Consider the following 72,089-nt stretch of genomic DNA (forward strand, 5'->3'; position numbering starts at 1 on the left):
GAGCCACACAGAGGAGTCGTCAGCACCATTCCCCCAGCTGCTGAGGGCCACAGCAGCTCTGAGGATGACTCCCTTGTGGAGGCGGGTGTCAGCAGCCACCAAACCCCAGCTAGTGAGGCTGTCCCCGCCACCACCACCACCACCACCACCACCACCACAACCACCACCATCCTCACATCGGCTCCCATCCCAGAGGTCCCTGTAGGCTTCTGTGTTCGTGAGCATGTATTCTTTGTGCCAGGCACTGCCCCCCTGCCCCTGTGTCCCCTGCTGCCCTGAGTGAGGAGTCTCTGGACTTACTTAGACAGATCCATGTAGGGCAGACGTCGATGCTGAAGGTCCTTCATGCACACACAAGTCTGTTGACCCAACTGGTGTCTTTCATGGAGGGCATTTCCTCAGGCATGTCAGCCCTACAGAGGACCAATCAGTCCGTGGCCTCCTCCCTCATGGCAGCAGTGTCCCTCCTCCAACAGTCCTGCACCTCTCCTACCCCTGCACCACCCACGATTCTTAGCAGCCTACCTCTCCCAAGCACACACACACCTGCACATTCTCACAAAGCCACAGACACGGGCAGCACACAAACACCCAAACCATGGTCTAGACGTGCACACAAGCAAGCGCAGGGGACTGATACCACACTCACAGGGGATGGTTTGCAGACACACACACAGTCATCCACAACCACTCCGCAGTCCTCCGAAACCTCTCCTTCCCAGCCCCCTTCCCTTGCCTCACCTGCAACCCCATCTCCACAGAAGCTCTTCCTCTGTGACCTTGGCCTCTTCCCCACTGACCCAGCAGATCCAGATTACAAGGGGAAGAAGAAGTCCTCACACACAGAGGGGAGTGCCCCTCACACCCGGACACCCTCCCCCAGGCGCAGTCAGACTGAGACTCCGACCCGCAAGTCCCCCCGGAGCCGTAAGAGCAAGACCCCATCGCCGCCACGCAGCTCCAAGGCGAAGTCTCCCTCCTCCATCCCTCAGGCCACCACTCCAGAGGTTCCCCTGCCACTCCATGCCCCGGGTTCCCCCACCCACAGATACACCATCCCCAAAATGCTGAGGCCCTACCCCCTACCACTTGCTCCTCCACATCTGGTCAGACAGTTAGTGCCACTGATGTTGGGACAGTGTCCTCCCCTCTGTCCTGCCGACCTCACCTGCACCCCATTCCGCTCACATGGATTTATATGGGACCCAATCCACTCCATCTGACCTGCCCACTGAAGTTGTGCCAGCACCCACCCCATCTGACTTGTGCCCCACAGTTGTGACTGCACCCACCACTTCAGTCAGCTTGACTGAAGTTGCAAGTGTCTCTCCTGCATCCACCACCTCTTCACTGCCTCCTGCTGCGCCCTGATCCTGTCCCTGCGGTGCCTGGCCTGCCCCCATGTATGCCCCTCCGAGGGGATGTCCCCTGTCCTTAGCAGTGCAGGCAAGCAACGTGTGACAGTTGTCACTCTAGTTCACTCCTTGGCATTTGATGATGGACTGGCCATTGGCCTTTTGTTTGAACAGGCGTTTAACTTTTAATATGCTTGTAATAATGAAAGATGTCTCGTAGACAGGTGGCTTAGAACAAGATGTAGGTTTATTTAATAAGTAATAAAGTCCATGTAAAGTTCATAAGTAAAGCCTCAGATCTCTTGTAGAGCCTCTGCTAAGTCCCTATAAGAGCCCCACCAGGAGCAGCCTCCCTGCTGCTCAGCCCATCTCTTCCAACTGCCAACTCCTCCAGTCCCACACACTCAACATTCTAAGTGACATCACTCATGGCTGAGCAGCAAGGGACAGAATAGTAATAAGGAAGATGCACACAACACAACAGGTTATAACACATCTTCCTTCCTTACGAAAACAAAGTATGAAGATACAAATGCACAAAATCAAAATATCACCAAAAATTCCATCGCTTATATAAACAGAAAATTCATTATGCAAGTAAATATACATCAAATCAGAAAATACCTGCAAGAAAAACACTAAAGCAAAAGAATAATGAACCCATCCCCCTCCCTAAGGAAACTAAATAGATGGGTACCAACATAAGGGAAAACACCTCCCTTAAAATCCAAAACAGCGTAATAGGGAAATCACTCCTCCCTATAGGGGAATACACCTCCCTTAGACACACAGAAATAAGGAAAATAAACCTCCTTATGATACTCTTTAATGCAAATCACAAAAATAGAAATAGAGGAACCACGTCACCCTATAGGGGAAAAACACCTCCCAAAAGACTCCGAAATAGGGAAAATAAACCTCCCTATGATACAAATCACAGAAATAGGGGAACAACGTCACCCTATAGGGGAAAAACACCTCCCAAAGACTCTGAAATAGGGAAAATAAACCTCCCTATGATACTCCAAAACGCAAATCACAGAAATAGGGGAACAACGTCAACCTATAGGGGAAAAACACCTCCCAAAAGACTCTGAAATAGGGAAAATAAACCTCCCTATGATACAAATCACAGAAATAGGGGAACAACGTCACCCTATAGGGGAAAAACACCTCCCAAAGACTCTGAAATAGGGAAAATAAACCTCCCTATGATACTCCAAAACGCAAATCACAGAAATAGGGGGAAATAGGGAAAATAAACCTCCCTATGATACTCCAAAACGCAAATCACAGAAATAGGGGAACAACATCACCCTATAGGGGAAAAACACCTCCCTTGGACACAGCAATAGGGAAAATAAACCTCCCCATGACACTCCAAAACTTTAATAACTCTAATCACAGTAATAAGGGAACAACCCCCTATGATCCAGAACTGGGCATTTAGCTCCCGAAACGTCTCAAAATTGAACACATCGCTCCACACAGCTCCACAACCCTACCAAAGTAATGGGTACTCACCACCCAGAATTGAAACACAAACCCGCCAACAACCTCACCATAAAATTGTACACAAGACCCTTGAACCAGGATAACAACCTTGAACTAGGACTGAGACACACACACACACCACAGCCTCAACATAAATTTGCACTCACCACCCATTGACAACAGAACTAGATCACTCATTAAGCCACTATAATTCACTATTCCTAAAACGAGTTACCATCCCACAATGTAGTAACTACCCCAAACACTCAAACCATTTTTAGAAGAAATTAACAAGTATTAAAAAAAATGAAGTGAAAGTCTCATACTCCGGTGAGCGGTCTCTCACCCGAAATTTCCACTCAAAAGTTCAGTGTTTTCAATGCGTTTCAGAGCAGGAAATTGTCCACCTTGAGAAGATGAATGAACTACATGCTCGGTAAATTTAGACGCACCACTCTGAGCCTAAGCAATTCCAGTCCTCATAGCATCCCTGTGGTCAAACCATGCCTCCCTCAACCGCCAGCCGCTCATGCACACAGTGTGAGTCATACTTCACGAAAACTCCAACACCACTCCAGAATCGAGTTTCAAGTCGTGGTTGGCAGTATACCGTTTCCAGCTTCATAAAGCTTGTAGAGCGTAATTCCCACACGCAAAGAAGAACCAACTACGTAATGTAGGTAAACCAAAGATGGCGGCACGTTAATGACGCTGGGCTGGATGGCTCACAGCGCGCCCGCGCCTGTGCATGCACGCGTCCAGAAGCAGGCGCACACCGCGAGCAGCCTGGAGAGTCGGAGAGGATCGCAAGACAATCAAAATCAGGTAAGGCTGCGCGCGCTGTTTGTAACACGCGCCTCAGATTTTTTTTAAACCGCAAATCGTCAGTTGTCCAACGCACAAAGTCCTAAAGTTCAATCTCTTCTTTTTCCACTACTGCAAATCCCCAGCACACGGCGCGGCTGCAATTCCTTTTAAACATCAGTCATAACAAACACCAGTGTGATGCTGACTCCCTCTGGAACACATCGCTCCCTTTCCATTGCGCCGAAGTTCACATTGCCTCTTTCTTCAAGCATATGTTCCTCAAGGTCGAAACAAATAACTAGGGGTGTCTGTCACGGGTAAACACAACCATCCTTCCCATGTAGGTTCACTTTAACGCCATGTAGGTTCACTTTAACACGGAAGAATCACAGAACAGAAGAAAGAAACGGACACATACATATTAGGGCGTCCGATGGATAGGTCACTGGTGGGGCTCTTGAATGTCAGCTTCCAAAAGTTCACTTGTAATCTCTCTTAAATTCCTTTTTCAGTTCCAGTTTAAAGCACTTTAGCAAGAGTACAGTTTCCTTCAGCAAATACGCAGCTTGTAATCCACTTTACTCACAGTACAGTATCTATCAGCAACCAGCTTGAAAGCTCTCTAGAAGTTCCTTTTCACTCGTAAATCCATTAAGTTCAAAGTCCATAATCCATAGAAGAAGCACACATGTAGATTCTTTTCCAATCGTCGCCAGTGTAATAATGAAAGATGTCTCGTAGACAGGTGGCTTAGAACAAGATGTAGGTTTATTTAATAAGTAATAAAGTCCATGTAAAGTTCATAAGTAAAGCCTCAGATCTCTTGTAGAGCCTCTGCTAAGTCCCTATAAGAGCCCCACCAGGAGCAGCCTCCCTGCTGCTCAGCCCATCTCTTCCAACTGCCAACTCCTCCAGTCCCACACACTCAACATTCTAAGTGACATCACTCATGGCTGAGCAGCAAGGGACAGAATAGTAATAAGGAAGATGCACACAACACAACAGGTTATAACAATGCTGAATAAAGCTTTTTTCTTTATCCCTGTGAACTTGATTTAGCTATACATTAGGATGATGATGTTTAACATGCCCTTGCACCTTTAATGCTTGGATTCCAATGTTGAATACTGAGGTGTTGATGTGAGGTACTCCATGTGGTCCATGAGATATGTATCCTATTCTGGTCGGTATCCATGTCATCCTTTGCAGCTACCTGGCTGTGTCATGATCAACTATTTGTGAACATCTCTGTGAACATTTAATTTGCATGGTCACATCTCTGGCTTGCACCCATGCACATATGATGTGCTCCCCATTGTCCAATTTGTCTATTTCTCAGACTTTGTGTGCATCACCACTGGACCTACAGGCGTGGGCATCATTGTTATAGGAGCAACTGGGTCCTCTGTGCAACTTGTTGTACATATGTTTTGAGTATGTGCAGATGACTTAGGGGAGACTCCCTTACCCAGGCTGTTGTGACCAGAGCCTTCATTGTGTGGTAACTGATGGCTGACTGACCAAGTGTTCTGCTGACATGACTGAGACGTGCTGTGACTATGTTTGGCACAGCTGGGCTTCCACAGGTGTTGGGTCCCCTTAAGTAAGTGTGTTGTTCTGTGACATAGCCTGGGCCCATGGTATGTGTTGTATGAGCATGTGTCTGTGTGTCCACATCCCTTTTCATACACAGGCAGTGTTCCCTTGATATGTTCCTGTTGTTGATGCTTGCTGCGTGGTACTGTGTTCATCCCACAACTTTGCCATGGGCTACCAGATGTGTGGGTGCATGACAAACTACTGTTAATTGGTGTTTCATCATTGGGATTTGTCAGTTCTGAGTGGAGTGGTGATGATGTTGTCAGACGCAGATGGGACACAGTCAGGGGTCCCCAAGGCACTTGTTTGTTTGCAATATCATGTAGTTGTCCCTAGGTGGTACCTTTCAGTGATTGAGACATGTGTAGGTGTGTGTGACTGCTCCCACGTGTCGGGTTCAAGGCTGCAATGTTTGCAGGTGTCAGCATGTGTGCCTTGTGGTTCCCCTTGGCTTCTGCATTGCCCTGGGACTGTGGCAGGTATTTGGAGGGTTACGTGAGCTTTGAAGTAATGGCCATGTACCGCATACTGTGCAGTATGTCTGTCATTCACCAGGGTTGTAAACTGTCCTTGTGTGATGAGTCTGTGCACCTTAGTTCCTCCCAACATTCCTGTGTTTGTCATGGGTGCATGTGCAATGTCACCTGTCCATGTGTGCTTCACAGATGCATATTGTTGTAGTTCCGGGTGTGTGGTGTTGAGTTTGGACTGATGTAAATGTTTGCATGGATGGGCCCCTAGCTCCCGTTTGTCCATGGATGACGGGCAATGCTGAGTTATTGGTGTTTGTGTATGTGTGATGTACGTTTGTGGAACAGGACACATGTCTGGGTTTCCCAGTTTTTATGACATCTACCTTTGTCATCACAGTGGACGTGCCGTGCATGCTTGTGTCACCCCAATGTCTGGTCCCTGGGGGTGGTGCTGTTGTGTGTCAGTCTCTTGCTGTGTTAGTTTGTGTTCATTCCAGCTTGTGTCACATGTGTCTGTTGTGCTCCCTCTCATCTCACAATGCCTGATTGCCCACTAAGGGCACTAAGGGTGTCCAAATGATGGTTTACTTTTGTATGGCACTGTGTCCACATCTGTGTCACTGTGGTTCAGTCCCCCTCATGTGTTGTGTAGTTGCCTGGGGATACTGAGACACACACATGTTGTGTCAAATGTGCAGTGTGAGGTTGCCTGTTTGTGTTTGTGCATCTGCATCAGTGCATTGATATTGCTGTTGTGGGCCATTGTTTGGATGCTGTTTCTGTGATTTGCCCTGTTGTCCCTGTGAGTCATTTCACATCATTGTGCACATTCATCCTGGTTGTTAGGTGTCATTGCTGGAATGGAATGTGAGGTTGTGACCTGACACCTACAGTCTACACAGGTTGTTTGGATTAGTGTGTCTATTTTCGAGATGCGTGTATGCTTTGTGATGGTCACTTCTGCTCTTGTGTCATTGTACACTGTATGCATTGTCAGCCCCAATGGGTGGTGCTTGTCTGCACATGGCCGAGAGTATGTTATGTTTTCACAGCACTGTTAGCCTCACCACATCTCTGTGGGTATGGGACACAACCACTACTTTGCCCTAGGAGTGTTTGATGTGTTGGGACCGGGAATCATACATGCTGTTTGGCATTTGCAGCTTTGACCATGATGACACTTACCTTTTGGTCACTGTGATGAGAGGGTATTTAGACCTCATCACCACAATGCTCGACATTTGCTGCAGTTTGGAAGCCCACACTTAACTTTTGTTCTACACAGTGAGGGGTGTTAGTTTTACATTGACACAGTGCTATAGTAATGCTTGCCATGTGTAGGGCACACTCATTTGTTGGTCACACATGTGCTGTTAGTTACATTGTATGTTTGAAGTCATAATCACTGTTGTGGGCATTTGTCACAGACTACACACTGTTGTCATGATGTTAGGGGGATGTATTTTAATGACATACCTAATGTTGGAGTATGATGGATGTGTGGCGCATCACCCATCCTAGGAGTGGGGGTGGCAGGGGTGATGGGCAACATATGCCCTATGAGGGGGGTGGCAGAGGTGATGGGCAACATAAGCCCTATGAGTAGGGGTGGCAGGGCTGATGGGCAACATAAGCCCTATGAGTGGGGTGGCAGGGGTGCTGGGCAACAGGTCCCCTATGGATGGGGGTGGTAGTAGTGCTGGGCACATATTCCCTATGGGTGCGGGTGGCAGTAGTGCTGGGCAACAGGTCCCCTATGGGTGGGGGTGGCAGGGGTGATGGGCAACAGGTCCCCTATGGGTGGGGTGGCAGGGGTGATGGGCAACATAAGCCCTATGAGTGGGGAAGGTAGTGGTGCTGGCCATGCAACCCCTATGGTGGCCTGTTGTTAGTGGCAAGGATGTGGATCCCCTGTGTGTGTGTACCATTTTGCGGGTACGTGTAGTTTTTATGTGTGGTAGGTGTCTGACTTACCGTCTGCGCCATCGGCGTCGGTTCCTGATCCGGTCATAGATGTAGAGTACTGGTATGACCTGCGCGATGGGATTCATGATGTGTTCGTCTCGTACACGCTGCTTGTTTCTCTGTCTTTTACCCGCTGCAAGCTGGTCCGTCTCGTAGCTGTGGATTGAGTTGTGGGTTGAATCGTAGCTGATATGCTTGTTTTCCGGATGCTGTGATGTGCCGTACGTGGTGACCCGTCCGGCGCGTAGGAAGTACGCATCGTACTTGTCAGGGCGGAAACTGCTGTGGATACTGCTTCCAGGCGACACGGTTCGGAGTTCGGGGTTACGGCTCGGACGGAGAATGGAGCTTGCATCACAGCCTACGTGTTGGTAGTGTTTTTGGCAGTTCTGCGCATCGTACTTCATCTACAGGACGGACCGGCTACGGGTAGGTGTCGGTCTCACGGTAAGGGTACGAACAGCTCTCGAAGAGCTGTCCGACCCGGATCCAAATCGACCCCTAAAGGGTCAATTAGGATGGCGGTCGGAAAATCACTCCGACCGCCATGGTAGCGGGAAAACACCACCCGCTAGGACCGCGGCATAACGGCCGGTCCAATTAGTATGCTCCGCAGTCGAATTCTGACCGCGGCGGTACGATTGCGGCGTTTAACATTGCGGCGGTTGCTGCTGCCACCAGTACCGCCGCGGTGTCCAAAAAAGCATGTTCAATTAATTCACCACTAATACTTTATGGGTTTCTGGAGTAGCGTGCTACTCGCCCCCCAAAAAAAGTGCTGCAACACCCCATCAGGGGTAACAAGTGCTATATAAATACAAACCTTTTTTCCTCCTCTAACCTTCTGCTATCTTTCCGAATCCAAATAACTGACTAACCAATCCACCACTTAAAATTACTTTCATATTTCACTATACTAATTCAACACTAATCCTCTATGGGTCCTGGAGTAGCTTGCTACTCACCGAAAAAACGCTTTGACGCCTCGTCAGGGGTAGAATATATTAAATAGTAGTAAGTAGCTATATAAATGCAATTACAATACAATACAATGTATACTTTGTTTTAATCAACCAATAACTCCCATTGAATGGGTGAATTGGGAGACATCCATTACAAGGCAGGCATTACAACACAATGCCTTTACAACGCAACTATTACAACGCAGGCACCATTACATCACATGCCTTTACATCGCATGCCATTACAACACATACACCATTACAACGCATGCTATTACAACGCATTGGTAAGTATTGGATGGTAAGTGTTTGCTTGGTTTTTTAAAAGGTTGATTTAATGTAATACTCATGTATTATTATTGATACTAAAATTATTAATGATAATGGAAAAAATAAAAATTAATAATTAATAATCACATGTAATATTTAATATGCAATGGACGAAGTGTGTTTGTGTTAAATTTAATACATAGGTATTCATTTTAATACTTAGGTAATACAATGTAATAATTAATAAAAAAATATTAAATATGGAATAAAAAAAGGGCAATAGCCTAAAATGTCATACTTAGGTATTAATTTTAATACTTACGTATTAATTTAAATACTTAGATGTTAATTTTAAATTTAGAAAATTCATTACATTATTAAAAATGATAATCAATAGAAATAAAAATTACTTTTAAAATAAGAGAAAAATATGTAATTGTTTGGTTTAATACTCAGGCATTAATATTATTACTAAAATATTACAAAGAGTAAAAATATTAATAATTACAACATATTTACACAATATGATATTAAATGTATATGTGCATAAAAGATTTAAGGTGTAAATATGTATAATTAACTACTCAGGTATTAATTATTTCACATCTGTTAAAAATAGGGTTTAAAAAGTTGTAGCCAAACAAACACCAGGATTTCACAGTCAGCCATCTTGCCATTGAAGTCACACCCCCTCACAGTAAAGCAGAGTCAAGAGGGAGGAAGTATGGGCATGCTGGGAAGGGGGGTGTAGCCAAGAATATGATGGGAGTTGCAGTCACAGACAATCTACACCCACTCACATGGCCCAGCAAGCAGACACTGAACCATGCTCGCCTCACAGGGGGTGGGAAGGGACTGACAAGATGTCTGACACTGGGCTCTCTTGTGGGGAGCACAAGGCTCTGCTGGGAACTGGGCTACAACAAACACCAGGACTTCACAGTCAACCATCTTGCCATTGCTGTCACACCCCCTCACAGGGAAGCAGAGTCATGAGGGAGGAAGTATGGACATGCTGGGAAGGGGGTGTAGCCAAGAGTATGATGGGATTCGCAGTCACAGACAATCTACACCTACTCACGTGGCCCAGAAAGCATACACTGAACCATGCTCGCCTCACAGGGAGTGGAAGGGACTGACAAGATGTCTGACACTGGGCTCTCTTGTGGGGAGCACAAGGCCCTGCTGGGAACTGGGCTATAACAAACACCAGGACTTCACAGTCAGCCATCTTGCCATTGCTGTCACACCCCCTCAAAGGGAAGCAGAGTCAGGAGGGAGGAAGTATGGGCATGCTGGGAAGGGGGTGTAGCCAAGAGTATGATGGGAGTCGCAGTCACAGACAATCTACACCCACTCACATGGCCCAGATAGCATACACTGAACCATGGTCGCCTCACAGGGAGTGGGAAGGGACTGACAAGATGTCTGACACTGGACTCTTGTGGGGAGCACAAGGCCCTGCTGGGAACTGGGCTACAACAAACACCAGGACTTCACAGTCAGCCATCTTGCCATTGCTGTCACACCGCCTCACAGGGAAGCAGAGTCAAGAGGGAAGAAGTATGGGCATGCTGGGAAGGGGGTGTAGCCAAGAGTATGATGGGAGTTGCAGTCACAAACAATCTACACCCACTCACGTGGCCCAGCAAGCATACACTGAACCATGCTTGCCGAACAGGGAGTGGGAAGGGACTGACAAGATGTCTGACACTGGGCTCTGTTGTGGGAGCACAAGGCCCTGCTGGGAACTGGGCTACCACAAACACCAAGACTTCACAGTCAGCCATCTTTCCATTGCTGTCACACCCCCTCACAGGGAAGCAGATTCAAGAGGGAGGAAGTATGGGCATGCTGGGAAGGGGAGAGTAGCCAAGAGCATGATGGGAGTTGCAGTCACAGACAATCCTCACCCACCCACATGGCCCAGCAAGTTCCAACTAAATCATACTCGCCCCACAGGGAGTGGGAAGAGACTGACAGGATGTCTGACACTGGGCTCTGTTGTGGGGAGCACAAGGCCATGCTGGAACATGGGCAACAACAATATCAAACTCTGTCTGTGACAAGCTGGGAAAAAGCAGTGTACAGGCAGGCATCTGTTCATATAGTAGAAAATGTCATGTTTGTGAAACATCGATGCATGTAGAAACAGAACTCACATCGTGTGTCTCTTCCAAACACAGGTGGTGCTGGGGACCCAGCACCAAATGAAGAGGATTCTCAGGCCCAGACTCTGGTGGACACTGAGCTCTCTGGTTTGACTCTGTCTGTGCCCTCTTCGGATGACTTCGACCAACCTGGCCCCTCCGGTGTGAGTCATCATGCATCACCAGCAGCATCAACAACTGCACCCCCTGTACCCACGCCTCCAGCATCTGGAAACCGACAGGGCACCCCGCCAACACGGACAGACCAAGGCCACTGAACATCCACAGCACAGGGACACAGGACCCCCCGGAAGCTACAGCAAACACCACCAGCAACACCACCCAAGGGGTCCCAGTGTCACCTGTGCGTCCCACAGCTGATCCTGCCCATGTGGATAGGGGAGCAGGGAGGGGTGGGAGGCAGAGGGGGTGCCTTGCAGAGGGGTCTGGACTGCATGATGACCCCCAACTGGCACGCATCATAGATGCCTACCAGGATAGCACCGGAGGATTTGGCCAGGTAGTGGGGATCCCCAAGGACATGCAACAGGAGCAGGCTGCCCACCATGCCCGCATGGAGGCCAAGTGGGATGCCCTTACTGCGGTGCATCAGGACACACTCCAATGCCTCTGCCAGATCAACACAAACCTGTCCACACCCCCTGTGTGGCTATAACATCTGTTGCAACATCATCTGCCAGCACCACAGGGAGGGAGGAGGACTCTGGTGGAGACTCCCCTGCACCGCAGAGGCCTGCACCTGAGGATCCCCCCCCCAGGAAGAAGAGGGGTCGTCTGAAGAAGGACATGTGAGAGGCAGATGTCCCAGCACATCCCCCAGGGCCTCTAAACCTGTTCTGGACAATGTTCTTTGTGCGCAACCCGTTCACCTTGTTCAATCGCACACAACTTGCCCACATGACATGGAGGGTTCATTTTGGGCCAATGTAGCAGATGACTGTGGACTTTACTCTGGACATTTCATCTACCAACACTTCCAACTCTAATGTGAACTTTGGATTCCAAAACCAATGTACATCTCCCTCCATCCTGTGCACTTTCCTCACACATGTTCGAAAGTAAACTCACCAGTACACCATACTTGGCTCTGTTGTGATTCCAAATTGTCATGTGTCATGGAGATGTCGATCTGCTACACAACACAGTGCATACCAAATACTGCAACAATGTGACCAACGTTAGGTGAGTCATGGCGATGTGACACATGTGAGGGAGACACACCACTATAGCACCACAACACATACTCACCATGGCCATGTTATTCATCCCACACAATGATGTTGACTTGAAACACATAGGTATGCACAAACACAACACCTATCTAAAGTCAGTGGTAACAAGTCCACAGGTGAGGTAAGCAAATGTCAGTCAGATGTGGCAAGACAGACAACGCACCTAACAAAGCATAGCACAGGTTCATTACACATCAGCAACATGTTTATTCAAAAATAGTTGCAAGGCAATTGTACGTTACGGTGGACACACGGTCACAGAGTGTCTGAGAATTGTAGTCCAGGGGTGTGTGGCACATCACTTGATGTCAATTGACTACTCCCACACTGGTGTCGGATTCTGGGTGTTGGGGCTCAGTGTTGAACATACAACAGGATAATTACCCTGTGAAGGACAGACACAAGACACAGTCAAAAGCACTGCAGAACAGGAGAGAAATGCAATACACATGCACAAAACATGTCGCAAGAAACCTACACAAAACAAGTTAGCAGTACTACCCTATTCTGGAGTACACACCACCTGAATGGACACATCACTGCACACATCAAGTGGCACACAGACACACTCAGACAGCAACAGAGCAGCCACAACACATTCCAGACTAACTCCATACATTGACATAACAACCCTGAAAACTCACATTCAGGTGAAGAAGTTGTTGATGAGCTGTGAGCGGACGTCACCCTCATGCTCATCCTCATCATCACTGGTATCCTGGCCCAGGCCGGGATCCTCCACAGGTGCCGGAGGTTGGTCATTGTCATCCTGGTTGAGAGGCACCTTCTTCCGCACTGCCATGTTGTGTAGCATGCAGCATACAAGGATTATTTTGCACACCTTTGCAGGTTCATATGGGAGGGCCCCTCCGGTCTTGTCCAGGGTGCGAAAGCGGCTTTTCAGGAGCCCGAATGTCTGCTCAATCACCCTCCTGCTCCGACCATGTGCCTCATTGTAGCACATCTCGGCTGGTGTCAAAAGGTTCCTGAGGGGTGTCAGCAACCACAGCATGTTGGGGTATTCGGAGTGACCTACACACACAAAAATGAACAAGTAGCTGAGTTTTGTGGGAGTGCGGAATACTACATTGACAAACACACACAATGATAAACATTCAGTACACACCAACACGCCAGGCATGCTGAGCTGGCATTTGTGGCATCAGCGTTGCAATGCGACTACTCCTCATGATGTAGGCATTGTGCGCAGAACCAGGGAACCATGCACACACATGTGTGATAGACATGTCTGCAAGACATACCACCAGAGCATTGATCGAGTGGAAATATTTCCTGTTCTGGTATGCCTGCTCATGTGCCTGTGGTGGTATCAGGTCCACATGTGTCCCATCAATAGATCCTATGACGTTCAGCCTCCTCCCCAGTGTAAAAAAGGCATCCTTTATTTCAGGGAGTTCAGCTGGGCTCAAGAACTTGATGTACAGGTCTAGGAAATGCAACATCCCCTCCAAGACATTGCGTAGCACCCGACTAAACATAGTTTGCGACATACCACCAGCAGTAGCCACAGTGTACTGGAAGGTACCAGTAGCAAAGAAGTGCAGGGCTGCCATCACCTTCACCTCTGGGGTCAGTGCTGTAAGGGTATGTCCGGCCAGGTCGCAGATGTGGCGCCAACTGCCCCGGCCTTGTGAAGCGGTACCGTCGGATACAGTCGCGTTCCTGCATGGTTGCAAGGTCTGGGAACGGTCGATGGACAGCTGGTGCCCTGCATAACAGAGATGAACAAAGAAAGATTGTCGGTTCATCCACCTATGTGGCCATGACCAGGCTCAATATCACATGATAGATCATGACATTACACAATGTACTGAGGTGTGTGCTGTTGGGCATGGACACATATGTCACCTACATGACCATCACCTCACATCTCAATTCCACATTTCCACATGAGTCCCATGTAGTGCAATGGCCAATCATCTGGCTGTGTCACCCGACCTATGTACTGCTGTGACGTTCCAAACACACACCACAGTGACAAGTGAGGCCTGATGTCTCCCAGGCATCACAGATCTTTGCCATGCAGAAACCCAGGGTCCCTGTATTGCCACATCGACACTGGCATGGACATAGCGTATCACATACTCACCACAAGGCAAGCGTGAGTCCCACAGGTAGTGGCCACTGTTGTCCCTGCAGGACCTACATGTACGTCTCTTAGACACACACACACCATCAAGGTTGATGCAAATACCACATGGATGTGGAGACTGTCACCCATTGGGCACATTTGATCAGACACATCTGAGACACAACATGCACACAGACTGTGGGTGCACATCAGTATTGTGGCTACAGGTCTCACTGTGACGTACATGCCATCACCCCCAGGACTCAGGGTGTATGTGACATGGCCCAAACATATCCAACATGAAACTGTGTCTGTGACTCATACCAATTACTGTACATTTGCACATCACAGTGGTAATGTGTACGACACAAAAAGGACTCTGCCCCCATGTACACATGCACAGCCTGGGAGTGGCTGCACAAAAGTGCCACCCAACAAACCAAATGTGCCCCCCCCTAAACACCCAGGGAATGCAGCCTTACATGCCATGGGACACTGTGTGGCCAATGCTGTAGTGTGGTAGGTGTGCACAGGTGTCCTTGGCAAGTAATTGTGTGTTGAATCCGTCGAATAGTCACACCAATGAGGTCCGACGCAGGTGACAATGCGTATGCATTGCACGGTCCATGACTGAGCCATGCAAACGCTTTGCCATTGACTGCAATGATGTCCGACATGGGTGACAATGCGTACGCATTGCATGGTTCATGACCGAGCCGTGCGTACGCATTGCCATTGACTGCAATGAGGTCCGACGTGGGTGAATATCATGCATACGCGTCAGGCAGGCATGGTCCAAGACAGGCGTAGGCCTTCGCCATTGAATCGTATGGAGACGGGTGCATGTGTATTTTCAAAATACGCGTTGTACAGTCAGTTGACCGAGCCGGGAGCACCTATTGGCTCTGGACTGTCATGGAGATGGATGCGGATTCAAAACTTATACGAGTTGTGCGCTGGAAATTCAGTTGGATGCCTACAACAATGTTGAAATTACTAGTGTTTCATGAAGGTGAAGATTTGAACGATGCAGAAGGCGTGTACAAGTCGTACTTTTCCATTGATTGGCCAGATTCATAGAATGCAACCGTGTTGGACCTATCACTTGGGACACATGGCACAGATTCTGCCTCTGCAGCACAGATATAAGGGAGCTCACTGGCCTGCACTACATGATACTGGACCCCATCCCTGCTACCTCTGCTGCTGTCTCTGCATCCTCTGGCTCCTGCTATGGCACGTACTCTAGAGAGGGCCCCAGCCTTCACTGAGGAGGAGAACCAGGCCCTGCTGGACAGGCTCCTTCCACAGTACAGCAAGCTGTATGGGAAACCAAGGGAGCAGGTGAGTGTGCAGTCCACTGCCTTCCTAATTGTGCATGCTGTCTGACCAGCAGTCCTAGCAGTGTGTACACCAGTGGCAAGCATTCTCACTGACTACTTTCATCACCCAAAGTGTGTAGGTACATGTAATGAACAGGTGTCCTGCTGCTAAAGTGCATTAGTGCAAGCTTAAACTTCCCAGGCATTGTTAAATTGTCAGACATGCAGGTGATTTGTCCTTCCCCATGGTTGTACTACTTGTGTAACTCATTTCCCTTTGTGATGATGACATGTATCTCCTAATGTGTGCAGCACAAATATGGAGCATGTGTGACAATGTACTTTTAACTTTGTCATCCTCACAGGTTGATGCCCACCAGAAGCAGGAGATATGGCTGACCATCGCCTGGGCAGTTCGTTCGGTGGGGGTCTACAAGCGCCGGATCCGCAACTGCCAGAAGAGGTGGCAGGACCTTCGGGGCTGGACCCGGAGGATAGCTAGAGTCCAGCTGAAGCTGTTACCTCTACGCAGGAGGGGCGGACACCGGACCCTGACCCCCACATACTCCGGATCCTGGCGGTGGTCTTCCCAGACCTGGATAGGCAGCTGAAGGTCAGACAGCAGCAGGAAAGGGGTAAGTCCATGCCTAATCTGTGTACTATGTCTGACATGCTAATTGCAGTCTTTTGGCCTGGTCACACTTCCACATTACGTAGGTCTTGTAGTCCAATACTCAGGTACCTCAATTGTGTGAGGCACCCTACTCATCTGTTTCACAGGTGTGGCCCCTACAGTCTGTTGCTTGTGTCACTAGGGCACTGTATCCCTGAAGTCAGCTATGATTCAGCTACTGGACAGCATCAGTGCCCGTGACTCTGTTGTGTGTTTCATGGGTGGTTCAATTGTTTGCCCAAGGCCTGAGATCTGACATCTGATCTGTGTGTGCCCTTGAGATGTGTTCCAATTGATGGTCTGACTCGTCACATGTGGCTGGGGTATTCCAAACAAACCCATGCAGCAGGGGACTCTAATTTTGGGGCCTCGGGAGTATGTATATCAAGTATGTCACACTTGCTTAGCCACCTGACTACTGTCCAGGGCCAAACACTGTTTCACGTATACCTGACCAGTCATGCCTCCTCAAGGGCATTTAGAAACACTCTGTAATCCCACTCCTGTGTATCAAATTACAGGTTGTGCTTAGTGACATGTGCCTTCAGGTGTCTGCCTCTGTGTCATTATGGTGTGGCTTGTTCTTACGTACAACTGGGGTGTCCATGATTTAGAGGGTCAGCAGGACATCTGTGATGTGACTGTGAGAGACAAGACCTGTGTGACATGTAGGTGTGTGATCATCTGACAGCGCACAATGGTGTATGCAACTGTGTCCTTCAGGCAGTTGGGTTACATGCATGGCAGAATGTGATGTGTTAATGTATAGTGAGTTGTGTTTGCAGAGAATCATGTCTGATTTGCATGATGTGGGGTCTTCTGGGTCCTGGATATGGGCAAGTGCACCTGTCATGTGCAGAGTTAGCTTTACCCCTGAGCTACGATTTTGAGACAGTGCATACTGTTGTTGTCTGGATGCCCTGCCCCTGTGACAGGAGACAGTGTTGACTGACTTTCAGGGCATGCCAGTGCCATGGCATTTAACTTGCTATGATGCACCCCATTGTGGCATTGCCCATCAGGACATTAGAACATCATAGTGTGTGTTGCTGGCATGCATCACAAGCATGTGAAATGAGTCTCTGCCCATCCCTTCATCCGGACACCTGTACTGAGTCAGTAGCAAGAGATGTGCTGTGTGTATAGTGACATACTCCTACATGTTCACTTGCATGTCCAACTAATGTGTGGGTGGTGCATGGCGGGCCATTGGGGTATTAGCATCCAACATGCAACAGACATATGTGTGCAAGTCAAGGAGGGATATGTGTGCCATGGTTGATGTTGAGAATGACAATTGACTATTCTAAACAGTGTTGGCACTTTGAGCTGTGTTTAGCTGATGATGCCAGGGCTTGCCCTGTGATGTGATGTACTCACTGTGGTGTGAGCAGTCAGTGCAGGTAACTGATGCTGTTCTCTTACTTCCTATTCCTATCCAGATACATCCATGGCCACAGGAGGGGACAGCTCCACGGACCAGGAGGAGCCACAGAGCCTGACAGGGACAGAAGGAGAGGAGTCGGGGGGACCCAGTGGCATGGAGGGCGAGTGGAGCCACACAGAGGAGTCGTCAGCACCATCCCCCCAGCTGCTGAGGGTCACGGCAGCTCTGAGGATGACTCCCTTGTGGAGGCGGGTGTCAGCAGCCATCAAACCCCAGCTAGTGAGGCTGTCCCCGCCACCGCCACCACCACAACCACCACCAGCCTCACATCGGCTCCCATCCCAGAGGTCCCTGTAGGCTTCCGTGTTCGTGAGCATGTCTCCTTTGTGCCAGGCACTGCACCCCCTGTCCCTGTGTCCCCTGCTGCCCTGAGTGAGGAGTCTGTGGACTTACTTAGACAGATCCATGTAGGGCAGACGTCGATGCTGAAGGTCCTCCATGCACACACAAGTCTGTTGACCCAACTGGCGTCTTTCATGGAGGGCATTTCCTCGGGCATGTCTGCCCTACAGAGGACCAATCAGTCTGTGGCCTCCTCCCTCACGGCAGCAGTGTCCCTCCTCCAACAGTCCTGCACCCCTCCTACCCCTGCACCACTCACGATTCCTAGCAGCCTACCTCTCCCAAGCACACACACACCTGCACATTCTCACAAAGCTACAGACACGGGCAGCACACAAACACCCAAACTATGGTCAAGACGTGCACACAAGCAAGCACAGGGGACTGATACCACACTCACAGGGGATGGTTTGCAGACACACACACAGTCATCCACAACCACTCCGCAGTCCTCCGAAACCTCTCCTTCCCAGCCCCCTTCCCTTGCCTCACCTGCAATCCCATCTCCACAGAAGCTCTTCCTCTGTGACCTTGGCCTCTTCACCACTGACCCAGCAGATCCAGATTACAAGGGGAAGAGGAAGTCCCCACACACAGAGGGAAGTGCCCCTCACACCCAGACACCCTCCCCCAGGCGCAGTCAGACTGAGACCCCCACCCGCAAGTCCCCCCGGAGCCGTAAGAGCAAGACCCCACCGCCGCCACGCAGCTCCAAGGCGAAGTCTCCTTTCTCCATCCCCCAGGCCACCACTCCAGAGGTTCCCCTGCCACTCCCTGCCCTGGGTTCCCCCACTCACAATTACACCATCCCCAAAATACTGAGGCCCTCCCCCCTACCACTTGCTCCTCCACATCTGGTCAGACAGTTAGTGCCACTGATGTGGGGACCGTGTGCCCCCCTCTGTCCTGCCGACCTCACCTGCACCCCATTCCGCTCACATGGATTTATGCACTGCAGTAGAGTCCACGACCACCCCGTCTGACTTGGGCACTGCAGTGGGGACCCAATCCACTCCATCTGACCTGCCCACTGAAGTTGTGCCAGCACCCACCCCATCTGACTTGTGCCCCACAGTTGTGACTGCACCCTCCACTTCAGTCAGCTCCACTGCAGTTGCAAATGTCTCTCCTGCATCCACCACCTCTTCACTGCCTCCTTCTGCTGCGCCCTGATCCTGTCCCTGCGGTGCCTGTCCTGCCCCCATGTATGCCCCTCCGAGGGGATGTCCCCTGTCCTTAGAAGTGCAGGCAAGCAAAGTGTGACAGTTGTCACTCTAGTTCACTCCTTGGCATTTGATGATGGACTGGCCATTGGCCTTTTGTTTGAACGGACGTCTAACTTTTAATATGCTGAATAAAGCTGTTTTCTTTATCCCTGTGAACTTGATTTAGCTGTACATTAGGATGATGATGTTTAACATGGCCTTGTACCTGTAATGCTTGGTTTCCAATGTTGAATACTGAGGTGTTGATGTGAGGTACTCCATGTGGTCCATGAGATATGTATCCTATTCTGGTCGGTATCCATGTCATCCTTTGCAGCTACCTGCGTGTGTCATGATCAACTATTTGTGGACATCTCTGTAAAAATTTCATTTGCATGGTCACATCTCTGGCTTGCACCCATGCACATATGGTTTGCTTCCCATTGTCCAATTTGTCTATTTAACAGACTTTGTGTGCATCACCACTGGACCTACAGGTGTGGACATCATTGTTAGAGGAGCAACTGGGTCCTCTGTGCAACTTGCTGTACATATGTTTTGAGTATGTGCAGATGACTTAGGGGAGACTCCCGTACCCAGGCTGTTGTGACCAGAGCCTTCATTGTGTGGTAACTGATGGCTGACTGACCAAGTGTTCTGCTGACATGACTGAGACGTGCTGTGACTATGTTTGGCACAGCTGGGCTTTCACAGAAGTTGGGTCCACTCAAGTAGGTGTGTTGTCCCGTGACATAGCCTGGGCCCATGGTGTGTGTTGTATGAGCATATGTGTGTGTGTCCACATCCCTTTTCATACACAGGCAGTGTTTCCTTGATATGTTCCTGTTGTTGATGATTGCTGCGTGGTACTGTATTCATCCCACAACTTTCCCATGGGCTACCAGATGTGTGGGTGCATGACAGACTACTGTTAATTGGTGTTTCATCATTGGGATTTGTCAGTTCTGAGTGGTGATGATGTTGTCAGATGTAGATAGGACACAGTCAGGGGTCCCCAAGGCACTTGTTTGTTCGCAATTTCATGTAGCTGTCCCTAGGTGGTACCTTTCAGTGATTGAGACATGTGTAGGTGTGTGTGACTACTCACACTTGTCGGGTTCAGGGCTGCAATGTTTGCAGGTGTCAGCAAGTGTGCCTTGTGGTTCCCCTTGGCTTCTGCATTGCCCTGGGACTGTGGCAGGTATTCGGAGGGTTACGTGAGCTTTGACATAATGGCATGTACCGCATACTGTGCAGTATGTCTGTCATTCACCAGGGTTGTAAACTGTCCTTGTGTGATGAGTCTGTGCACCTTAGTTCCTCCCAACATTCCTGTGTTTGTCATGGGTGCATGTGCAATGTCACCTGTCCATGTGTGCTTCACAGATGCACATTGTTGTAGTTCCGGGTGTGTGGTGTTGAGTGTGGACTGATGTAAATGTTTGCATGGATGGGCCCCTAGCTCCCGTTTGTCCATGGATGACGGGCAATGCTGAGTTATTTGTGTTTGTGTATGTGTCATGTACGTTTGTGGAACAGGACACATGTCTGGGTTTCCCAGTTTGTACGACATCTACCTTTGTCATCACAGTGGATGTGTTGTGCATGCTTGTGTCACCCCAATGTCAGGTCCCTGGGGGTGGTGCTGTTGTGTGTCAGCCTCTTGCTGTGTTAGTTTGTGTTCATTCCAGATTGTGTCACATGTGCCTGTTGTGCTCTCTCTCATCTCACAATGCCTGATTGCCCACTAATGGTGTCTCAATTATGGTTTTCTTTTGTATGGCACTGTGTCCACATATGTGTCACTGTGGTTCAGCCCCCCTCATGTGTTGTGTAGTTGCCTGGGGATACTGAGACACACACATGTTGTGTCAGATGTGCAGTGTGAGGTTGCCTGTTTGTGTTTGTGCATCTGCATCAGTGCATTGGTATTGCTGTTGTGGGACATTGTCTGGATGCTGTTTCTGTGATTTGCCCTGTTGTCCCTGTGAGTCATATCACATCATTGTGCACAATCATCCTAGTTGTTAGGTGTCATTGCTGGCATGGAATGTGAGTTTGTGACCTGACACCTACAGTCTACACAGGTTGTTTTGATTAGTGTGTCTATTTTCGAGATGCATGTATGCTTTGTGATGGTCACTTCTGCTCTTGTGTCATTGTACACTGTATACATTATCAGCCCCCATGGGTGGTGCTTGTCTGCACATGGTCGAGAGTATGTTATGTTCTCACAGCACTGTTAGCCTCACCACGTCTCTGTGGGTATGGGACACAACCACTACTTTGCCCCAGGAGTGTTTGATGTGTTGGGACCGGGAATCATATATGCTGTTTGGCATTTGCAGCTTTGACCATGATGACACTTACCTTTTGGTCACTGTGATGAGGGGGGGGTTTAGACCCCATCACCACAATGCTCGACATTTACTGCAGTTTGGAAGCCCACACTTAACTTTTGTTCTACACAGTGAGGGGGTGTTAGTTTTACATTGACACAGTGCTATAGTAATGCTTGCCATGTGTAGGGCACACTCATTTGTTGGTCACACATGTGCTGTTAGTTACACTGTATGTTCGAAGTCATAATCACTGTTGTGGGCATTTGTTACAGACTACACACTGTTGTCATGATGTTAGAGGGGATGTATTTTTCTGACATACCTAATGTTGGGGTATGATGGATGTGTGGTGCATCACCCATCCTAGGAGTGGGGGTGGCAGGGGTGACGGGCAACATATGCCCTATGAGAGGGGGTGGCAGAGGTGATGGGCAACATAAGCCCTATGAGTGGGGGTGGCAGGGGTGATGGGCAACATAAGCCCTATGAGTGGGGGTGGCAGGAGTGCTGGACAACAGGTCCCCTATGGATGGGGGTGGTAGTAGTGCTGGGCAACATGTCCCCTATGGGGGAGGTGGCAGGGGTGATGGGCAACATATGCCCTATGAGTGGGGGTGGCAGGGGTGATGGGCAACAGGTCCCTTTAGGTGGGGTTGGCAGGAGTGCTGGGCAACAGGTCCCCTATGGGTGGGGGTGGCAGGGGTGATGGGCAACATAAGCCCTATGGGTGGGGGTGGCAGTAGTGCTGGGCAACAGATCCCCTATGGGTGGGGGTATCAGGGGTGATGGGCAACAGGTCCCCTATGGGTGGGGGTGGCAGGGGTGAGGGGCAACATAAGCCCTATGGGTGAGGGTGGTAGTGGTGCTGGCCATGCAACCCCTATGGTGGCCTGTTGTTAGTGGCCAGGATGTGGATCCCCTGTGTGTGTGTACCATTTTGCGGGTACGTGTCGTTTGTTTGTGTGGTAGGTGTCTGACTTACCGTCTGCGCCGTTGGCGTCGGTTCTTGATCCGGTCATAGATGTAGAGTACTGGGATGACCTGCGCGATGGGATTCATGATGTGTTCGTCTCGTACACACTGCTTGTTGCTCCGTCTTTTACCCGCTGCAAGCTGGTCCGTCTCGTAGCTGTGGATTGAGTTGTGGGTTGAATCGTAGCTGATATGCTTGTTTTCCGGATGCTGTGACGTGCCGTATGTGGCGATCCGTCCGGTGCTTATGAAGTACACTTCGTACTTGTCAGGGCGGAAACTGCTGTGGATACTGCTTCCGGGCGACTCGGTTCAGCGTTTGGGGTTACGGCTCGGATGGAGAATGGAGCTTGAATCACAGCCTACGTGTGGGTCGTGTTTTTGGCAGTTCTGCGCATCGTACTTCATCTACAGGACGGACCGGCTACGGGTACGTGTCGGTCGCACAGTAAGGCTACGAACAGCTCACGGAGAGCTGTCCGACCAAGATCCGAATCGACCCCTAAGGGGTCAATTAGGATGGCGGTCGGAAAATCACTCCGACCGCCACGGTAGCAGGAAAACACCACCTGTTAGGACCGTGGCATAACAGCCGGTCCAATTAGTATGCTCCGCAGTCGAAATCTGACCGCGGCGGTACAATCGCGGCGTTTAACATTGCAGTGGTTGCTGCTGCCAGCAGCACCGCCGCGATGTCCAAAAAGCATGTCCAACTAATTCACCACTAATACTTTATGGGTTTCTGGAGTAGCGTGCTACTGGCCCCCCCAAAAAAAGTGCTGCAACATCCCATCAGGGGTAACAAGTGCTATATAATGCAAATCTTTTTTCCTCCTCTAACCTTCTGCTATCTTTCCGAATCCAAATAACTGACTAACCTATCCACCACTTAAAATTACTTTCATATTTCACTATACTAATTCAACACTAATCTTCTATGGGTCCCGGAGTAGCGTGCTACTCACCGAAAAAACGCTTAGACGCCTCGTCAGGTGTAGAAAATAGTAAATAGTAGTAAGTAGCTATATAAATGCAATTACAATACAATACAATGTATACTTTAATTTAATCAACCAATAACTCCCATTGAATGGGTGAATCGGGAGACATCCATCACAACGTAGGTATTACAACACGCACCTTTACAACGCAACTATTACAACTCAGGCACCATTACATCACATGCCTTTACATCGCATGCCATTACAACACATACACCATTACAATGCATGCTATTACAACGCATTGGTAAGTATTGGATGGTAAGTGTTTGCTTGGTTTTTGAAAAGGTTGATTTAATTTAATACTCAGGTATTATTATTGATACTAAAATTATTAATGATAATGGAAAAAAATAAAATTAATAATTAATAATCACATGTAATATTTAATATGCAATTGACGTGTGTTTGTGTTAAATTTAATACATAGGTATTCATTTTAATACTTAGGTAATGCAATGTAATAATTAATAAAAACATATTTAATATGCAATGAAAAAAGGGCAATAGGCTAACATTTAATACTTAGGTGTTAATTTTAATACTCACGTATTAATTTAAATACTTAGATGTTAATTTTAAATTTAGAAAATGAATTAAATCATTAAAAATGATAATTAATCAATATAAATAAAAAATACTTTTAAAATAAGAGAAAAACATGTATTTGTTTGGTTTAATACTCAGGTATTAATAATATTATTAAAATATTACAAATAGTAAAAATATTAATAATTAAAAATATTTACTAAATATGATATTACATTTTATGTGAATAAAAGATTTAAGGTGTAAATATGTATAATTAACTACTCAGGTATTAATTATTTCACATCTGTTAAAAATAGGGTTTAAACAGTTTCTTACATTATTACAAATAACGTATTGTGATATTTTAATATTATGATGGAGATGAGTTTAATAAAAAAATAGAAATATAAACTAATGTCTAGTATATGGAAATTAATACTCAGCAAAAAAATAAGTGGGAGAGTATTTAGAGTAATTTTAATTATTATAAGTATTGATATACATTAATATTACCATGGGGTATTGTAATATATTCATATAAATAAATTAGTAAACAAATTACAAAACTTAAATTTTAATGTGTAATCAATAGAAAAATGATTTAATATTTTTTATATGATCGTGATACTTTTATCATTTTATAATATTAACAATCAGGATGCCACCACCACAGTGGCGATGGCATCCCCCATTCCAAACATTGTGGCGGGTGGTGTTCACAGCACCGCCCACAACAATGCTGTGAATGCATGTTGTGCATTGGCATGCACAAGGTGACAGGCACCGCGCGGTGCCTGCCACCTTGTCCATGCCAATATATGGGGGTACCCCCCATGTGCACCCCTCACCCCCCCAACACCCTGGGCCCATCTAAGCGCCCCCAACAGCAAGGACTGCGAGCCTTGTTGCCGCCATGGAAAGGCGAGTCACCACCTGCATGTTAATATGGATGGCAGTGTCTTGCAGACACCTCACCATATTATGGCCTATCTCCGCCCGGTCGACGAGTCGAATGGCCGAAAAGCGGCGGACGGTCTTCCCGTCCGCCGCGGACCCCCCAGCCATACTAATATGGTGGAGAGTCAATCATGCAAGGATGGCGGGCGGATCGCCCCCGCCGGGCCAGCGGTGGTTACCCCCGGCCCGGCGGGGGTGATCCGCCCACCATCCTAATAGACCCCATAATGTAGTGGTAATGTTTATTGTAAGGAGAGCGGAGGGAGGTAGATAGATGTAGAACATGTGTTTTAGGTATTTTTGTTGTGTGTTAACCAACAATTTCACTCCATTACAGGTTACTCTAGTAGGTCCACGTCAGGTGTCATTTTTTCTAAACAATTTTTGATAAATAAATCATTAAAAACTATATTAAACAATTATTTTTGAAAGGTATGCTTTTTACATTTCGCGACAGGTTTTTTATAAAAAAGAAAGAATTTTCGTTGTCGCGGTTAGATGTATTTTATAAAATGCTTTTTAAAAAAGGATTTCCTGTTTGGAAAATAGGGCATTGGTTATTTTTACATCCACCTACATTTGGATTTGGGATTTTGGATGTGCGAATTTACATTTTTTAACATGGCTTTTTGGCAATGGATTGTGGAACTTGGAATCGAAATGGGATTGATTTCAAAATAGATTGGATTGCAATGTTGGATTTTGTAGTGTTTTTTGCAAAAAAACAAAAAATTCTGGATTTTTTTGGGGTGCGTTTTTTTAGATATGCACAGATTTTAAATAAAAATATATGTGCACATTAAAAAAGTTTAAATCAGGTTATGGTTTTTGCAAATGGAATGTGGATTATTGGTAATGGATTTACAAAAAAGAAAAAGGATTCATGGTGAATAAATGGATGTTACGTAAGTCCAAGAGTTGAAAAAAGAAAACACCTGAAGGTAAGGACACCCAACTTTTATTATCAATTTAAAAATGATTTTAAAAAAATCAAATTGAATTAGTGTTCTTTTTTTAGGGCAAAACAGGCAAGTAAGAAGATAGTGTGGGTTAGAAATGGAGGATGTGTGCAAGATTATCAAAGTAGTCTGAAGCCACAGTCAACATAAACTGTTGAATTGCACCCAATAGTCTTTCAGACATTTCCTTTGTTCTTATAGAAATACGTGGGTTCAGACTACCTGTTAATGATTGTGACACTGTGCAGCTTGATGGGGATCGAAATGTGGTGCCCGAGTGTTCTTACTAGATTGCAGCACAATTGGACAGGACGTGGAGCTAGCGAGCACGCCGACTTGGTTGAAATTTAAGAGTACGTTATAGAAGGAATACAATGCGAAATGGAGTACATAAGGAGTGCATCTCACCATCTTGTAATTGTCTTTGAATGATTGTGACATTCTCATTTCTTGAAAACATTGCTCCTTCCTGAAAATTTCCAAGAAATGATAGAAGTTAGGATGAGGTTTGCCAATTGATTTATTGAAGGAGTTGTGATATCCCTCTATGGCATTTTTTGTTTTAGCTCCTCCCTCTAAGCAGGTCAAGTAGCAGTTCCACCACTCCACATGGAAACGTGGCGTCCTCCTACAATCCGACCTGCTTAGATGACCAATCAATGTGTCTTCGAAATAATTTAGAATAGGCGCAAATTTTTCTTCGGATGAGGTAAAGTATTCAGATTCTGTAATCCAAGTGTAGTACTCGTCTACATTGTCAGGAGGAACAAAGCAAAGGGCAGTTCGTTTTTTTTAGTTTGAACTATAGTTTCCTATCTGATATATAATCCTAAATTAAGGATGTTTTTAGAATTTTTCGCCAATATGCCTGTGACAAGTGAAAAAAACATCCTTGAATGTGGGTATCCATGTACATTTTGGTAATAGTATTAATCATAAGTAATTCAAAGTCAATTAGTACTTTTCTAGGACTTTTGTTTGATGTTTTAGCTTTTCTCACTGATAATAATTCAGTGTATGTTGAGGATTGTTTATCAGGTGGTAAACTGTACACTGAGGGGACTACTGTGTTGTTAATATATGCATGAATAGTGTAAATGTAATTGAGCTTATATAGCGCACAGCTACCCGCTGTGGGTTTCCCGGCGCTTGCTTAGGGAACCCGTCCTGGTATTCCCCTGTGAGATAGCAGGGTATCCACAAGGTGAAAGTCAGGCATCCCGCCGCGAGGGGCCGTTGTGGAGATTAAGCAAGCTATTGCCCAGAGTCGCAGAGTGTGAACCCGTGAGTCGAGGAGGCACCGGGGCGAGAATTATCGAGTCCGTGGAATTATTAGCCCAAGACCCGCCGAGGCGGGGAATTGAACCCTGGTCCAGGACCAATCTCAGCTTCCGGGTCTACCGCCTCTAACCCCTGAGCCACACTTCTCCACGTGTAAATTTGGGTGAATGGATGGGGTGTGCTTTCAAACGTTCCATCCATCATCCAAATTTCACTGTCCTCCAACCTTAAAATATTATGGGGGTGTGCTAAAGATTAGAATTCTCTTTTGAGGGTTTTTGTTTTCATGCAAAAGGAAAGGTTCATTAGAAACAGTTACAGAGGGTTCAGGTGGAATGATTATGTCAGAATAGGTTTGGGGTGTTACTCTTTGTGTGTTACTTGCCTGTTTTTGACATTGAACAATTCGTCTCAAATTAGGGATTGTGGGCATACTACTTGCAACATGTGGAGGAATGTGTTGGGCTACATCCCTTAAAACTGCACCGCAGGGTTCATTAGAGGTGGATGCTATATCTTTAATTTCATTTATTGATTGTTTTACTAAAATCTCCAATGCAGAGGCAGAGTGGTTATGATCTGTGGTTATTAAAACAGAGTCACCAAGAGTAACCGCTCTGCCTGTGCAATGGGTTGAGTAGTATTGCACACACCTCCAATGACACCTGGGCTAAGATAGTCTCTCCTTAAAATAAACATACCCACTATGATTCAGCAAACGGTTTCCCCGGCTTCATATTATGTATTTTGCTTGATTAGAAGTCATTTTCTGTTATGGATAGAAAAAGAGAAAAAGAACGAAAAAAATGGTACTTTGTTATTAATTTATTATGCTTACCTGTTTACAAGAAAAAATATTTTGTACAATGTATGCAATTAAAACAACATTGTAAAGTCTTTGCTTTTTTAACTTATATTTAATGTTTTCAACGTGTTACATTTCTGAATTGGAAGAAAGGTTCTTTGTAAAATACTTTATTGGGAGAGAAAGATGGTTAAGTTGCTTTATTTTGAAATATTTCTAGTTGCTTACCTTTTGAACAAATGTCGCTTGATGCTTTTTGATTGGTAAATGGATTTTTTTGTAGTTGATTCTGTAAGGAAAAAAAATTAATGTGTTTGATTAGTCTTTTGTTATTTTAATAAAGTTGACTAGGGAGAGAAACGTTGTTAAGTAATTTTATTGTCAGTTGGTTTTCGTAATCTTACCTTTTTTGAAAGGTTTGTGTAGAGGTTTTCAGTTATAAAGATTTTATTTGTGGACTGCAAAAGAAGAAGAAACATGCATTGGCATAGCCAATAGGTCTCGCTTTTGGGACCTTATAAGTATTTAGTTATGCAGCACAATATCCTTGGTGCAACAACATTAACTGATGCATGGTTAAACACTTATAAGGCCCCAAAGGTGAGACCTATTGGCTATGCCAATGTTTTTTATTTTTTAAGGACAAGCAGTGCTATCAGGCTCCGGCTGCCACTTAGAGGTAGAGAGAGAGAGGTGTGTGTAGAGAGAGAGAGAGGTGTGTAGAGAGAGAGAGAGGTGTGTAGAGAGGTGTTAGAGAGAGGTGTGTAGAGAGAGGTGGGTAGAGAGAGGTGGGTAGAGAGAGGGGTTGAGAGCTGTTCATGTCATTCTGGATACCGTGGTCATCTCTGCCTCAAAAGTGAACTTTTTGGTGGCAATTTATTTTTACTATTACCGGTTTATGATTAGTGACAGCTTCACATTCCCGTGTTTTTCCACATGTCCACTTAGAGTGTTCCGTGTATTTAAGGACGCCTTCCTTCTTCCTGTGTTAATGACCTGGCGTCAGAGTGGAATGTAAGCAGGCAGGCCTCTTCATGTTGACAAAACAACATAGGGCCACTCGCATTGGCATTCCACGCCATCCAAAGTAATTGTCCTTCTAAGTGCGACAGGGAAAAGCGCCAGACATCTCTAATCTTTCTAAAAAAACAAGGAGTGTTCTAGAAGTTTGTGATCTACATCAATGACGCATTTTAGCAAGACCAAGTTCACGAGGGCCAACTCCACAAAGAGCCATATATTTCATCCTGGCAGGAGTTGTGTGTGTTTATGTGTTTGCATATGTCCCCTTTGGCCTACAGCAACAGTGGGCATTTTTACAACTCATTATGCCTGAGAAGGTATGCATAAAATGTGCAGAGAAGCCCCCTCCAGCCCCGCGCCATACTGAAGACATTACAGCGCCAAGCTGCGTTGTTGCGTCTTTTGCCCAAACACAATCCCTAATAATGCAATTGTAACTGTTGACATGCACTTAGAATAAATATGCATTTTATGATTGAATTGTGTAATAGTAACGCTGGCTATTTACAGCACTTAAAAAGGGCCGAAGTGCGTCATGAAGGGCTATTTCAAAACAAGTAAGAATAATTCTCATTATTAGTACATTATTAAAACAAGCATTGGCCGCGCGGCCGTAAAAGTAACACGGCTGCACGGCCGTGACAGCGAAAGTGATCGCAGGGACACGCTCTGTGGTGGGGGAGGGGTGGAGCGAGGCGCGCTGTAAGGGTGCCGCGAGGAAAGCCAGAGGGCGGCTGTGGGCGTGCTCATGCGTGTAACCACAAGCTTGAGGCCAGCAAAAGCATGTGGTCGGACTTTTAAAAGCCAACTTACTAAGGGGCTGATTCCAATCCTGGGAAAAGGCTGTATGGAGCGTTTTCTCTGTACGTCTCGTACTCGGTAAACTTTCCGTACAACCTAGGAAGTACGAATCGTACATAAAGCCTATTTCTGTACGTTTCGTACAAAAGACCGTACGGGTCAAAAAAACCAACAATTCAGATCCGGAACAGCTTGTACGCGACGTCCGGACGCATTCAAGCAGCGGTTTCCGGCCCAGCAAGTACGATTCGTCCCTACGTCACTCCGTACGGCTCTTTTTTTACGGGAGCCAAACACAGCCGGAAAATCAGAGTCCGACGCGAACCGCTACGCAACAGAGCCCCGTTACGTGACGTACACCCCATGAACCCCATCGTACGTGTCATCCCGGTCCTCCTAGCCTACAACCTGGTGCACCGGACCCGACGCACACGCCACAGAAGGTGAGAACAACACCCAGGGGCCGGGGGGGGTGAGGGGCAGGAAACATTCCCCATACTCAAAGCAAAACCTATAATATGGAGCCCATACATTACCACCAGGGTCTGGTCACTTGGGGGGGCGTGGCCAGCAACTCCTGTGTACCGCAACAACGGAAGTGGACGTGTACGGTGCGTTGCACACGTACCCCTACGGTACCAGTAGAACAGTGATACGGACCGTACACAAGCAATGAATGCGTGGGTATGGTGCGTTGCACACGTACCCCTACGGCACCAGTAGAACAGTAATACGGAGGAACAAAGCAAAGGGCAGTTCGTTTTTTTTAGTTTGAACTATAGTTTCCTATCTGATATATAATCCTAAATTAAGGATGTTTTTTGAATTTTTCGCCAATATGCCTGTGACAAGTGAAAAAAACATCCTTGAATGTGGGTATCCGTGTACATTTTGGTAATAGTATTAATCATAAGTAATTTAAAGTCAATTAGTACTTTTCTAGGACTTTTGTTTGATGTTCTAGCTTTTCTCACTGATAATAATTCAGTGTATGTTGAGGATTGTTTATCAGGTGGTAAACTGTACACTGAGTGGACTACTGTGTTGTTAATATATGCATGAATAGTTTAAATTTGGATGAATGGATGGGGTGTGCTTTCAAACGTTCCATCCATCATCCAAATTTCACTGTCCTCCAACCTTAAAATATTATGGGGGTGTGCTAAAGATTAGAATTCTCTTTTGAGGGTTTTTGTTTTCATGCAAAAGGAAAGGTTCATTAGAAACGGTTACAGAGGGTTCAGGTGGAATGATTATGTCAGAATAGGTTTGGGGTGTTACTCTTTGTGTGTTACTTGCCTGTTTTTGACATTGAACAATTCGTCTCAAAATTAGGGATTGTGGGCATACTACTTGCAACATGTGGAGGAATGTGTCGGGCTACATCCCTTAAAACTGCACCGCAGGGTTCATTAGAGGTGGATGCTATATCTTTCATTTCATTTATTGATTGTTTTACTAAAATCTCCAATGCAGAGGCAGAGTGGTTATGATCTGTGGTTATTAAAACAGAGTCACCAAGAGTAACCGCTCTGCCTGTGCAATGGGTTGAGTAGTATTGCACACACCTCCAATGACACCTGGGCTAAGATAGTCTCTCCTTAAAATAAACATACCCACTATGATTCAGCAAACGGTTTCCCCGGCTTCATATTATGTATTTTGCTTGATTAGAAGTCATTTTCTGTTATGAATAGAAAAAGAGAAAAGGAACGAAAAAAATTGTACTTTGTTATTAATTTATTATGCTTACCTGTTTACAAGAAAAAATATTTTGTACAATTTATGCAATTAAAACAACATTTTAAAGTCTTTGCTTTTTTAACTTATATTTAATGTTTTCAATGTGTTACATTTCTGAATTGGAAGAAAGGTTCTTTGTAAAATACTTTATTGGGAGAGAAAGATGGTTAAGTTGCTTTATTTTGAAATATTTCTAGTTGCTTACCTTTTGAACAAATGTCGCTTGATGCTTTTTGATTGGTAAATGGATTTTTTTGTAGTTGATTCTGTAAGGAAAAAAACTTAATGTGTTTGATTAGTCTTTTGTTATTTTAATAAAGTTGACTAGGGAGAGAAACGTTGTTAAGTAATTTTATTGTCAGTTGGTTTTCATAATCTTACCATTTTTGAAAGGTTTGTGTAGAGGTTTTCAGTTATAAAGATTTTATTTGTGGACTGCAAAAGAAGAAGAAACATGCATTGGCATAGCCAATAGGTCTTGCTTTTGGGACCTTATAAGTATTTAGTTATGCAGCACAATATCCTTGGTGCAACAACATTAACTGATGCATGGTTAAACACTTATAAGGCCCCAAAGGTGAGACCTATTGGCTATGCCAATGCTTTTTTTTTTTAAGGACAAGCAGTGCTATCAGGCTCCGGCTGCCACTTAGAGGTAGAGAGAGAGAGGTGTGTGTAGAGAGAGAGAGAGGTGTGTAGAGAGAGAGAGGTGTGTAGAGAGGTGTGTAGAGAGAGGTGTGTAGAGAGAGGTGGGTAGAGAGAGGTGGGTAGAGAGAGGGGTTGAGAGCTGTTCATGTCATTCTGGATACCGTGGTCATCTCTGCCTCAAAAGTGAACTTTTTGGTGGCAATTTATTTTTACTATTACCGGTTTATGATTAGTGACAGCTTCACGTTCCCGTGTTTTTCCACATGTCCACTTAGAGTGCTCCGTGTATTTAAGGACGCCTTCCTTCTTCCTGTGTTAATGACCTGGCGTCAGAGTGGAATGTAAGCAGGCAGGCCTCTTCATATTGACAAAACAACATAGGGCCACTCGCATTGGCATTCCACGCCATCCAAAGTAATTGTCCTTCTAAGTGCGCAGGGAAAAGCGCCAGACATCTCTAATCTTTCTAAAAAAACAAGGAATGTTATAGAAGTTTGTGATCTACATCAATGACGCATTTTAGCAAGACCAAGTTCACGAGGGCCAACTCCACAAAGAGCCATATATTTCATCCTGGCAGGAGTTGTGTGTGTTTATGTGTTTGCACATGTCCCCTTTGGCCTGTAGCAACAGTGGGCATTTTTACAACTCATTATGCCTGAGAAGGTATGCATAAAATGTGCAGAGAAGCCCCCTCCAGCCCCGCGCCATACTGAAGACATTACAGCGCCAAGCTGCGTTGTTGCGTCTTTTGCCCAAACACAATCCCTAATAATGCAATTGTAACTGTTGACATGCACTTAGAATAAATATGCATTTTATGATTGAATTGTGTAAAAGCAACGCTGGCTATTTACAGCACTTAAAAAGGGCCGAAGTGCGGCATGAAGGGCTATTTCAAAACAAGTAAGAATAATTCTCATTATTATTACATTATTCAAACAAGCATTGGCTGCGCGGCCGTAAAAGTAACACGGCTGCACGGCAGTGAAAGCGAAAGTGATCGCATGGACACGCTCTGTGGTGGGGGAGGGGTGGAGCGAGGCGCGCTGTAAGGGTGCCGCGAGGAAAGCCAGAGGGCGGCTGTGGGCGTGCTCATGCGTGTAACCACAAGCTTGAGGCCAGCAAAAGCATGTGGTCGGACTTTTAAAAGCCAACTTACTAAGGGGCTGATTCCAATCCTGGGAAAAGGCTGTATGAATCGTTGTACGGAGCGTTTTCTCTGTACGTCTCGTACCCGGTAAACTTTCCGTACAACCTAGGAAGTACGAATCGTACAGAAAGCCTATTTCCATACATTTCATACAAAAGACCGTACGGGTAAAAAAAAAAACCAATTCTGATCCGGAACAGCTTGTACGCGATGTCCGGACGCATTCAAGCAGCGGTTTCCGGGCCAGCAAGTACGATTCGCCCCTACGTCACTCCGTACGGCTCTTTTTTTACGGGAGCCAAACACAGCCGGAAAAGCAGAGTCTGACGCGAACCGCTACGCAACAGAGCCCCGTTACATGACGTACACGCCATGAACCCCCTCGTACGTGTCATCCCGGTCCTCCTAGCCTACAACCTGGTGCACCGGACACGACGCACACGCCACAGAAGGTGAGAACAACACCCAGGGGCCGGGGGGGTGAGGGGCAGGAAACATTCCCCATACTCAAAGCAAAACCTATAATATGGAGCCCATACATTACCACCAGGGTCTGGTCACTTGGGGGGGCGTGGCCAGCAACTCCTGCGCACCGCAACAACGGAAGTGGACGTGTACGGTGCGTTGCACACGTACCCCTACGGCACCAGTAGAACAGTGATACGGACCGTACACATGCAATGAATGCGTGGGTATGGTGCGTTGCACACGTACCCCTACGGCATCAGTAGAACAGTAATGCGGACTGTACACACGCAATGAATGCGTGGGTATGGTACGTTGCACACGTACCCCTACGGCACCAGTAGAACAGTGATACGGACCGTACACACGCAATGAATGCGTGGGTACGGTGCGTTGCACACATACCCCTACGGCACCAGTAGAACAGTGATACGGACCGTACACACGCAATGAATGCGTGGGTACGGTGCGTTGCACACGTACTCCTACGGCACCAGTAGAACAGTGATGCGGACCGTACACACGCAATGAATGCGTGGGTACGGTGCGTTGCACATGTATCCCTACGGCACCAGTAGAACAGTGATATGGACCATACACACGCAATGAATGCGTGGGTACGGTGCTTTGCACACGTACTCCTACGGCACCAGTAGAACAGTGATACGGACCGTACACACGCAATGAATGCGTGGGTACGGTGCATTTCACACGTACTCCTACGGCAGGGGATTCCCAGCAGTGGTCAGCCATATGGGGGTGGCTGCAGATCAATACCAGCAGTGGCCACACATATAGGGGTGGGTGCAGATGAATACAAGCAGTGGTCAGAGGCATGGGGGTGGGTGCATAGGACTCCCAGCAGTGGACAGAGACATGGGGGTGGGTGCAGACGACTCCCACCAGTTGACAGAGATATGGGGGTGGGAGCAGAGGACTTTCCGCACAACCTAGGAAGTACGATCCGTACAGAAAGCCTATTTCTGTACGTTTCGTACAGAAGACCGTTAGGTTAAAAAAAAAACAACGATTCTGATCCGGAACAGCTTGTACGCGACGTCCGGACGCATTCAAGCAGCGGTTTCTGGCCCAGCAAGTACGGTTCGTCCCTACGTCACTCCGTACGGCTCTTTTTTTACGGGAGCCAAACACAGCCGGAAAAGCAGAGTCCGACGCGAACCGCTATGCTACGGAGCCCCGTTACGCGACGTACACGCCATGAACCCCATCGTACGTGTCATCCCGGTCCTCCTAGCCTACGACCTGGTGCACCGGACCCGACGCACACGCCGCAGAAGGTGAGAACAACACCCAGGGGCAGGGCAGGAAACATACACCATACCCAAAGCAAAACCTATAATATGGAGCTCATACATTACCACCAGGGTCTGGTCACTTGGGGGGGCGTGGCCAGCAACCCCTGCGTACCGCAACAATGGAAGTGGACGTGTTACGGTGCGTTGCACATGTACCCCTACGGCACCAGTAGATCAGTGATACGGACCGTACACATGCAATGAATGTGTGGATACGGTGCGTTGCACACGTACCCCTACAGCACCAGTAGAACAGTAATACGGACTGTACACACACAATGAATGCATGGGTACGATGCGTTGCACACATACCCCTACGGCACCAGTAGAACAGTGATACAGACCGTACACACACAATGAATGCGTGGGTACGGTGCATTGCACACGTACCCCTATGGCACCAGTAGAACAGTGATACGGACCGTTCACACGCAATGAATGCGTGGGTACGGTGCGATGCACACGTACCCCTACGGCACCAGTAGAACAGTGATACGGACCGTACACACGCAATGAATGCGTGGGTATGGTGCGTTGCACACTACTCCTACGGTACCAGTAGAACAGTGATACGGACCGTACACACACAATGAATGCTTGGGTACGGTGCATTACACACGTACCCCTATGGCACCAGTAGAACAGTGATACGGACCGTACACACGCAATGAATGCGTGGGTACGGTGTATTGCACACGTACCCCTACGGCACCAGTAGAACAGTGATGCGGACCGTACACATGCAATGAATGCGTGGGTACGGTGCGTTGCACATGTACCCCTACGGCACCAGTAGAACAATGATACGGACCGTACACATGCAATGAATGCGTGGGTACGGTGCGTTGCACGCGTACTCCTACGGCACCAGTAGAACAGTGATACAGACCGTACATACGCAATGAATGCGTGGGTACGGTGTGTTTCACACGTACTCCTACGGCACCAGTACATTTGGGATACGAGGCGTACACACGCCAAGAATGTGGGCTTACGGACTGGCCCTGCATGTTACCTTCATATTGGTGTGTGTGTAGGTCCAGGCCAGCAGGGTACTGCTCCAAGGGGGTGGGTGGGTGCAGAGGATTCCCAGCAGTGGCCAGCCATATGGGGTGGCTGCAGATCAATACCAGCAGTGGCCACACATATAGGGGTGGGTGCAGATGAATACCAGCAGTGGACAGAGACATGGGGGTGGGTGCATAGGACTCCCAGCAGTGGACAGAGACATGGGGGTGGGTGCAGACAACTCCCAGCAGTGGACAGAGACATGGGGGTGGGAGCAGAGGACTCCCAGCAGTGGCCTGCAATATGAGGTGTGTGTGTAGATGAATACCAGCAGTGTCCAGACGTATGGGGGTGGGTGCACAGGAATCCCAGCAGTGGCCTGCAAAATGAGGTGTGTGTGCAGATGAATACCAGCAGTGTCCAGACATATGGGGGTAGGTGCACAGGACTCCCAGCAGTGGACAGAGACATGGGGGTGGGTGCAGAGGACTCCCAGCAGGGGCCTGCAATATGAGGTGTGTGTGCAGATGAATACCAGCAGTGTCCAGACATATGGGGGTGGGTGCACAGGACTCCCAGCAGTGGCCTACAATATGAGGTGTGTGTGCAGATGAATACCAGCAGTGTCCAGACATATGAGGGTGGTTGCACAGGACTCCCAGCAGTGGACAGAGACATGGGGGTGGGTGCGGAGGACTCCCAGCAGTGGACAGAGATGTGGGGGTGGGTGCAGAGGACTCCCAGCAGTGGCCTGCAATATGAGGTGTGTGTGCAGATGAATACCAGCAGTGTCCAGACATATGGGGTGGGTGCACAGGACTCCCAGCAGTGGACAGACATGGGGGTGGGTGCAGAGGACTCCCGGCAGTGGACAGAGACATGGGGGTGGGTGCATAGGACTCCCAGCAGTGGACAGAGACATGGGGGTGGGTGCAGATGACTCCCAGCAGTGGACAGAGATATGGGGGTGGGTGCAGAGGACCCCCAGCAGTGGCCTGCAATATGAGGGGGTGTGCAGATGAATACCAGCAGTGTCCAGACATATGGGGGTGGGTGCACAGGACTCCCAGCAGTGGCCTGCAATATGAGGTGTGTGTGCAGATGAATACCAGCAGTGTCCAGACATATGAGGGTGAGTGCACAGGACTCCCAGCAGTGACCTGCAATATGAGGTGTGTGTGCAGATGAATACCAGCAGTGTCCAGACATATGGGGGTGGGTGCACAGGACTCCCAGCAGTGGCCTGCAATATGAGGTGTGTGTGCAGATAAATACCAGCAGTGTCCAGACATATGGGGGTGGGTGCACAGGACTCTCAGCAGTGGACAGAGACATGGGGGTGGGTGCAGAGGACTCCCAGCATGGGACAGAGACATGGGGGTGGGTGCAGAGGACTCCCAGCAGTGGACAGAGACATGGGGGTGGGTGCAGACGACTCCCAGCAGTGGACAGGGATATGGGGGTGGGTGTGGGTGCAGAGGACTCCCAGCAGTGCACAGAGATATGGGGGTGGGGGCAGAGGACTCCCAGCAGTGGACAGAGATATGGGGGTGGGTGCAGAGGACTCCCAGCAGTGGCCTGCAATATGAGGCATGTGTGCAGATGAATATCAGCAGTGTCCAGACATATGGGGGTGTGTGCAGAGGACTCCCTGCAGTGGCCTGCAATATGAGGTGTGTGTGCAGATGAATACCAGCAGTGTCCAGACATATGGGGGTGGGTGCACAGGTCTCCCAGCAGTGGACAGAGACATGGGGGTGGGTGCAGAGGACTCCCAGAAATGGCCTGCAATATGAGGTGTGTGTGCAGATGAATACCAGCAGTGTCCAGACATATGGGGGTGGGTGCACAGGACTCCCAGCAGTGGACAGAGACATGGGGGTGGGTGCAGAGGACTCCCAGCAGTGGACAGAGATATGGGTGGGTGTACATCATTATCAGTTGACCACACCTACATGGTGGAATGGACGCATCCCTAACTTGGACTATGATGATAGTGCTATAACAACACATCACTGACAGCAGTGTCCCACTCCCAGGAGGATGGATGTATTTCACACACTGCATGACACACCACATGTGGGTGTGAGGACATATAAGGAGGAAGGTGGGTACGGTGCGTTACACACGTACCCCTACGGCGGATACAGCACAATACACACCCTGATATCATGCCACAAGACTGTATAGTCATGTAACTGCCTACAAAACTAAGCCAAAGGGAACACACACTGTCACGCACATCCCAGGACTGATAGGAATGTCCAGGTGCTGGTCCAGCCACCAAGATGTTGTCTCTCATTGAAGGAATAGGGTGGAAGTCCCCTAGATACAATGCCCACAATTGTCAGTCAGGTGCCCAAATACCCTGCATAACAACTACCATTTGTCTGGTAGGCCGTGATTACACACATGCATAGTGCTGAAAAGGGGGAATTTGTCCCTGTATTCATTCCTACATACTCAAAACACAAGTACAGTGACTAGCAAGGATGGCACAGACGATTCAGCAGGACACCTCGGTGAGCAGGCATGGCCATTGTTGAAGGGATCCGTCACCAACAAAGGAAATGTTGACACAGGTCAGCACAACAATTGTGCAACTGTTTGCAGGGAAGATGTCAGGTGCCACAGAGGAAGGAACACTCCTTGGGACAATGTCTCTAAACAAAATTAACACACCCTACCAATGATTCTTTGCAGAGACATTGTGATGGCACACAGATACCATGGTCCACCTCATGACCATCATACAAAAACATTTCTCAGAACCCTAACACATTACCAGAACACCAACTCCAGGAGCCTCAGCACCAACATCAAGTACCTGAAATGCAATAGTGTTGAAAGTAAAAATAAAGGCTTTATTCAGCACAAAACAAACCAACGAAAAATAGACTATGTACAGAGGCCAATGGCCAGTTCATATTTCAAGTCCAAGGGGGGACGTAGGGGACCGCGTCTACCCCTAGCTTGCCTGCACAAAGGAACCTCAAGGTTTGTCGACTGGGGGGGGCATCATCTGTGGCAGTACCAGGCACCGCAGGGACAGGAGGGGGAAGGGTAGGTGTTGCGGGTGCAGGGAGATGTCTCCACCACAGGGGGTGGGGCAGCGCCGAAGGTGGAGGTGAGCTCAGCGCTGCACACCGCTGCAAGTACCTTCATCCGAACCCCTGCACCTGAGGATTCCCCAGGGTCAACAGACGGTGTGGTGGGTGAGGGATGGGGTGCAGCGCTCTTGGGGGAGGGGATCGACATGGTGGGGGACTCAACTCCCGTGCCTGGGAACTGCCTCGCCCGCTTATGGGGTGGTCGCTCAGTGGGGGCGAGGTCCAGCTCACCCATAAAGATATTCTTGGGTTAGAGTTTGGCAGGGGAGCCAAGGGGAGTGGTTTTGGAGGAACAGGGTTGTGAGGACTGCGGACTGCGACTGTGGCTGTGTGTATGTCGTCTGTCCCCAGACCCTGTGGGTGTGCCTACATCCCCCCTGAGTGTGCCTGCCAGGAGGTGTGCGCTTTGCCTTACTTGGGGGTGTGCTGGCTGTGTCTGGTGGGGTGCGTGCCCGTGACTGTCTGTGTGTGCGTTGGACAGGCATGGGAGAGGGAAGTGTGGATGGGTCTGGGGTAGGGGGGGATGGACCGCTGCAGGAGAGTAACTGCTGCCATCAGGGAAGAGTCCATGGACAGCAGAATCCTGCGTTGGTCAGACATCGTTGCTGACATGCCCTCCATGAACGACACCATCTGTGTAAGCAGTTTAGTGTGTCCATGGAGGACATTCAGCACCGATGCCTGCCCAACCTGCAACTGCCGCAGTATGTCCACAGACTCTTCACTGAGGGCAGCAGGGGTGACAGGGGCAGGGGGTGCGGTGCCTGGGCCGAAGAAGACATGGTGGGCCTCTGCACGGACAGAAGGGACGGGAGCAACTGGGAGGGTGGAGATGGTAACGGAGGAGGCGGGGACAGATGTGGGGATACTGCCAGGTGGTGTTGCAGCCTCCGCCTCCTCAAGGAGGTCAGCGTCGGACCCGTCGATGTCGTAGCTGGTATCGTGTCCAGACAGGTCCTCTGACTGACTCCCCTCGCCCTCCGTGCCACTGGCTCCTCCTGATCTACAGCAATGGTGGCACCGTCTCTGGGTCCCTCCTCCAGGTCTGTGCAGGTGTCTCCCTCCGTTGCGGATGATGATGCTGTGGGCAAGGAGAAGAAACCAAAAGGCATCAGTCACCTGTATACATCTGACACATGAGCACAAAAACAATTGGTTACAGTGCATATCAGGCAATGCATCATGAGTAACAGCTAGAGTACTCCGCACATATGTAAGCCCTGTACTGGCCCAGTTGGTAGACCCACTATGCCACTTGGACACAAGGACAAAAAGAACACACCAGGCCACTACTTGAATGAGAAATACACTGAGAAGCAAGTGTCCGTGAACCGGTGTGCACAGCAATACAATGAAGTCATGCCACCTCTTGTTTGCCCTGAAAGAAACAGTAGTGGTGCACCCAACGTAAACGGACACACCTCAATACTCAAGGTGTCACCACACTCAGAGACCTGTAAGTACTTTGGAACACAAAACGAAAAAATGTTGGTACTGAAGAACCAGAAACTTTTGGACCTGGCGGCGCAGGGTACGCCTTAATCTCCTGGGTTCTCCTGCTCAGCTACACAGAGACACGGGACACTCTGTTAGGCGTTAGAAGATCAGATTTATTAGCTGCAGCTAGTACAGTTGTCCCAGAAGCACACAAGGTAGGTTCTCAGGAGACTGCCACTTCACTCTGTGGCGCACAAACTTATATAGCATATAGATATCATACATTAACCAAGGGGCATATGCATCAACCAAACGAATACCGATTCCTTAATAGCGAAAAATAAGGAATCGTCATTAAGGAATCGGTATATGGCATGCATCAACAGATTCGGTAAAATTTAGCGATTCCTTAAAAATCGCTAAATTTACCGATTTCTACATAGCGGGGAATGCAAACTCCCATTAGCAAATAGCGAGTTCGGTAATACCGAATTAGCTAATAGCGAGTTCGGTAATACCGAGTTAGCTATTACCGAATCGGTATTAGCGAAATCGCAATTTGCCGCGTCGCTCCGGGAACGTGCAGATGACATCACCAACCAGGAAATACTGCTGCCCCACCCACATTGCCTCGACAGAGGAGCAGACAGGAGCTGGGAAGGAAGACTGCCTGTGCAGAGTGAGGCCACACCGACTCTGCAAATCCAAAGACACACACATCATGGCGCAGGAAGCGCCATCCAGCGCAGAGTCAGCACGCAAGCGAAAGCGAAAACTTTCTGACAGGGAGCTCGAGTACCTTATCGAGGGAGTCTCCAGCAAACACGACCGCCTCTTTGGCAAGCTGTCCCTTAAGGTGCCTGAGCAGGAGAAGCGGCGCATATGGCTGCGCATCCGTGAGAGGGTGAATGCAGTTGGCGTCACGACCCGCAGCATCGACGACCTCAAAAAAAGGTGGTACGACCTGCGGAAGCGTGCCAAAGAGAGGATTGCGGAGAGGCTCCGGGAGGCGAGCAGGACTGGAGGCGGACCATCCACAGCACCAGCCAACACAGCCCTGGAGGACCTTGTGGAAGGGACGATAGAGCGGGAAGCCGTCGTGGGGGTGACCCAGATGGACACGTCCGGCGCAGCCACAAGTGCCCAAGGTAAGATGCATGCCTGTGCCCACACCCAGCATTGCGTAAATCCATTCCCATGCCCCCAGCCCGATCTCAGTGTGTCTGCAGCTCTGGCACAGACAGCTTTACACATGACACCAGTGCATCTTGGGAGTTGTAGTCTAGTCAGCCCAGTGTGCATGTACAGGCGTATATCCAATGACCATACACCACATCAGTTGAACATGGATGGAGACTGTTCATTTAGTGGACCACAGAGGGACATTCATGTGTACAACACTATGTAGTTGTAATTATCCCACTAACCATGCACTGTTTCACACACAGATGCATCACCTGGGGATTCGGACGACAGCAGCCAGCTGATCATCTCAGAAACACCCGTCGAGTCAGACCAGGAGACAGCGCAGGACGTGCATGCATCGCCAACACCTGCCACCCCAACAGCACCACCTCTACCAGCGCCACAAGCTACAGCACCAGCACCAGCGCCACAAGCTACGGCACCAGCCAAACAGGCTGCAGCTACTACAGCCACAATAGCGCAGAGGCGCAGGTCCAAAGTTGCGCCCTTGCAGGAGATGGAAACACCCACCTCGCAATTGGCACCCTGCCAGCGCACATACACACCACCTGATGCACCACCTGGAGGTGCTAGACGCGCACGGCGGCACAGGGCTCGTCGCAGTTCCGTCTCCTCAGCCGAACAGGATGTCCCAACAACCTCTGCAATCGAGGAGAGGATGCTGCGTACACAGCGCATGCAGGGGCGACATGTGGCTAACATTAGCTGCAATATCGTGCGCCTTGCTAGGGAGATGCGCGCCATGACTGCAGCAGTCACGGACATGAGCAAGGCGGTCAGGGACATGACCACAGCGGTTGCAGAGGGCAATGCTCAGCTCAGGGAGGAGGTACATGAGCTCACCCGTGCCACGAGGGAGGGCCATGAGTGCCATAAGAGGAGTCACCGGCAGCAAATGTTGTGTTCCGCCGCCGCTACCAAGGCCATCACACGGCACAGCAACAGCACCGCTGTGTTGGCACGCCGCTCAGTCGCCCTGCAGGTGGACCTTGGGCACTTCTGCGGGGATGTCGCAAAGTCACTAGGACACATCACCACTGCTGTGGAACACCTTCAGAGCAGCACATGCAGTGCTGCTGCATTGGGAGGGGATGACACAAGTGAGGCTGCCTCCAGTGTCAGCAGCGTGTCACAGGCAGAGGCCAGCACCAGGTGCCGCAGTTCGCGTGCCTCCACGGGGACAGGCCGTGGTGAGGCTTTGGATACACCTGAGCGGAGGCTTGGGGTACGTGGGAAGCGCCACTAGACAGTTGGACATGTATGCAGGACCATGGTGGGGCAACCATGGCCATCCAATCACTGTGTATGCACAGGCATGACTTTAAGGCACCTTTTATTTACAATAATGCAATTGGAGCATGATTTACAATGCTAGTTTTGTTGCACAATCCTCAGTGCTACTGTGCATTAAACAGTTGCACCCCAAACCAACTTGTAATGTCTCATTTTCCCAAGTATCAAAAATGATTTTGCATTATGTATGTCCGCCTCCTATGGCCCTCTGCTGTGTTTGGGATGTGTGCCTGTCGTTGGGTGGGTGGTTGGTCAGCCCGGTGGTCGTCATCCCTGTCCACCTCTATGGGTATCCCCCTTCTGGTGGCAATGTTGTGCAGCATTGCACATACAGCAATTATCCGACAGCATGTTTCAGGTTGGTATAGCATGGCGCCGCCAGTCTTGTGGAGGATACGGAAGCGGCTCTTGAGAATCCCAAAAGTCCTCTCTATCACATTCCTCGTGCTGATGTGTGCAGCGTTGTAGCGATGTTCCTGCGGGGTTGCTGGATTTAAGTATGGGGTGAGTATGTATTCCCGCAGGGCGTAAGCACTGTCACCTAGAAGATAGAAGCATAGACTTAGCATTGGTGATGTACATACATGTGTGGTGTTGGTGTGGGGAAGCGTATTTCTACGTACCTAGCAGGAGTCCCTCTCCAAATTCTCCGTTGATTAGTCGCCTGTGCATTCCACTGTTGCGGAAGATGTATGAGTCGTGTGTGCTCCCTGGGAATTGTGCCACTAGGTCCGTTATGATGTTATTGGCATCGCACACAACCTGCACGTTGATCGAGTGGTATGACTTGCGGTTCCGGAATAAGTACTCATTAGCTGCGGGAGGACATATGGGGATATGCGTGCAGTCGATGCATCCAATCACATGTGGGAATTGTGCCACCTGGTAGAAAGCCTGTTTGGTGCGGTCCAACTGCTGTGGGGTTGTGGGGAAGCTGATGTGTGTGTGGAGCATTGTCAGCATGGCATCTAGGAATTTCTTGAAGAAGCGTGACAGTGCGCTTTGCGAAACACCTCCGGCCACCGCAATTACCCCCTGGAAACTCCCTGAGGCCAGTAGGTGCAGGCTGCATAGGACCTGAACGTGCGCAGGGATTGCATTTGTCCGGTGTGTCTGGTGCTGCAGTAATGGTTCCAGATCTGCAATCAGGCGCATGATCATAGCGCGATTGAGGCGATACTTCTGGTACACCTCGTCCTCATTCTGCCCGAGCAAGGTTATGCGCAGTCTGAAAACTCGCTCCTGGACCCTTCTCCTGCGCTGTCCTGCTGCATTGATCCGCATCCTCCTTGCAAGCACATAGAGGGCAGCCATTTTGTGGGAGCCAACAGGGTCTCCTGGGCCACATTTAAGGGTTTAGTGATTGCCTCAATCATTTGCACATGTTGAAAAATTTTTTGCATTATCTCTTTTTTTTTTTTGTAACTTTACCTCCAGGTTTTGATTCCCCTTATTTAGCTCTTGCAAAATAGCGATTTTTGGGATTTTCGTTATTAGCGAGTTTTGTTGCATTGGGGTGCGATTCGTTATTTGCTATTGGCACTTTCCGGGAGCTAATAGTGATTTCGGTAATTGCTAATTCGGTATTTAGCGATTCGGTAACTTAGCATTTTTGGTATTACCGATTCGGTATGTTAGCGGATATTTCTTTAGCGATTCGTTATTTGCTCACGTTTTGGGTTGATGCATTGTGATTGGGTATTTGGGACTCGCTACCGGGAGCTAATAAAGAATCGGTATTTTACCGACTGGATTTTGGCTTGATGCATGAGGCTGTAAGTATACACCCAACGAATACAAGAAAGAGACAGGAGAGATTTGAAAACAAAAGTGTCAGATGACTCGGAGAAACCTCTCATCCAACTGTGTTTGTCACCCCTCCCTCAAACTAATTTATTAACGGATTTGTAACAAACTTGCAGGTGGCGAGATACGTTTGTGTGTGTTGGAGGACAGTTGTGAAACGAGAGAATGCTAGCAGAGGACAGTGAAGGCCAGACGATAAGATAAAGTTGAAGAAGAATAGTGTGAACCAACAGATAGTTGAGACAGGGATTAGAAAAACCAGACAGGGATTAGTGTACTCGGCCAAACCTAACACCAGCTTTGCCAATAGAGGCAGAAGGACAATTTTTGACACGAAACTGCAGAAAAAGCAGAATAGACTTTGTTCGCCGTGCTGCCTGAGTGAGGGCAACATAAAATGGCGGCGGAGCACAAAATGGCGGGTCGATTCGATCGCGATCAGAAATCGAAGTTCCTCAGACCCTCCTTTTGCCAGAACTCGGGCAAGATAGACTCACGTTAATCTGAGTCAACGTCGATAGCCATGAGGTCATCGAGCTGTTGCTGTAACATCATTCTTATGTTTTCTGTTCTTGGCGATTTGGTTTTAGGGATGCACATAGTAGCACATAGGTTACAGATGGCGGGACCACAGTGCATACAAAGGCAGCAGGAGAAAATAATGGTTAAAATTATTCCCAGAAATGTCAATGCTTTCCAACTTCATTTGGACAGTAGTCCCCAAAACCACTCCGAAAAGGACCAATCTCCTTCGTCCTGGTGAATCGACTCAGAGATTATATGCAACTTGGAGATAGCTTGGTATACTGTCGGAGCATCATTAGGTATGAAAATACAGCAACTTGACCCGATCAATTTGCACACTCCACCACGATCTGCAAGAACAAAATCTAGGGCAACTCGATTTTGTAAGGTCATAAGACGATCCGCCTGTAGTTCTGCCGTGATATTACTTAAGGCGCCTACAGTGATGTCTATTGTGGTCTCTACGACACGGACGAGTTGCCTTATATTTCTGCTGTTGGCCATTGGACCCCAAAAAGGAAGAAATCCTTTGAGGAAATCTCCTCCCTCTTGTCCTGCTGTGTCTTTCGAATCAATATTCCCTCTGCCATATCTGTTTCGATGATAGTTTGCAGAAGCGGTGTACGTAGGGGGAAGAAGGAAAGCTATATAGCAGGTACCAGAAAAATCTGTGGGTAACCATGTGTAAGCTCTATTGTGGCAGGTAAAATACGTGCCCTGAGATGGCACTAAAGGAGGCGAGTTCTGAGAGGAATAAACGTACGTGTGAGAACAGTTATTTCTTTGTACGGTGTCAGAGGAGCGATCATTAATTTGCAGACAGAAATTTCCCTGATGAGGAATCGTCCAGATTGGCGGAGATTTTCTTTGTTTGACTTTATCACTAAGACAAGTGATATAATGGTAACGTTCCAGTTTGTATACGCTTTTCTTTCATCAATGGAAATCTTACTATTTTCCATACTTTTAGCCATAGCTACCATTCCCTTAATTAATGAGCTATGACTGAAGTCTGGACCACCAATATATGAATTAATGGAGCGTTTGAACTTACTTTGGTAGGCATTAGAGAAAATAACAAAATAAGCCCAAGCAGAACCCTCATAAGAGAACGGGAGAACTAAATATGGCATTCCTTTCTCTGTGGTATGTGGCATAAGTCCACACACCCTACAATTAGTCGTATTGACCACTAACTGGTGTTGTTGATGTAACAACTGGACAAAGGAATTGTTGTAATATTCAGTTCTTCTAATGAGTTCATGTTGAGGAAGGGTATGAAAGAGATGTGAGAAACAGTAGAAGAAGACAAAGAGGAAGAAGGAGAGACAACTTTTTGCTGCAATGCATAAATAATCCAACCTATAAACGCCAAAACAATACACAATAATATAAGAACACATAAAGTTATATTAAAACGACTGTACATTGATTTACAGGATTCTTTCTTCATTTCATTCTTTCTCTCTCTTTTGTCTTGTGTAGTTTCCATCTTTCTAATGGATGCTCACGGCAATCTTCCTCGATCACTCAATTATGATTATCTGCCGTCCAAGGACACTGCAAGTCCTGCAGGCCTATTGCCACTGCTCAGGTCACAGTTAAGACTCCTACCGTGACCCTGCAACCGGGACAGAATACTACACAAGAGAGGAGAAACCTTAAGAGTTCTTTTGTCTAGGTCTCAGATCATAACATTCTCTTCCAGGAGTGTTCTGATTTTGAAACAATGTTCGTGGATTGGTTGTATCTAATCGACAATGCGATGGTATTGCTTCCTGTAAAATGTAGTCGTCCTCTTTCTCAGACAAGGTCCCATTCAGGTGTGCATCACTGAAAGGTATGAATCGTGGAACTTTTTCACTTTCTGCGTCACCAACACCCCTACGAACCCAGTGATCAAAGGGTAGAGGCAAAGGCACTTTCTTACAATGGACACCGTGAATCCAATTTTTCTTTCCCTCGACTTTAACTGCTGTTCTCGTGGTGAGCATGACCATTCAGGGCTCCCTCCATCTGGGCTCCAAATTTCTCGTTCTTTGGAAGTTTTTGGTGCAAACCCAGTCACCTGGTCGGATGAAATGACCTGGGTCTGTGGAAGCCTCTGGTAAAACACTTTGAACCTGTTGATGGAGAATACGCAATTTAGTCGTGAGATCATGCAGGTAGTCAATCAACATTGGATATGGCAAGTCTGAGTATTTCTTAGGGCGAGGGACTCCCCATACGTTAGCCGGGCATCCAAAAACTACTTCGTAAGGGCTAAGTCCCAAACGAGAGTGTACTGCAGTTCTGGTGGATAGTAGAGCTAATGGCAAAGCATCTTTCCAATTGAGTCCTGTACTAGCCTGAACCTTTGCTAACTTCAACTTCAATGTGCCGTTGTAGCATTCTACTAAACCCGCTGATTGTGGATGATTTGCCGCATGGAACTTTTGTTTGATACCAAGACCCGCACAAACCTTTTGCATGACTTGGCCAACAAATTCGCTCCCATTGTCACTCCAGACAATGCGCGGCAAACCAAACCTAGGGAAAAATTCTTTCAGCTGTGGATAAAGCTGTGTTGTCTTTTAGAGGGTATGCTTCAATCCATCTTGAAAAGGCACATACTACCACCAGAACATATTTGAGGTTGTTGCATCGTTCCATATGAATATAATCGATCTGTAACACCTCAAATGGATATGTTGGAGGAGCAAAGTGACCTGCTGGAGTTGGGGTTCCCTTTCCCGGGTTGTACATCAGACAAACAATACAATGTTTCACTACATTGTCTGCACATTTTGGGATTTTGTCATTTTGCCACACTGGAGCCAGAAGTTTGCATATACCTTTCGCACTTAAGTGGGCTGGACCATGCGCCATAGTAACCACTGGAAGCACATAGGCATATGGTATCAGCCAACGTTGGTGTTTAGATAATTCTACCCAACAACCCATCTCATCTAACATTCCTGTACTTTCTCTCCACGTGCTCAATTCTTTCTCTGAAACCTCTTTCTGAATCGCTCGTACACTTTCCACTGTATCCTCATACATTCCTCTCTCTCTAACCCAATTTGCGGGACCCGCTACATACATTCGACTTTTTGCATCTTTCGTTGTCTTTTTCGCTACTTCGTCTGCAAATGCATTTCCTCGACCAATGTCATCTGTAATCTTTTTGTGTGCACTACACTTCACAATCGCTATTTGGGTGGGTAAGGCAAGTGATTCAAGGAGTTCAGTCACTAACTGACCATGTTGTATTTTGGTGCCATGTGAAGTGAGGAATCCCCTTTCCTTCCAAAGACGCCCAAAGCTGAACGCTACATCAAAGGCATACTGACTGTCGGTGTACACGTTCACTCTCTTCCCTTTTGACAAGACACATGCTCTTGTTAAAGCTATCAATTCTGCTGCTTGAGCAGAATTATGCCTAATACGTGCTGTTTCCACAACTGTATGCAAAGTAGTCACAGCATAGGCTGAAACTGTATCTCCATTAGGCATTTTAAAACAAGAACCATCTACCTATAGAGATCCATCCGGATTCTCTAACGGTGTGTCTTTCAAGTCAATTCTTCCTTTTGTCTCTTCCTCAGTACAAAAGAAACAATCATGTTGCTCCTCAATACTTTTCTCATCTGGAAGGGGCATCAGAGTGGCTGGATTTAGGGTATTACATCGTTTGATGTGTACGTGACTAGCCAACAGCGTCAGCTCATATCCAGTTAGACGAGCGCTCGTAAGATGCTGCGTTTTCGTTCTATTTAGTAAGGTATCCACTGCATGTGGTACCATGACAATGAGAGTGTTATCCAACACTATTCCAGCAGACTGTCGGATAGAAATTGCTGCTGCTGCTGTTGCTTTGAGGCAACTGTGCAATGCTTTAGCTACTGGGTCTAACGTAGCCGAAAAATATGCACATGGTCGCTGCTTGTCTCCAAATCGCTGTGTTAAAACTGACAACGCACAACCTTCTCTCTGGTGAACATAGAGCGTAAAAGGCTTATTGTAATCAGGAGTACCCAATACAGGAGCGGAACACAGAGCAGGGCGCAAATCGGCAAAACTCTTTTGGCACTCATCAGTCCATGGAAGGGGGTGAGGTGTATCTTTTAAAGTGAGGGCCAACAATGGTTTGGCTATCAGAGAGAAGTTAGGGATCCATTGCCTACAATAAGAGGTGATACCCAGAAAGGCACGTACCTCCCTTTGTGTGGATGGCACAGACATTTGCGTAATTGCCTGAATTCGTTCTGGCGTTAATCGTCATCCCTCCTTTGATAGGAGATGACCCAAGCAGGTAACCTCTCTACGAACATATTGTAGTTTGGAGGGTGAAACCTTATGATTCAGATCAAACAAATGGTGTAACAATGCAACAGTGACACTTTTGCAAATCTCTTCTGAATCAGCAGCTATTAATAAGTCATCCATATACTGGATAAGAGCAGCACCAGACGGCAAATAAAACGTATCAAGATGACTTTTTAAAGCTTGGCTATAAATAGAGGGACTTTCACAATAGCCTTGAGGTGCGCGCTTAAACCGGAAGCTTCGGCCTCCAAGAGAGAAGCCAAAAATATCCCTACTCTCTTCTGCAATGGGAATACTAAAGAAGGCATTCTTTAGATCGATAACAGAAAACCAGATCGCTGTAGAAGGTATCATTGTCAACAAAGCAGTGATATCTGATACTACGGGGAACTGCGGCACAACAATTTTGTTTACTTCCCGGAGATCAATCACAAAACAATATACAGGTGGCTGAGAAGGATCAGTGCATTTAAGAACAGGAAGAATAGGACTATTGCATGTGTTACCTCTTGTTTCTTCAACCACATCTTTCTGAATCAAGTCATGAATGATTTCCAAAAGCGCTTTTTCACCTTCAGTAGAAATTCTATACTGTGGGATACGCGGCAATTCAACATTAGGCTTAAGAGTGACAACATAAGGTGGAATCTCAAGACAACCCACATCGTTCGGACCCGTGGCCCAAAGCGTTGCTGGAAGGGAAAGCAATTCGAGTGGAAAGTGATCCTTGGACAAATACATTGGAGAAGTCAGTTTCTGTCCTAAAGTAAGATGTATACCAGAAGGAGAACAGTATATCGTAGCATGCATTCTTTTCAATAGATCTAGACCCAACAGATTCTCACCGCAACCATTCGTCAAGAGAAGTGGAGCTTCCAAATCATAAGAGCCAATTGTAATAGGTAAAGGACAAGAAACTGGGTTACGAACAGGGGCGCCAGAGAATCCTACAGAAACATTCGTTAAGCCAGACAAAGGTGCCCCAGGGAGTTTAGAATGAATGATAGAACTTCTCATCGCCTCAGTATCTAGAAGAAATTGCTCTGAAACACCCATCGCAGTGACGTTAACATAAGGTCCATTCTGGTCTACTGGAATCGACACAACTCCCTTACTTTGTCCATGGCTGTCCTAGTTAGCATGAAGACTCTAATTTTCGTTTTCAACATAATAATCTTCATTATAATATTGCGTAGACCTAACATTATGCTGATCAAAATAGTTCACAGAATTGGGAGAAGGAAGGGCACGCTGTTCTTGAGTCAACACACCTCGACCTCTACCTCTGTTTGCTGACTGGAGGCCAGCACGACCTCGTGGAGTAGATAATGCTCCATTGCGTTGCAATAAAACCGGACATCTATTCTTAAAATGACCTTCTTCTCTACAATAGGCACATTGATTAGGTCCTAACAAAGGTCGCAAAATATATGGTTCAGGTTTTTGATACAACCTTTGAAACTGCGGAGGCTGTTGAAACTGAGGCTGAACATAGCGAGGAGGATAAGCTTGTTGTTCGTCTTTTTCTCTTGCTTTTCCTTCTCTTCTTTATCTCTGTTTTCGTAATATTGTGCAGTAGCCAATATCTGGGCAGAAGAAGAGACAGCCCATGAACTTTCAGAGTCTTTCGATTTGTGTGATAGCTCGGGAAGCAAATTAAATACGAATTTGTCCACAAATAATCGCTGTCCACCTTCTGTAGCCATATCTTGACCACCGTGATCGATAAATGTCTCCTCAAAACGAGTGAAGAAGTCAGAGACACTTTCATCTTTCTTTTGCTTGCATGCTGCTAATTTATCCCAGTTAACTCTCAAGGCAGGCATCATAGTTTTCATTAATGTAATAATCCTACCAGGGAGTTCCGAAATCAAAGCTTCGGGTTTTGCACCACCCACTTGGTCTCTATCTGTGGTAGTTATAACATCCCAAGTGGCACCTAATTCCTGTACGTGATTCTCTTTACGAATCTTAGCCCATATTGTCTGTGGGACTACATTTCCCACCAACATGTCGATATCAGCTAAATTCATGATGCAAGCATCAACGGTCTGTGATAATTCCTTGTAATAACCTGCAGGGTTCTTACGAGGATCTGGTAAAGTCTGCCTAAGAGCCAAGACTTCAGATCGTTTCCATGGAACATGTACCCATATATGCTGAAAATGAGCAGGAATATGTGGTACATTGCCTGCTGCTGGAACCTCTTCCTTCCATACTGGAGGAACCTCTCTCATGGGATAGTTTTTCAATGTCAGTCTAACCGACGGATCAGAATCAAGAAAAGCCTGAGAGAACAATAAGGATCTATAAGAAATAAGTGTCCTTACAGCTTTCTCAACCCTGGAACCCACAACAAGTCCTTTATCAAAATCAGCCTGAACATCTAACAGATCTTGTGGGATCGGACTTGAATCCACATCTTCCCATTCTTTGATGAGAGTATCGCACATTGCATTAAAAACATATCTTTGCATAGGAGCATTCCATTGTGAGAAAGTAGGCATAATATCGGACACGCTGTATTGAGGACCCTTCTTGATCCATTTACGTGCGAGAGAGTCTAACCTTTCTCGTTCTTCAAAATCTGGGAACTGACTACGAGACTGTCTTCGAGCAAAAGCCGGAGACACACTTAAAGCTCCAAGAAAGGAGATAGAATACCAGTGACAGTGTCTGTGAGACGTTTACGCACAGACGGAGAATTAGACATAAGAATTGGAGACAAAGTATTAGGAGAACTAACAGGAGAAGAACCGATAATTGCAGGAGGAGCAGAAGGCAAAGGAGATCTAAGATCAGGAGATGAGGGCAAAGAAGTTGAAGTTAATGGTAACACTGGCAGAGGCGGTAATACTGGAGGAGGCAAATGCGGAAGAGCCGGAACAGGCGGAGGTACCGCTGGCGGCTGGACAGGCTGTAATAATTGGGGTGCATTAGCACTTTGTGCATAGGGCGGAGGCAACCTCAATAGATGAGACATTAGGGCATCTTCTTCTATATCTTTCTTGTTTTCAGAAGGGGAAACAGGCAACACCGGATAACATTTATCTATCGCCATGCGATGCTGTCTCTCTGAAATTTCAGTCGCATTATCAATTTCATCATCTTTAAATTGTTGAGCAGCCTGTATAATCGTCATACCTGTGCTTTCCTATCCCGTTTTGCTTGCTTAATTTCTTTCTGTTTGGCTCCCTTACGCCAAAGGCGAAGAGAGTCAAACATTGCCGGCCGGGCTTTTCTTCTGAATAGGGCTGCTTCCAAATTATCTAGCGCATCGGGATCAAAGCTACCATTTTCTGGCCATTTTAGAACACCATCTTTCTTCGTGTATCGGGTCCATGCATCGTTAAAGGAAATGGAGCCAATACCATGTTTCGAATAGAGCTCATATGTGGGAGTTCCAACCGAAGGAATCGGACAAGAGTCCTCAAGTCGGGAATCCTTATTACAACCAAAGCAACCAAATTTTCCAAACTTAGTCAGACCAGGCATCTCACGATTTTCACCTGTCTGTTCACAAACTTCAAGGGAGTAAAACTCAGTTTACGCAGCACAAATGCAGTTACCCTCGGTTTCGGCTATTGCAATAGTCGAAGACTAAGAACTACAAATACTAAGAAAACAAAGGACAAAAATTGTGGGCGCGACCCACGAAGATAATTAACTAAGTTCTCTTCTTACACCAACAGAGGCCCGTCTATCGTTTCGCCTTACCATACATCATCAAAGAAAGGGCCAAGGCAGGGCGGCAGTCAGGGCAGCGGTTGTTAGTAGCCGTCAGGAAGGAGTAACCGCGCTGCAAAAGACCTTCGGACCACTTTCGACATACAGGGGTCGCTTGATGTGGCTCGCGAACCCTCCGGAATTTTCTACGGGGTTCCTCACGACCTTCTGGCAGAACCGGTACCACTGAAACTGCCCCACATTGGGTGCCAGTTGAAGAACCAGAACCTTTTGGACCTGGCGGCGCAGGGTACGCCTTAATCTCCTGGGTTCTCCTGCTCAGCTACACAGAGACACGGGACACTCTGTTAGGCGTTAGAAGATCAGATTTATTAGCTGCAGCTAGTACAGTTGTCCCAGAAGTACACAAGGTAGGTTCTCAGGAGATTGTCACTTCACTCTGTGGCGCACAAACTTATATACCATATAGATACCATACATTAACCAAGTATACACCCAACGGATACAAGAAAGAGCCAATAAGGAAAGTTGGAAAATAGGACAGAACCAATGGGAGAGATTTGAAAACAAAAGTGTCAGATGACTCGGAGAAACCTCTCCTCCAACTGTGTTTGTCACCCCTCCCTCAAACTAATTTATTAACGGATTTGTAACAAACTTGCAGGTGGCGAGATACGTTTGTGTGTGTTGGAGGACAGTTGTGAAACGAGAGAATGCTAGCAGAGGACAGTGAATGCCAGACGATAAGATAAAGTCGAAGAAGAATAGCGTGAACCAACAGATAGTTGAGACGGGGATTAGAAAAACCAGACAGGGATTAGTGTACTCGGCCAAACCTAACACCAGCTTTGCAAATAGAGGCAGAAGGACAATTTTTGACACAAAACTGCAGAAAAATGAGAATAGACTTTGTTGGCCGTGCTGCCTGAGTGAGGGCAACATAAAATGGCGGCGGAGCACAAAATGGCGGGCCGATTCGATCGCGATCAGAAATCGAAGTTCCTCAGTACCTTGGGACTCACAATACTTTACACAATCGACATGTTTTGAATTTGCCAATTCGCCATTTCGTGAAAAGAACACTCATGTGCCTGCATGAAATATGTCTCACAAGGCAGTGCACACAAAACTACATTTACACTGTCATTGAAGAAGCTGGCACCTTTTCTAAGAAGCCACTTTTAGAAATGAATGGTGTTGCAGAAAGTACATATACATGGGCCCACGGAGGTCTTGATGTCTTGAGACTTGTTAGTTTGTATCACCAACAACAAAGGAGTCTCACAAAATCAAGACCACTGTGGGAACATGTATATGGAGAATCTGCAACACCATTTAATTCTAACAGTGGCTTCTTTGCAAAGGTGCCAGCGTGTTCCATGAAAGTGGAAATGTTGTTTGGTGTGCACTTCCTTGGTAGACATCTTTCATGCAGGCACATCAGTGTTCTTAACACAAATCATCAAATTATCACATTTAAAACATGAAGAACTGTTGACAAGTGCTGTGAGTGCCAAGGTACAATTTTTTTAGAGTAACAACTTGAATTATGTCAGTTGTCACATGGCCATCCGTCACCTGATTACACAGTTGGCTACACATATGACCTACTGCCTGTCATCTGGAGTGGCACCAATGTCCACACCCAGGACAATGCATAAGCTACTGGGCCTGCAATTGGGTTGTTAAAAAGCATAGCTGTACTGTGGAGACACCCTCATGGCAAGCCAGAATGTCCACACAGATGTCAGCACACAAAATCCAAACTGCGTTGTATCTGAACCACACACAGGTGCCAAAAATGTATGAGCAGGAATCATGTTTTTGAAAAAATGACACAGGCTGCAAAGCACGAACATTAAGCACTGGCCAGCATCACAGGGGCACTGCACGGTGATTCTGTGTACAGCCAATTCTCACACACAGGTCAGACCTGGCAAGGAAAAATCAGGGGTGCCCATGTAGGCCTCTCCCGCACCACCACCCATACCTGAGTCAATGTGATTGATACAGATCAAGAAGTGACACCTCTTATTCAGGGTAACAAAAACTGTGCAGAAAAAATTGCTAGATTTACACAACATCACCTCCTGGGGCTGGCAACACATATTTGTGACAAACAACCAGCTACAGATTGTTGTGAATAGCCACACAGGCACTGCCCAGTGTGAGTATGCACAAGCAAAATGGTGTATCCCTGTCCAGTGGACACATGTAGCACACATTAGAAAAATACAAACTAGGCCAGGGACCAATGCCACAGAGGCAGACCTATGCTGAACCCACAGAGAATGTGCACAGTGTTGGATGACACACATGATTAGGAGGCCAGGGTGTCTCAGGGGACTGTAGTGGGCAAACTGCTCCGTGTTCCTGGAATGAGCTGACTGTACCATGAGCAATCGTCATGGCACTAGGCATATCTCCCACTCATGCACATCATGTCTGAGGCCACAACATTGGTCATGCATGCTGCAAGGGTGTTCAGTTGAAACCTCACACTCCTATGTTGAGAATCATCATCAGTGCCAACAAATATGGACCCCCAACATAGTGAACAGGTCATAGCACAAGCAAGGTACCAACACAAGTCACAGACCACCCTCCCACATGATGCAGAAAGCAATGTGCACTTAGATTTACAGGAACCCTAGATGACCATGTGCAAATGTGATTACACACAGACCAGGGGACACATGTCAAGGAGGGGAAGGGATGAAAAAGAGCACCAGGTGACATTGGGGAACAGAAAATGCACTGCACATATAAACTCTGGGAGTGTATCCAGGCTACAGAGCACTTCCAAAAGCTGGTGACACATAACACAACAAACAGCCATGTACCTACCCCCTTGTTGCTGCAGTCTCTCCTGTAACTGCCTATTCAGGTCAGGGAATACCACCGCTAGGACACGGCTCATCTGGGGGTCAGGCGTCGGTGCCCGCTGTGGGGGCGAGGAGGGTCGATCCCCAGCTGGATCCACCGGGTCCAGCACTGGATGTCCTGCCACCTTTTGCGGACCTGTGGCAGGCTCTGACTACGCTCCCCCGCAGATCTCACGGCCCTGATGATGTCCCTCCAGATCTCCCCCTTCTTGTAGGCAGTCACCTGTCAGGATGACAAAGTGACACAACATCAATACACCTGCTCCATGTCCCAGAGACACACATTTGAACATCTTTTAAATGTTGAACAGGGCATAGGATGCTGACAGGAATTGCATCATTCACAATATGAAATTGGCCTGTGTGCAAGCCCCAATGCACTACATGGCATTGAAAGTCAACAGGTGGGATGAGGGGTGCGACACACTCACTGATCATGGCACACACTGTGCAGCACATGCAACAGCAGGCTGATGGCCAGCACGTGTCAAGCAGTCACATGTCCCACTCCACTGACGCACCCTCAGCAGACTAGACAGACACACCCAGGCACAGATCACTCGCCTGTCATTGACAACAGCGGATACAACCCTCACTCTGCACATGTGCCACTTGCCAGTGGGGTGTCACAGGTGTCGTGCTAGCTCTGCAAGTCAGACACACAGCACGGCTTACTTGTCACATCAGATGGGTAGATCTGTTGCCTCCTCCATGCAGCTGTGGTGCAACACTTCACATAGACACTCACCCACATGACAAGGAACATTCACACACATCAATGTCCATGTGGTCGTACACATCATTTGGACACTCTCACCACAGGTCCACTCAACTCATATACATCTGTGGGTACAGTCACCTGTCACACCGGGGGGACCACTGAATCACCTCAGGACAATAGGAAAAAAAGCCACCAAGGATTTGCCAGGTTGAATGTGTCATGCACTATGCAGTGAAAGTCACAGTAAGCACAATGCAAGTGAGGAGTGCACACAGGAACTACATCATGCTCTGCATGAGAGACATCAGCATGTCCCCCCCTGGGACCCACTCCAAACAACATTGCATGTCTGTCCCACCTGGACACACTATTGACAGTCACACAACAGGTGCATAGGCAAAGGTAGTGGAGTCAGCACTCACCTGCTCCCCTGGTCTCCCATACAGCTTGGTGTACTGTGGGAGGAGGCAGGCCAGCAATGCCTCATTCTCCTCCAGGGTGAATGGCTGGGCCCTCTCCACAGTACGTGACATGGTCCAGAGGAAGCAGAGACAGCAGCAGTGTGGTCGACTCGAAAGTTGTGCAGGCAAGTGCCCTCTCATGGGTTCTGGCTGCCTTATATCTGTCTTGCTGAGGGGCATTCATTTTGAGGAGTACATAGTGATTGGTCAGACACATTTGCATCGCACGTTTACTCCAATCCCTTTAAACATACACCTATGACACGCATTCGCATCGTTCAAATTTTGAGCATCATGTCAAGTCAACAACCACTTTGCAACATTGTATTTTGTGGCCAACTGACTGTTCCAGGACACCTGATGGACACATTTCAACTGAAAACTCAGTATCCATGACAACCAGCATGCATTTAGGGCCTAATACTTGTCCCTTATGTGTCCCCTATGTAAATTTGAAATCCACACACAGGTGCGGAGTGAATAATTGGGGTGCATTAGCACTTTGTGCATAGGGCGGAGGCAACCTCAATAGATGAGACATTAGGGGATCTTCTTCTATATCTTTCTTGTTTTCAGAAGGGGAAACAGGCAACACCGGATAACATTTATCTATCGCCATGCGATGCTGTCTCTCTGAAATTTCAGTCGCATTATCAATTTCATCATCTTTAAATTGTTGAGCAGCCTGTATAATCGTCATACCTGTGCTTTCCTATCCCGTTTTGCTTGCTTAATTTCTTTCTGTTTGGCTCCCTTACGCCAAAGGCGAAGAGAGTCAAACATTGCCGGCCGGGCTTTTCTTCTGAATAGGGCTGCTTCCAAATTATCTAGCGCATCGGGATCAAAGCTACCATTTTCTGGCCATTTTAGAACACCATCTTTCTTCGTGTATCGGGTCCATGCATCGTTAAAGGAAATGGAGCCAATACCATGTTTCGAATAGAGCTCATATGTGGGAGTTCCAACCGAAGGAATCGGACAAGAGTCCTCAAGTCGGGAATCCTTATTACAACCAAAGCAACCAAATTTTCCAAACTTAGTCAGACCAGGCATCTCACGATTTTCACCTGTCTGTTCACAAACTTCAAGGGAGTAAAACTCAGTTTACGCAGCACAAATGCAGTTACCCTCGGTTTCGGCTATTGCAATAGTCGAAGACTAAGAACTAAAAATACTAAGAAAACAAAGGACAAAAATTGTGGGCGCGACCCACGAAGATAATTAAGTAAGTTCTCTTCTTACACCAACAGAGGCCCGTCTATCGTTTCGCCTTACCATACATCATCAAAGAAAGGGCCAAGGCAGGGCGGCAGTCAGGGCAGCGGTTGTTAGTAGCCGTCAGGAAGGAGTAACCGCGCTGCAAAAGACCTTCGGACCACTTTCGACATACAGGGGTCGCTTGATGTGGCTCGCGAACCCTCCGGAATTTTCTACGGGGTTCCTCACGACCTTCTGGCAGAACCGGTACCACTGAAACTGCCCCACATTGGGTGCCAGTTGAAGAACCAGAACCTTTTGGACCTGGCGGCGCAGGGTACGCCTTAATCTCCTGGGTTCTCCTGCTCAGCTACACAGAGACACGGGACACTCTGTTAGGCGTTAGAAGATCAGATTTATTAGCTGCAGCTAGTACAGTTGTCCCAGAAGTACACAAGGTAGGTTCTCAGGAGATTGTCACTTCACTCTGTGGCGCACAAACTTATATACCATATAGATACCATACATTAACCAAGTATACACCCAACGGATACAAGAAAGAGCCAATAAGGAAAGTTGGAAAATAGGACAGAACCAATGGGAGAGATTTGAAAACAAAAGTGTCAGATGACTCGGAGAAACCTCTCCTCCAACTGTGTTTGTCACCCCTCCCTCAAACTAATTTATTAACGGATTTGTAACAAACTTGCAGGTGGCGAGATACGTTTGTGTGTGTTGGAGGACAGTTGTGAAACGAGAGAATGCTAGCAGAGGACAGTGAATGCCAGACGATAAGATAAAGTCGAAGAAGAATAGCGTGAACCAACAGATAGTTGAGACGGGGATTAGAAAAACCAGACAGGGATTAGTGTACTCGGCCAAACCTAACACCAGCTTTGCAAATAGAGGCAGAAGGACAATTTTTGACACAAAACTGCAGAAAAATGAGAATAGACTTTGTTGGCCGTGCTGCCTGAGTGAGGGCAACATAAAATGGCGGCGGAGCACAAAATGGCGGGCCGATTCGATCGCGATCAGAAATCGAAGTTCCTCAGTACCTTGGGACTCACAATACTTTACACAATCGACATGTTTTGAATTTGCCAATTCGCCATTTCGTGAAAAGAACACTCATGTGCCTGCATGAAATATGTCTCACAAGGCAGTGCACACAAAACTACATTTACACTGTCATTGAAGAAGCTGGCACCTTTTCTAAGAAGCCACTTTTAGAAATGAATGGTGTTGCAGAAAGTACATATACATGGGCCCACGGAGGTCTTGATGTCTTGAGACTTGTTAGTTTGTATCACCAACAACAAAGGAGTCTCACAAAATCAAGACCACTGTGGGAACATGTATATGGAGAATCTGCAACACCATTTAATTCTAACAGTGGCTTCTTTGCAAAGGTGCCAGCGTGTTCCATGAAAGTGGAAATGTTGTTTGGTGTGCACTTCCTTGGTAGACATCTTTCATGCAGGCACATCAGTGTTCTTAACACAAATCATCAAATTATCACATTTAAAACATGAAGAACTGTTGACAAGTGCTGTGAGTGCCAAGGTACAATTTTTTTAGAGTAACAACTTGAATTATGTCAGTTGTCACATGGCCATCCGTCACCTGATTACACAGTTGGCTACACATATGACCTACTGCCTGTCATCTGGAGTGGCACCAATGTCCACACCCAGGACAATGCATAAGCTACTGGGCCTGCAATTGGGTTGTTAAAAAGCATAGCTGTACTGTGGAGACACCCTCATGGCAAGCCAGAATGTCCACACAGATGTCAGCACACAAAATCCAAACTGCGTTGTATCTGAACCACACACAGGTGCCAAAAATGTATGAGCAGGAATCATGTTTTTGAAAAAATGACACAGGCTGCAAAGCACGAACATTAAGCACTGGCCAGCATCACAGGGGCACTGCACGGTGATTCTGTGTACAGCCAATTCTCACACACAGGTCAGACCTGGCAAGGAAAAATCAGGGGTGCCCATGTAGGCCTCTCCCGCACCACCACCCATACCTGAGTCAATGTGATTGATACAGATCAAGAAGTGACACCTCTTATTCAGGGTAACAAAAACTGTGCAGAAAAAATTGCTAGATGTACACAACATCACCTCCTGGGGCTGGCAACACATATTTGTGACAAACAACCAGCTACAGATTGTTGTGAATAGCCACACAGGCACTGCCCAGTGTGAGTATGCACAAGCAAAATGGTGTATCCCTGTCCAGTGGACACACGTAGCACACATTAGAAAAATACAAACTAGGCCAGGGACCAATGCCACAGAGGCAGACCTATGCTGAACCCACAGAGAATGTGCACAGTGTTGGATGACACACATGATTAGGAGGCCAGGGTGTCTCAGGGGACTGTAGTGGGCAAACTGCTCCGTGTTCCTGGAATGAGCTGACTGTACCATGAGCAATCGTCATGGCACTAGGCATATCTCCCACTCATGCACATCATGTCTGAGGCCACAACATTGGTCATGCATGCTGCAAGGGTGTTCAGTTGAAACCTCACACTCCTATGTTGAGAATCATCATCAGTGCCAACAAATATGGACCCCCAACATAGTGAACAGGTCATAGCACAAGCAAGGTACCAACACAAGTCACAGACCACCCTCCCACATGATGCAGAAAGCAATGTGCACTTAGATTTACAGGAACCCTAGATGACCATGTGCAAATGTGATTACACACAGACCAGGGGACACATGTCAAGGAGGGGAAGGGATGAAAAAGAGCACCAGGTGACATTGGGGAACAGAAAATGCACTGCACATATAAACTCTGGGAGTGTATCCAGGCTACAGAGCACTTCCAAAAGCTGGTGACACATAACACAACAAACAGCCATGTACCTACCCCCTTGTTGCTGCAGTCTCTCCTGTAACTGCCTATTCAGGTCAGGGAATACCACCGCTAGGACACGGCTCATCTGGGGGTCAGGCGTCGGTGCCCGCTGTGGGGGCGAGGAGGGTCGATCCCCAGCTGGATCCACCGGGTCCAGCACTGGATGTCCTGCCACCTTTTGCGGACCTGTGGCAGGCTCTGACTACGCTCCCCCGCAGATCTCACGGCCCTGATGATGTCCCTCCAGATCTCCCCCTTCTTGTAGGCAGTCACCTGTCAGGATGACAAAGTGACACAACATCAATACACCTGCTCCATGTCCCAGAGACACACATTTGAACATCTTTTAAATGTTGAACAGGGCATAGGATGCTGACAGGAATTGCATCATTCACAATATGAAATTGGCCTGTGTGCAAGCCCCAATGCACTACATGGCATTGAAAGTCAACAGGTGGGATGAGGGGTGCGACACACTCACTGATCATGGCACACACTGTGCAGCACATGCAACAGCAGGCTGATGGCCAGCACGTGTCAAGCAGTCACATGTCCCACTCCACTGACGCACCCTCAGCAGACTAGACAGACACACCCAGGCACAGATCACTCGCCTGTCATTGACAACAGCGGATACAACCCTCACTCTGCACATGTGCCACTTGCCAGTGGGGTGTCACAGGTGTCGTGCTAGCTCTGCAAGTCAGACACACAGCACGGCTTACTTGTCACATCAGATGGGTAGATCTGTTGCCTCCTCCATGCAGCTGTGGTGCAACACTTCACATAGACACTCACCCACATGACAAGGAACATTCACACACATCAATGTCCATGTGGTCGTACACATCATTTGGACACTCTCACCACAGGTCCACTCAACTCATATACATCTGTGGGTACAGTCACCTGTCACACCGGGGGGACCACTGAATCACCTCAGGACAATAGGAAAAAAAGCCACCAAGGATTTGCCAGGTTGAATGTGTCATGCACTATGCAGTGAAAGTCACAGTAAGCACAATGCAAGTGAGGAGTGCACACAGGAACTACATCATGCTCTGCATGAGAGACATCAGCATGTCCCCCCCTGGGACCCACTCCAAACAACATTGCATGTCTGTCCCACCTGGACACACTATTGACAGTCACACAACAGGTGCATAGGCAAAGGTAGTGGAGTCAGCACTCACCTGCTCCCCTGGTCTCCCATACAGCTTGGTGTACTGTGGGAGGAGGCAGGCCAGCAATGCCTCATTCTCCTCCAGGGTGAATGGCTGGGCCCTCTCCACAGTACGTGACATGGTCCAGAGGAAGCAGAGACAGCAGCAGTGTGGTCGACTCGAAAGTTGTGCAGGCAAGTGCCCTCTCATGGGTTCTGGCTGCCTTATATCTGTCTTGCTGAGGGGCATTCATTTTGAGGAGTACATAGTGATTGGTCAGACACATTTGCATCGCACGTTTACTCCAATCCCTTTAAACATACACCTATGACACGCATTCGCATCGTTCAAATTTTGAGCATCATGTCAAGTCAACAACCACTTTGCAACATTGTATTTTGTGGCCAACTGACTGTTCCAGGACACCTGATGGACACATTTCAACTGAAAACTCAGTATCCATGACAACCAGCATGCATTTAGGGCCTAATACTTGTCCCTTATGTGTCCCCTATGTAAATTTGAAATCCACACACAGGTGCGGAGTGAATAATTGGGGTGCATTAGCACTTTGTGCATAGGGCGGAGGCAACCTCAATAGATGAGACATTAGGGGATCTTCTTCTATATCTTTCTTGTTTTCAGAAGGGGAAACAGGCAACACCGGATAACATTTATCTATCGCCATGCGATGCTGTCTCTCTGAAATTTCAGTCGCATTATCAATTTCATCATCTTTAAATTGTTGAGCAGCCTGTATAATCGTCATACCTGTGCTTTCCTATCCCGTTTTGCTTGCTTAATTTCTTTCTGTTTGGCTCCCTTACGCCAAAGGCGAAGAGAGTCAAACATTGCCGGCCGGGCTTTTCTTCTGAATAGGGCTGCTTCCAAATTATCTAGCGCATCGGGATCAAAGCTACCATTTTCTGGCCATTTTAGAACACCATCTTTCTTCGTGTATCGGGTCCATGCATCGTTAAAGGAAATGGAGCCAATACCATGTTTCGAATAGAGCTCATATGTGGGAGTTCCAACCGAAGGAATCGGACAAGAGTCCTCAAGTCGGGAATCCTTATTACAACCAAAGCAACCAAATTTTCCAAACTTAGTCAGACCAGGCATCTCACGATTTTCACCTGTCTGTTCACAAACTTCAAGGGAGTAAAACTCAGTTTACGCAGCACAAATGCAGTTACCCTCGGTTTCGGCTATTGCAATAGTCGAAGACTAAGAACTACAAATACTAAGAAAACAAAGGACAAAAATTGTGGGCGCGACCCACGAAGATAATTAACTAAGTTCTCTTCTTACACCAACAGAGGCCCGTCTATCGTTTCGCCTTACCATACATCATCAAAGAAAGGGCCAAGGCAGGGCGGCAGTCAGGGCAGCGGTTGTTAGTAGCCGTCAGGAAGGAGTAACCGCGCTGCAAAAGACCTTCGGACCACTTTCGACATACAGGGGTCGCTTGATGTGGCTCGCGAACCCTCCGGAATTTTCTACGGGGTTCCTCACGACCTTCTGGCAGAACCGGTACCACTGAAACTGCCCCACATTGGGTGCCAGTTGAAGAACCAGAACCTTTTGGACCTGGCGGCGCAGGGTACGCCTTAATCTCCTGGGTTCTCCTGCTCAGCTACACAGAGACACGGGACACTCTGTTAGGCGTTAGAAGATCAGATTTATTAGCTGCAGCTAGTACAGTTGTCCCAGAAGTACACAAGGTAGGTTCTCAGGAGATTGTCACTTCACTCTGTGGCGCACAAACTTATATACCATATAGATACCATACATTAACCAAGTATACACCCAACGGATACAAGAAAGAGCCAATAAGGAAAGTTGGAAAATAGGACAGAACCAATGGGAGAGATTTGAAAACAAAAGTGTCAGATGACTCGGAGAAACCTCTCCTCCAACTGTGTTTGTCACCCCTCCCTCAAACTAATTTATTAACGGATTTGTAACAAACTTGCAGGTGGCGAGATACGTTTGTGTGTGTTGGAGGACAGTTGTGAAACGAGAGAATGCTAGCAGAGGACAGTGAATGCCAGACGATAAGATAAAGTCGAAGAAGAATAGCGTGAACCAACAGATAGTTGAGACGGGGATTAGAAAAACCAGACAGGGATTAGTGTACTCGGCCAAACCTAACACCAGCTTTGCAAATAGAGGCAGAAGGACAATTTTTGACACAAAACTGCAGAAAAATGAGAATAGACTTTGTTGGCCGTGCTGCCTGAGTGAGGGCAACATAAAATGGCGGCGGAGCACAAAATGGCGGGCCGATTCGATCGCGATCAGAAATCGAAGTTCCTCAGTACCTTGGGACTCACAATACTTTACACAATCGACATGTTTTGAATTTGCCAATTCGCCATTTCGTGAAAAGAACACTCATGTGCCTGCATGAAATATGTCTCACAAGGCAGTGCACACAAAACTACATTTACACTGTCATTGAAGAAGCTGGCACCTTTTCTAAGAAGCCACTTTTAGAAATGAATGGTGTTGCAGAAAGTACATATACATGGGCCCACGGAGGTCTTGATGTCTTGAGACTTGTTAGTTTGTATCACCAACAACAAAGGAGTCTCACAAAATCAAGACCACTGTGGGAACATGTATATGGAGAATCTGCAACACCATTTAATTCTAACAGTGGCTTCTTTGCAAAGGTGCCAGCGTGTTCCATGAAAGTGGAAATGTTGTTTGGTGTGCACTTCCTTGGTAGACATCTTTCATGCAGGCACATCAGTGTTCTTAACACAAATCATCAAATTATCACATTTAAAACATGAAGAACTGTTGACAAGTGCTGTGAGTGCCAAGGTACAATTTTTTTAGAGTAACAACTTGAATTATGTCAGTTGTCACATGGCCATCCGTCACCTGATTACACAGTTGGCTACACATATGACCTACTGCCTGTCATCTGGAGTGGCACCAATGTCCACACCCAGGACAATGCATAAGCTACTGGGCCTGCAATTGGGTTGTTAAAAAGCATAGCTGTACTGTGGAGACACCCTCATGGCAAGCCAGAATGTCCACACAGATGTCAGCACACAAAATCCAAACTGCGTTGTATCTGAACCACACACAGGTGCCAAAAATGTATGAGCAGGAATCATGTTTTTGAAAAAATGACACAGGCTGCAAAGCACGAACATTAAGCACTGGCCAGCATCACAGGGGCACTGCACGGTGATTCTGTGTACAGCCAATTCTCACACACAGGTCAGACCTGGCAAGGAAAAATCAGGGGTGCCCATGTAGGCCTCTCCCGCACCACCACCCATACCTGAGTCAATGTGATTGATACAGATCAAGAAGTGACACCTCTTATTCAGGGTAACAAAAACTGTGCAGAAAAAATTGCTAGATTTACACAACATCACCTCCTGGGGCTGGCAACACATATTTGTGACAAACAACCAGCTACAGATTGTTGTGAATAGCCACACAGGCACTGCCCAGTGTGAGTATGCACAAGCAAAATGGTGTATCCCTGTCCAGTGGACACACGTAGCACACATTAGAAAAATACAAACTAGGCCAGGGACCAATGCCACAGAGGCAGACCTATGCTGAACCCACAGAGAATGTGCACAGTGTTGGATGACACACATGATTAGGAGGCCAGGGTGTCTCAGGGGACTGTAGTGGGCAAACTGCTCCGTGTTCCTGGAATGAGCTGACTGTACCATGAGCAATCGTCATGGCACTAGGCATATCTCCCACTCATGCACATCATGTCTGAGGCCACAACATTGGTCATGCATGCTGCAAGGGTGTTCAGTTGAAACCTCACACTCCTATGTTGAGAATCATCATCAGTGCCAACAAATATGGACCCCCAACATAGTGAACAGGTCATGGCACAAGCAAGGTACCAACACAAGTCACAGACCACCCTCCCACATGATGCAGAAAGCAATGTGCACTTAGATTTACAGGAACCCTAGATGACCATGTGCAAATGTGATTACACACAGACCAGGGGACACATGTCAAGGAGGGGAAGGGATGAAAAAGAGCACCAGGTGACATTGGGGAACAGAAAATGCACTGCACATATAAACTCTGGGAGTGTATCCAGGCTACAGAGCACTTCCAAAAGCTGGTGACACATAACACAACAAACAGCCATGTACCTACCCCCTTGTTGCTGCAGTCTCTCCTGTAACTGCCTATTCAGGTCAGGGAATACCACCGCTAGGACACGGCTCATCTGGGGGTCAGGCGTCGGTGCCCGCTGTGGGGGCGAGGAGGGTCGATCCCCAGCTGGATCCACCGGGTCCAGCACTGGATGTCCTGCCACCTTTTGCGGACCTGTGGCAGGCTCTGACTACGCTCCCCCGCAGATCTCACGGCCCTGATGATGTCCCTCCAGATCTCCCCCTTCTCGTAGGCAGTCACCTGTCAGGATGACAAAGTGACACAACATCAATACACCTGCTCCATGTCCCAGAGACACACATTTGAACATCTTTTAAATGTTGAACAGGGCATAGGATGCTGACAGGAATTGCATCATTCACAATATGAAATTGGCCTGTGTGCAAGCCCCAATGCACTACATGGCATTGAAAGTCAACAGGTGGGATGAGGGGTGCGACACACTCACTGATCATGGCACACACTGTGCAGCACATGCAACAGCAGGCTGATGGCCAGCACGTGTCAAGCAGTCACATGTCCCACTCCACTGACGCACCCTCAGCAGACTAGACAGACACACCCAGGCACAGATCACTCGCCTGTCATTGACAACAGCGGATACAACCCTCACTCTGCACATGTGCCACTTGCCAGTGGGGTGTCACAGGTGTCGTGCTAGCTCTGCAAGTCAGACACACAGCACGGCTTACTTGTCACATCAGATGGGTAGATCTGTTGCCTCCTCCATGCAGCTGTGGTGCAACACTTCACATAGACACTCACCCACATGACAAGGAACATTCACACACATCAATGTCCATGTGGTCGTACACATCATTTGGACACTCTCACCACAGGTCCACTCAACTCATATACATCTGTGGGTACAGTCACCTGTCACACCGGGGGGACCACTGAATCACCTCAGGACAATAGGAAAAAAAGCCACCAAGGATTTGCCAGGTTGAATGTGTCATGCACTATGCAGTGAAAGTCACAGTAAGCACAATGCAAGTGAGGAGTGCACACAGGAACTACATCATGCTCTGCATGAGAGACATCAGCATGTCCCCCCCTGGGACCCACTCCAAACAACATTGCATGTCTGTCCCACCTGGACACACTATTGACAGTCACACAACAGGTGCATAGGCAAAGGTAGTGGAGTCAGCACTCACCTGCTCCCCTGGTCTCCCATACAGCTTGGTGTACTGTGGGAGGAGGCAGGCCAGCAATGCCTCATTCTCCTCCAGGGTGAATGGCTGGGCCCTCTCCACAGTACGTGACATGGTCCAGAGGAAGCAGAGACAGCAGCAGTGTGGTCGACTCGAAAGTTGTGCAGGCAAGTGCCCTCTCATGGGTTCTGGCTGCCTTATATCTGTCTTGCTGAGGGGCATTCATTTTGAGGAGTACATAGTGATTGGTCAGACACATTTGCATCGCACGTTTACTCCAATCCCTTTAAACATACACCTATGACACGCATTCGCATCGTTCAAATTTTGAGCATCATGTCAAGTCAACAACCACTTTGCAACATTGTATTTTGTGGCCAACTGACTGTTCCAGGACACCTGATGGACACATTTCAACTGAAAACTCAGTATCCATGACAACCAGCATGCATTTAGGGCCTAATACTTGTCCCTTATGTGTCCCCTATGTAAATTTGAAATCCACACACAGGTGCGGAGTGTTTCACACGTACCCCTACGGCACAAGTACAATGGTGAAATGAAGCGTACACATGCGATGATTGCGGGTGTACGGTGCGTTTCACACGTACCCCTACGGCACAAGTACAATGGTGAAATGAAGCGTACACACGCAATGATTGCGGGTGTACGGTGCGTTTCACACGTACCCCTACGGCACAAGTACAATTGTGAAACGAAGCGTGCACATGCGATGATTGTGGGTGCACGGTGCGTTTCACACGTACACCTACGGCACAAGTACAATAGTGAAACGAAGCGTACACACGCGATGATTGCGGGTGTACGGTGCGTTTCACACGTACCCCTATGGCACAAGTACAATAGTGAAACGAAGCGTACACACGCGATGATTGCGGGTGTACGGTGCGTTTCACACGTACCCCTACGGCACAAGTACAATGGTGAAACGAAGCATACACACGCGATGATTGCGGGTGTACGGTGCGTTTCACACGCTTACAATGGTAATACTGGCGTACACATGCCAGGAATGGAGGGCTACATGTCGCACAAGGATGTCCATCAAGTACTTGTCATTGCATACTTTCATGTGCAGGCCCTTGGTGTGTCAGCCAGTGATATTGCACATGTGTGCGGCGAGATTTGTTTTAGGTGACTTCTTGTGGGTCTGTGTGGAGATGGGCATTGCACACATCTATGCACACCATGCCACATGTGGATTCCCACGGCTGTAGGGTCTGTGTGCATCGGACATCATATTTTCCCAGGCATACATGTCTGCGTCGTCTGAATGGCTGTGTTTAATTATTGTCACGTGTACCCCTTCATCGCAATGTGTGTCATATGTACATTTGACATTTCATGTGACTTGTGCGTGTGCCTTGCAGTCAACTGGCTGGATGAGATGACATCCTTCCAATGCAGCTATGTGGATGTGTATCACTCCGGTGATATCTCTGGCTGTTCACTCAGACTTGCCCCCAGCTCATTTCAGGGCATGTCATGTAGACTTGACTATAAACAGGCGTATCCGGCTTTTCGTAGGAGTGCCAGCAAGCTGGCATATGTGTCCTGGATGTATTGCACACACCAGACTCCATAGTTACCTGATGTTTAGTAGCAGTTTAGCATGTGCTATGTTCATTGACATTGATGTTGGCAGACTCTCAATCTTCATGATTCCTAACAATGTCTTGCAGGGCACCGCCTGTCTCAAGAACAATGCCAGACTTGGCTGCCATGAGGAAACGTGCCTGCATCCGACGCTACAGATTCACTCAACAGTTGATTGAGGACTTGACCGACAGGCTGGCATCACACCTCCAACCGCGACACAGGTAACCTACTGCGCTGACCCCAAAGATGAAGGTGATGGCAGCCCTACATTTTTTTGCTACAGGTACGTTTCAATTGACCATAGCTGATGTTGGTGGAATGTCACAGACAATGTTCAGCTGTGTCCTGCGTGATGTTTTGGCAGCCATGTTGGAGCACCTAGATGAATTCATCAAATTTCCTACTCCTGAGGAGTTGACAGATGTCAAGGGTGATTTCTATGCCCTGGGAGGGATGCCCCATGTCATTGGGTCCATTGATGGGACACATGTGGCTTTGGTACCACCACAGGCACAGGAGCAAGCCTATCACAACCGTAAACATTACCACTCAATAAATGCCCTTGTGGTGTGTCGTGTTAACATGCTGATTTCCCATGTCTGTGCACGTTTTCCAGGATCAGCACACGATGCCTACATCATGAGGCATAGCAGGGTGCCACAAATGATGCTGCGGATGCACAACAAACGAGCATGTCTTGTTGGTGGGTATACTCTGTTGGTCCTGTGTGTTGCGGTATCTTTGGCTCTTACGGCATCTCCTGACCCACTTATTTACATGATGTTTCCCTGTAGGGGACTCTGGATATCCCAACATGCCATGGCTAATGACACCTCTCCGCAACCCAAGAACAGCTGCAGATCACAGGTACAACAATGCACACGGGCAGACCAGGCGAGTGATTGAGAGGACGTTTGGCCTCCTGAAGAGCCGATTCCGGTGCCTTGACAAGACAGGCGGGTCCCTCCCATATGCACCGGAGAAGGTGTGCAAAATCTTCATTGTGTGCTGCATGCTGCACAACATGGCCGTTGAGAAGGCAGTGCCACTCATCCTTGATCCTGATGAGCAGCAACACCCACCCTTGGAGGATCCAGGGCTTGGTCATGAGGCAAGTGATGAGGAGGAGGAGGATGATATCCGGAGTCAGCTCATACGCAACTTCTTCTCATAATGGTGAGTCACTGGGTATGAGTGTGCAAGCTTGTAGCATTGAGTGGCATGTGTTGCAATGTGTGTGTCCAGCTGACTTTGATGTGTGTACTGATGTGTCACTCGAGTGATGATGTCATGCCACACAGTTTGGCGGAGAGACTTTCTTTGAAATTTGCATGTGTCCAACATTGTTCATGTTTCGTAACTGACCATGTGTGCGCCAAGATTTGTTTTAGGTGACTTCTTGTGTGTCTGTCATTCCCAGGTTTTTGCGCCTGTTGTCTGCTCGTGTCATCTTTGTCCTCCTGCTATTCCTCATGAGGATTGCAACGTGTGCTGAATCAGTGTTCCATGCACGGACATGTGGAACTGTCAGTTTGGGTAAGGATTGCAGCAAGGCTTTATGGTGGTGGTACGGGTTGGGAATGTGTGGGGACTGCTTCTGTGCATGTTGTGGTACCATGCATACATGTCTTCTCACCATGGAGCATAAAACATGTAGCATCACTCCCATGACATGATAGTTACCCTTCTTGACAGTCATCTGTAGTGGAGTGTGGAGTCTGATGAAGGCATCAATGTGCGTAAACCTTGCCTCTGAAACATTGCTGATGCTATGGGTGGACATAGTGTGGGACATCACAACAACTGGCTCTATGGTGATTTGCAGCCTCTCCGTGTGCAGCAGGATGTGTTTGGCTCATCCCCTTGACTTGTGTGCCAGTTCATTGGGATTTACAACATCCGTGTTGTGAAGGGGGGGGTCCAGCGTATGTCCCACATGTTCTGTCAAGTGACCTGTGAGTCTGTTTGTATGGATGCATTTCCCTTTGTGTGAGTTTCTTCAATAAAGATGTTCAGCACAATCCTAAGTGCCTC

The sequence above is a fragment of the Triturus cristatus genome, chromosome 5_1 (assembly GCF_964204655.1).
Source record: "Triturus cristatus chromosome 5_1, aTriCri1.1, whole genome shotgun sequence".
Lineage (NCBI taxonomy): Eukaryota > Metazoa > Chordata > Amphibia > Caudata > Salamandridae > Triturus > Triturus cristatus.